Source organism: Rutidosis leptorrhynchoides, chromosome 1, assembly GCF_046630445.1.
Source record: "Rutidosis leptorrhynchoides isolate AG116_Rl617_1_P2 chromosome 1, CSIRO_AGI_Rlap_v1, whole genome shotgun sequence".
Lineage (NCBI taxonomy): Eukaryota > Viridiplantae > Streptophyta > Magnoliopsida > Asterales > Asteraceae > Rutidosis > Rutidosis leptorrhynchoides.
This window is the reverse complement of record NC_092333.1, coordinates 557,063,918-557,135,039: the sequence shown is the minus strand read 5'-3', so window position 1 is coordinate 557,135,039 and position 71,122 is coordinate 557,063,918. Positions and strand designations below refer to the sequence as shown.

Sequence of the window (71,122 nt, the reverse complement as noted above, 5' to 3'; positions counted from 1 at the left end):
ACAAAATTAAATTAGGGTTTTCAAGGAGGTGAAAGTTAGGTACGGGGTGTTTTTAGAGAGAAGGTGGAAATGAGATAAATGAGCAGCTCTTAGACACTTATTTGAGGTTAAAATCCCATACCCCATCACACACGGGTATTTACCAGTTATTTAAAATCTTTCGCACAAGATTAGGTAGCCCAAACGAGGTCCAAATAAAATAAACAAACCTGTTCTGGGACCCTTGTCACAAACTGGTCACAACACAATTATAATAAAACACTAATAAAATAATTAAAATAAAAGCACTTAAAACTAAGCACAAACCCTAAGGGCAAAATAGGCAACTTACAACTAGCCCGGGTTTCAGTCTGTTACAAATCCACCCCCCTTAAGAAGATTCCGTCCTCGGAATCTGGTCTTGGTCAAACAAACGAGGATAGCGTTTTCTCATCAACTCTTCCGTTTTCCACGTAAGATTAGATCCCAAACTGTGTTTCCACTCAATCAACACCATCGGAATCTCTTTCTTTCTCAGCTTAGTCACCTTTTGGTCAACCACACGGACCGGCTCTTCCACCAATTTCTTATTCAAATCAACCCTTAAATCTTCTAAAGGAAGAAGTTGTGTTTCATCGTCGACCTTACACTTACGAAGATAACATACGTTGAATGTATTATGAATACCAGCTAACTCTGGCGGAAGATCTAACACCACAGTCTGATCATTCAACACTTCACTGATCGGAAACGGACCAATAAATCTAGGTGCTAACTTACCACGTTTACCGAATCTGATAACCCCTTTTCACGGCGAAACTTTCAGATACACTCGTTCACCCACATTAAAGGTTACCGGACGTCTACGCGGATCAGCATACATTTTCTGCCTATCTCTAGCGGCTTTCAACTTTTCTCTCGCAATTGCAACTTTTTCGGCTGTCATTTGAACAATTTCGGGACCTGCAAACTGTTTCTCCCCGGCTTCTAACCAACAAGTCGGAGTTCTGCAACGACTACCGTATAACATTTCATAGGGCGGCATCAATATACTCGAATGATATGAATTATTATACGCAAATTCGACCAACGGCAAATGTGTATCCCACGAACCACCGTATTCTAACACACGAGCCCTTAACATATCCTCCAAAGTCTGTATCGTTCTTTCACTCTGACCGTCTGTCTGAGGATGATAAGCTGTACTTAAATTCACACGCGTACCCAAATTCTGTTGAAGACTATTCCAAAAATTCGACACAAATCTGGAATCTCTGTCTGAAACGATCGATAATGGCACACCATGTCGACTAACTATCTCGTTTATATACAATTCGGCTAACTCACTTAACGAAGCTGTTTCACGAGTAGCAAGAAAATGAGCACTTTTAGTTAGGCGATCCACTATTACCCAAATCATATCATGTCTTTTCTGAGTTCGAGGTAATTTGGTCACAAAATCCATCGTTATATGTTCCCATTTCCACTCTGGAATCTGTAACTGACGTAACGAACCATAAGGTTTCTGATGTTCGGCCTTCACTTGAGCACATATATGACACTTTTCGACATAACGGGCGATATCTGATTTCATTGTTGGCCACCAATACACTGTTTTCAAATCATGATACATCTTATTACTACCCGGATGTACTGTCAATCTGGATTTGTGAGCTTCTGTCATGATTCAATCCCTCAAATCTCCAAGCTTAGGCACCTGATGTGCAGCGGGGCGTAATACAATACAATTTTACACAAGATATTTATTTATTTAGAGAACGGATATACTTAAACCTTGCTACAACACTTATAGGCAGTGTACCTAATCGTACAGTAGTGTAGTTTTTAATAAGTCCGGTTCGTTCCACAGGGAATCTTTTTTAAACAAAGCTCAACGCTATATTAATTTACTTTTATAAAAATACAAACATATATATAAGTAATATTATTATTATAAAGGGGGGTTTTTACCGTTTAATGACCGGTTTGTCGATTTTAAAACTTTAGTCGCAGTTAAAACCAAATGTAAAATATTAAAAATAAATACAAGACTTAAATTAAAGCGTAAAGTAAATAACGATAATGAAATTTCGAATAATAAAAGTGCGATAAAATAAACTTGCGATAATTAAAGAGTACGATAATTAAAAGTGCAATTAAATAAAATAACAATAAAAATGCGATAATTAGAAGTGCAATTAAATATAAAATAAAGGAAATTAAATATGAAATAAAAGAATTATGCTTATTTAAACTTCCGTAATCATGATGTTTGACGTGTTGATTTTAGTTTTATGCCCATGGGTTAATTGTCCTTTGTCCTGGATTATTTAATATGTCCGTCTGGTTTTTGTCCATAACAGTCCATCAGTCATAAATATAAAGTGCGAGTGTCCTCGTCAAATTATCCTTATACCCGAAGTTAAATATTCCAACTAATTGGGGATTCGAATTGTAACAAGGTTTTAATACTTTGTTTAATGAATACACCAGGTTATCGACTGCGTGTAAACCAAGGTTTTACTACTTTGTTAACAATTACACCAATTACCCTTGAATGTAATTTCACCCCTGTTTTAATTATTCTAGTGGCTATTAATCCATTCCCGTGTCCGGTTAAATGAACGATTATTCGTACATATAAATACCCCGCCCATCGTGTCCGATCGAGTGTATATGGTAATTTATAAGGACGCCCAATTGTAAATCTTTATATTAACATTAACAAACTATCATTTAGTTAAACAAATATAAAGCCCATTAATAGCCCATAGTCTAATTTCCACAAGTGTCGTTCTTTTGTCCAAACCCCAATTATGGTACAAAGTCCAATTACCCAATTTTAGTAATTAGCCCAACATCATGATTACTTCGTTTTAAATAAGCATAATAATAACTTAGCTACGAGACATTAATGTAAAAAGGTTGAACATAACTTACAATGATTAAAAATAGCGTAGCGTTACACGGACAGAATTTCGACTTACACCCTTACAACATTCGCTAACATACCCTTATTATTAGAATTATAATTAAAATTAAAATATAAATTATAAATATATATATATAATTTACGTATGAGAAGAAGAAGAAAAAGATGATTATTTGCGATCAGAATTCGGTTGGCTTTATAGGCAGTTTTTCATTTTGGGGCTCCGCGACTCGCGGCATTTTTGCCTTCAAACTCCGCGAGTCGCGGAGAATGAAATTACAGCTCAGTCCCTTTGGAGTCTTTCTCTGCCGACGGTTTTTATTTATAAATATAATATATATATAATTAATATAATTAATTATATATTATATTATATTTATATACATAGTTAACTTGTAATTTTTAGTCCGTTGCGTCGAGCGTTGAGAGTTGACTCTGGTCCCGGTTCCGGATTTTCGAACGTCCTTGCGTACAATTTTATAGTTTGTACTTTGCGTTTTGAATCTTGTACTCTTGTAATTTCGAGACGTTTCTTATCAATAATTGGAACCTTTTTGATTGTCTTTTGTACTTTTGAGCTTTTTGGTCGTTTGCGTCTTCAATTCGTCGTATCTGTCTTTTGTCTTCACCTTTTATTATTTAAACGAATATCACTTGTAAATAGAACAATTGCAACTAAAAGCTTGTCTTTCTTGAGGAATAATGCTATGAAATATATGTTCGTTTTTAGCATTATCAAATATTCCCACACTTGAGCGTTGCTTGTCCTCAAGCAATATCGTCTTGAAATACTAGAATCACTTCTTTATTCTTCACACTTTGTACATCAGTGATTTCTATACGGCGGTATAAACAATGGTAGTAACGATATGGTTTACAGTTCCACATGACTATAAAAATTTAGATCCATTAAGGAAATTGGATCTTTATGAAAACATTTGATCTTTTGAAAATTAAATCTAGTTTTTACCCTAGATAAGTTTTCCGGAATAACCCTTTACCGGTGTTTGCAAAATATTTTTTTGGGTTTGGTGGGTTTCAGATTTGAAAATTTTAGCTCAAAACTTATGGTTTTGTGTCACCCACTTGCTAACCTTGTATTTGGAAAGCAACACGTCCAGTTTACTTGTCCCGTATATTACCTTTCGGTAAACTACCGTCCGGTTGTAAAGGAAAGCGTTGAACAAGCAACTGTTAAGGCAATGTCCCCTGACATGCTTTTAATTATGGTCTATAACGTGTCGGACGCAATTACTATCCTTGGTAGGAGCAATAGTAAAGCTCACCCTTATGATTTTTCGGTTTGGCACAAGGTCCTGTCTTTGACCACTATGCAACCACCGTTCTTACGGTTGACACCCGATTTGGTTCAGGTGACCTAATGAATTCCAGGTGAATTCCTAGGATTTTACGTTCAATGGTAATGAACGCATTGAAAATGGGTTTTCAGAAAACAAATCGGTTTATAATTTTGATCAAAATATTTTCTCGTTCAAGCTCGAGTTTAGATATCATTGAATTCCATGAGTTTGAATTCTCAATCTTTAAGGTCAATCTCTAGGATTGAGTAATATCAGTCTTAAAAGCTGATTTTTAATCTTTAAGGAGATTATCCTTTCTGGGGATCTGATTTATTAGTCTTATCCAGCTAATTTGCATGGTGCCCCCCCATTGTACGAGATAAATCCTTCTCATGGTTAGGATAAATCTGACCACTTGGCGACCCTGTTTAATGCTGAGGTCCGTGGATTTCCTGCTGATTTTAGTGATGACTTTTCTAGATTTTTCGTCAACCTACAGCTGGTCTGGACGACAACTTCATGACCTAAATCAAGAAGCGCGTTTTTTTCGGAAGACTTTACTTCCTTTTAATGATGGAATTGATTCATCGTGTAGATCCATCTCTTCTTTTCTTTCATCGGGTAAAACAGTTTAGTTTAGTCCAAAGCAAAAGTATTTTCAGTTATTTGTTACAGATATATGTGACATATGTTTAAGATAACTTGGTAAATTTTCCCACACTTGGCTTTTATTTTCCTTTTTATCGTCCTCTATTCCATTTTAAATGAATTTTAACATTTTGGTTTGTTTCTCAATTTATGTCCTTTTTGAGGTAACAATAATTTCGGTGTTAAAACCTAGTTTTATCGTTCATAAATATGTATAAACATGATTTTTAGTTCATTTAATTGAAAATTTTGAAAATTTTTACTAGAATTGGGTAGTCAGTATATAAGACCAGGGCTGTTCTTTATTATCAGAGAGCACTAGATTCTAATACAACTACTGCTTTACTAGTATTTTTAATGGTAACCAAGTGTATAAAGTAAAAATTTTTAAAATCCGAAAGAATTTAACCCCTTCCCACACTTAAGATCTTGCAATGCCCTCATTTGCAAGAAATCAGTAACAATTTAATTTATTGAGGGTGATTTGTGTGAAAATGATTAAATTTTACCAAAATTTCCAAATATATTGGCGTTTGTTTGCTGAATGATAAATGGTGCACATCATTTGTTCATTCCGTCTTGTTGTTATTTCACATATATTTTGCATCTTGTCGTCAAAATTAGTTGCTTTTGCTGAACTTAATGCCAGTCTTTGAAAATGCGTTGTTTTACCCTGTTGTGTACATAAGATAAACTGCAAACATATATACATATTTTTGAAGTTTGGTATATTACCCCACATTCAAAAATTATTAAAATCTAAGAATAAAAGTTAGACAATTATAAAAATGATTACAATATTAACAAAAGTATTAAACGTATCAATCATTACAAATTACAAAATAAAAAAAATAATAAGTATACTAGGGATGATACTGGTACCAATAGGGGTTCCAGGCATAACCATAGGTGCTATAGAATGCTTCGGCAGGGTCATACGTAGGATACGGTGGCTGCATCTCTATAGACCAGGGAGGGAAGATGGGTTTCGGTGTAGGAATATAGTTTCTACCTATATGTTGGCAATGAGCTATGATTTGGTTCTGATGAACTTGCCAATCTTCAAATGCTCTCTGTCTAGCATTTTCGTATTCCTGAGAAGCTATAAACCTTTGCATTTCTTGCATCTCATTCCCCCCTCCTACATTACCTTGCTGTTGGTTTCTCTCCACCTGTGGATGTCTACCATGGTATCGTACTGCGGCGTTATTTCGCCTCTTCAAAACTTTCGCACCATGGTATACATTTAAACCTATAGTATCGCGGGGTTCTGGTTCTTCTACTAATAATCCCCCCCCCCGACTTATATCCACACCGAGATATTCACCAATCAAAGTAATAAAAATACCACCTCCTATTATGCTATGCGGTCGTATCCCCCGAACCATAGCTGATAAATAATAACCCACACAATATGGTATACTTACAGCTCTTTGTGGGTCTCGAATACACATATGGTAAAACAAATCATGTTCATTTACTTTTTCCTTGTTCTTACCCCTTTGTGTAATCGAATTAGCTAAAAACCTATGTATCACTCTTAATTCGGCTCTATCTATATCCAAATAAGAGTAATTTCCCCCTTTGAAACGGTGATGGCTTGTCATTTGACTCCACACACCGTGTGTATCAAAATTTTCATCTATCTTTCTACCGTTTAGTATCAACCCTCTACAATCGGCAGACGCTAACTCCTCAGGCGTATATATATGTAAAGCCTGAGCCATGTCCAGTAAAGACATGTGGCGCATCGAACCGCCTAACAAAAATCTAATAAAAGAACGATCGGTTAAACTAGCTACCCGATCATTCAACTCTATACTACATAACAATTCTTCACACCATACTTTATATACAGGTCTACGAATGGTGAATAAACGTACCCAATCATTAAAAGAAGAATTACCATACCTCTGTACAAGTAATTCCCTAATTGGCCCGACCAATTCTACAGCTTCTAAGGGTCCCCATTCTATGACCCTCGGTACCTCAACAACCTTAGAATGAAGAGTATGCAAACCCCTTTGATATTTTGGATAATCTATCCAAAGTCTGTCAAATCTCAGGTTCGGGTGCAATTCTTCCAAGTGCATATCGGAAAAGGTCATGACTGGATGAGGTATATCCTGCTTGTAGTAGTTATCCACCTCCTGTTGTTCCATATTCTCAGCAGGAGCATTGCGGGCTTGGGATGAAGATTCACCCCTTTCAGTCTGCAAAACACATCAAACACAATTTTTGTGCATCCAAATATGCATTAGTGTCAGCAAAATCATCAATCAAAATAATTACAATGACATGATCAATTTATATCAAACTTAAGCTCATTTTCACATTTTTATCAAATCTACACTTTTGCAAATAAGTATATACGAAAATGTTCGCCAAGTTCATAAGCATTCAACTCAAATAACATTTCAAAATAATCATTACTAGCAATTAAACAAGTTTCAAATGGCATTATCTTTCAAAAATCAAGTTCATGAATTTTAGACTTGAAAAAGTCCACTTTAATTCTCAAAATCATATCTAGGCTCAAAGTTTGGATCATTTAACTACCTAAACATGTTACACTACTTATTTTAGCAACAATTCATGACAAAAATCGGCCATAACCTGTTTATATCAAAAAGCCCCAAATTTGCTCAAGAACACAAACCCTAGATTATTCAAAATTTGAAGTTTAAGGCTTCTAATCATTTTAAACAGCATCAATCTAGGTTATACAAGCATAATACATAAACAATTTAAGCCTAATTACACTAAAAAGCATCAAAATCAAATTGGGAAAAAAATGACTCAAGAACACCAAATTTCGGATTAAATGGTGTTTAGGTGTAGAAATTTACCGTTTTTCTTGAGTAATTCCTAGATATCATCCTTCTCAACATGATTTTAGTAAAAATTTTTGTGATTAACGGTTAAAAATTGTGATTTTGGGGGTGTTTTTGGGTGTATTTTCGGAGTGTTTTTCGCTGTGTTTTTGAGTTGGGGGTTGGACTGATCAGTTCTTGCGTTATATTTTTTTTTCTGTAAATTGGTCCTCCCGCGACTCGCGGGGATTAAACCTCCAAACTCCGCGAGTCGCGGAGTTTGATATTTTTTTTTTTTTTTTTTTTTATAATCAATAACTTATAAAACAATTAAGTACTTAATTTTAAAATTTTGTTTCCCTTGTTATTTAGGACGAGGTTGTTTCGGATCGATGTCCTAGTCCGTCCCTCGACAAAATTTTAAAATTTGTCTTTTTGTAGCGATTGTTTTAAAAGCTAAGATTTTTGGATTTTTTTAATGTTTTTGGCATACTTTAATTCAATAAGATTAAAAATAATGATAATAAAAGTTCTCGTCCCTCCCTCGGGTAAAGCAATAACTGTACAGACATACCTGTGAAATAGATTTCTTAGTTATATGATCTATCCCATTCATAAGATAGTCGATTTAATTGGTTTTTCATGGCTACATAGGCGTAACCTCGCGCATTCAGTGTCTTTTCTTCTAAACATATGAACGGTCCGTCTCTGCATAAAGTAACAAATTCGGTATTTGAATAGGTTTGATTATTTGAACATTTACCTCCATGTGACCATTTTCCGCATTTGTGACATCTTTCTAGGTGTCGTGCTCTTCTTTTCGCTGCGGATTTTGATTTTCCTTTACCAAATTGTAACTTATTATCTTCGCATCTGGATTCTTTTCTAACTCCGTCCATTCTTTCTCTGATTACTGATACTAATTCACTCGGTAGTATGTCATTATTACGTTTAGTGATCAAAGCGTGTAGCATTAGACCATGGTTTAGTTCACAGGCAGTCTTCATTTCGTAAAAACCTAAAAAAAATAAAAATTCAGAATGGGGGGAGAAGACTAGTTCTTTAGGGTCTGCTAGGGAAAGACCATTCGGGTTCCATTTTCGAGATTTACACGAAAACAAACAATCTAACTCTAACAGAAATACATATTATCCTTTAAAGACTTGATTCTCCCCACACTTAGTTAGCTGTGGTGTCGAAATTATGATTAACTTCGTTGTCGACTTCCATCGGACCATGTATGTAATGTTTAACTCTGTGACCATTAACTTTAAATTCAATCCCATTTGAATTTATCAATTCTATCGTTCCGTATGGGAAAACTCTTTTGACTATGAATGGTCCAGACCATCTTGATTTCAATTTTCCAGGAAATAGCTTGAATCGTGAATTGAAAAGAAGAACTCTGTCTCCTTCCTTAAATTCTTTTGAACTTCTGATTCTTTTATCATGCCATTTCTTTGTTCTTTCTTTATAGATTAACGAATTTTCGTATGCTTCATGTCTTAATTCTTCTAATTTGTTTAGTTGACTTAATCGTAGACGTCCGGCTTCATGTAAATCAAGATTACATGTCTTCAAAGCCCAAAATGCTTTGTGTTCAATTTCTACTGGAAGATGACATGCTTTTCCATAAACAAGTCTAAAAGGTGTGGTTCCAATTGGAGTTTTGTAGGCTGTTCTAAAAGCCCAGAGTGCATCCTCCAATTTAATGGACCATTCCTTCGGATTTGATCCTGCGGTTTTCTCTAAAATACGTTTTAAAGCTCGGTTGGTATTTTCAACTTGTCCACTTGTTTGTGGATGATATGCGGTGGAGATTTTATGAGTTACTCCATATCTTTTAAGAACTTTCTCAAGTTGATTATTACAGAAATGAGTACCCCGATCACTTATTAAAGCTTTCGGTGTTCCAAACCTTGCAAAAAGACGTTTTAAAAAGTTTACTACAACTCGTGCATCGTTAGTTGGGAGAGCTTGTGCTTCCGCCCATTTAGATACATAATCAATGGCTACGAGTATATATAGATTATTATGAGATTTTGGAAATGGACCCATAAAGTCAATACCCCAAATGTCAAATACTTCACTTACTTGGATGACATTTTGTGGCATTTCATCACGTTGACTTATTTTTCCGGCCCTTTGACATGCATCACAGGATTTGCAAAGAAGGTGTGCGTCTTTGTAAATTGTAGGCCAATAGAATCCAGCTTCATAAACTTTTCTTGCTGTTAGTTGAGGCCCATAATGCCCTCCTGTTGGTCCTGTGTGACAATGGTTTAAAATTTTACTAGCTTCATCTCCAAATACACATCGGCGTATTATTCCATCGGGACAACTTTTAAACAGATGTGGATCTTCCCAGAAATAGTGTTTTATATCACTGAAGAATTTCTTTCGTCTTTGGTACGATAATCCTTTTTCAAGGAATCCACATACTAAATAGTTTGCATAGTCTGCAAACCATGGGATTTCATTATAATCTATCTTCAATAGATATTCATCAGGAAAGTTGTCTTGTATGGCTGATTCATTTAGAACTTCTAACTCAGGATTTTCAAGACGAGAAAGATGATCAGCGGCGAGATTTTCTGCTCCTCTTTTATCTCGGATTTCAATATCAAACTCTTGTAAGAGTAAGATCCAACGGATTAATCTTGGTTTAGCATCTTGTTTTGAAAATAGGTATCTAAGAGCAGAATGGTCGGTATAGACCACCGTTTTTGCTAGAACGAGATATGATCGAAATTTGTCAAAAGCAAAGACAATAGCAAGGAGTTCTTTTTTAGTAGTTGTATAGTTCGTTTGTGCTCCTTGTAATGTCTTACTAGCATAATATATAGGTTGAAATCGTTTTTCAATCCTTTGTCCTAAAACGGCTCCCATTGCAAAATCACTTGCATCGCACATTAGTTCAAATGGTAGATTCCAATTTGGTGTTATCATGATCGGTGCATTAGTGAGTTTCTCTTTAAGAATATTAAAAGATTTGATACACTCATCTGAAAAGATGAATGGCGCATCCTTTTCTAGGAGTTTATTCATAGGAGTGGCAATTTTAGAAAAATCTTTTATGAAACGTCGGTAAAAACCGGCATGCCCTAGAAAACTCCTAACTCCTCTAACATTGGTGGGATGTGGAAGTTTAGCAATTACATCTACTTTAGCTCTATCCACTTCAATTCCTTCTTTTGAAATTTTATGTCCAAGAACGATGCCTTCTTTAACCATGAAATGGCATTTCTCCCAATTAAGTACTAGATTTGATTTTTCGCATCTAATTAGCATTCGTTCCAGATTAACTAGACATGATTTAAATGTATCACCGAAGACTGAAAAGTCATCCATGAATACTTCCATGCATTCTTCTATCATGTCGTGAAAAATCGCCATCATACACCTTTGAAAGGTTGCAGGGGCGTTGCAAAGTCCAAATGGCATGCGTTTGTAAGCAAAAGTACCATAAGGGCACGTGAATGTGGTTTTCTCTTGGTCCTCGGGTGCTATTGGAATTTGAAAATATCCGGAAAATCCATCTAGAAAACAATAGTAACTATTTCCGGCTAACCTTTCCAACATTTGATCTATGAAAGGTAAGGGAAAGTGATCTTTTCTGGTGGCGTCATTTAATTTTCTATAATCAATACATACACGCCATCCTGTTACAGTCCTAGTAGGAATAAGCTCATTTTTCTCATTTGTAATGACAGTCATGCCACCCTTCTTAGGTACGCATTGAACTGGGCTTACCCATGGACTATCAGAGATTGGATAAATTAAACCTGCATCTAGCAGTTTAATAATCTCTTTTTTAACTACATCTTGCATATTAGGATTTAGTCTTCGTTGGCGTTGCACATACGTTTTATGACCTTCTTCCATAAAGATTTTATGTGTGCAATACGAAGGACTTATTCCTTTAATATCATGAATCTTCCATGCAATGGCTGGTTTATGAGCTTTCAACACAGAAATGAGTTGTGATTTCTCATTTTCAGTAAGAGAAGACGATATTATTACAGGTAATTCAGATTCACCATGTAAATAAGCGTATTCCAAATGGTTTGGAAGTGGCTTTAACTCTAATTTCGGAGGTTCCTCTATCGATGATTTGTATCGATATCTGTCTTTTTCTTTTAGCATTTGAATTTCTTCTGTTGTTGGTTCATATCCATTAGCTATAAGTGTAGCTAACATTTCAGCTTCATCAATTGGTTCATTACCTTCTCCTAAAGAACATTCTCCTGTTCCTTGTAATTCTGGAAATTCTTCTAATAATTCTGCATGTGCATCTATAGTTTGAATATAATAACATGTATCATCTGCAGATTGTGGTTGTTGCATTGCTCTATCAACTGAAAAGGTAACACTCTCATCCTCTATACTTAGGGTCAGTTTCTTACCGAACACGTCTGTCATTGCTTTAGCCGTGTTTAAGAATGGTCTTCCTAATATGAGAGGAACTTGAGAATCTTCTTCCATGTCCAAAACAACAAAATCTACTGGAAATACTAAAGTACCAACTTTAACTAGCATGTTCTCCATTATCCCTCTAGGATATTTTATTGATCTATCGGCTAGTTGTATGCTTATTCTGGTTGGTTTCAATTCTCCAAGGTCTAGTTTAGCGTATAGTGAATACGGCATTAGATTTATACTAGCACCTAAGTCTGCCAATGCTTCTATTGAACTAAGACTACCCAGAAAACATGGAATTGTGAAACTTCCTGGATCAGATAGTTTTTCTGGTATCTTATTCAACAGCACTGCTGAACAATTAGCATTCATAGTAACAGCCGAGAGTTTTTCCATTTTCTTTCTATTTGAGATTAGATCTTTCAAGAATTTAGCATATCTAGGCATTCCTGAAATCACATCAATGAAAGGAAGATTTACATTTATCTGTTTAAACATATCCAAGAATTTGGATTGCTCGGCTTCAAGTTTCTCTTTCTTCATTTTACTCGGGTAAGGAAGTAGTGGTTGGTATGGTTTAACATAAGGTTTAGCCTTAACTGTGTTATCTTCATTAACCTTCTCAACTACCGGTTCTTTTTCCTTATCTTGATCAGGTTGTGGTTCTTGTGGAGTAGGAATAGCTTTATCAGAAGTTACAGGTATTTTAGGTGGTTTAAGTGTTGTACCACTTCTTGTGGTAATGGCTTTAGCTGTTTCACTCCGGGGGTTAGCATTTGTATCACTAGGTAGACTTCCCGGTTTTCTTTCACCTATTAACCTTGTTAGGTTACTTACTTCTTGTTCCAGATTTTGAATAGAAGCTTGTTGATTTCTAAATGCTTGAGCATTTTGTTCATTGGTTTGTTTTTGAGATGTGAAAAACTGCGTTTGAGTTTCAACTAGCTTCGTCATCATATCTTCTAAATTTGGCTTTTTATCATCGGTTTGTTGTGGTGGTTTGTTTTGAAAATTAGGTCTTTGCTGATTATAAGTATTATTGGATACTTGTTGATTGCTAGGACCTTGTTGGTTGTTGTATGGAATATTTCTGTTATAATTCTGGTTTTGATTGTAAATCGGTCTTGGCGGTTGATAATTATTCTGATAATTATTTCCAGGCCTTTGGTTTATGTATGAAATATTCTCTCTTTGTTCCATTGTTAATTCAATACTGAGACAATCTTTTGTCAAATGTGGTCCTCCACACTGCTCACAACTAATTCGTATTGAGTGAATATCCTTAGTCATCTTTTCCATTCGTCTCTCCACAGCATCTATCTTTGCGGAAATGGAATCTAAGTCATGGCTAGAATCGGCTCTAGCTGCTTTAGATGATCTAACGATGTATTTTTCTTGGTGCCACTCATGTGAGTGGGAAGCAGTGTTATCAATAATTTTGTAAGCATCAGTTTCGGTTTTCTTCATAATAGAACCACCAGCTGCTATATCTATGTCTTTTCTTGTAGTGATGTCGCATCCTTGGTAGAATATTTGTACTATTTGACAGGTGTCTAAACCATGTTGCGGACATCCTCTTAACAACTTTCCATATCTAGTCCACGCCTCATATAGAGTTTCATTTGGTTTCTGTGTGAACGTAACAATTTCTGCTTGAAGTCTTACGGCTTTAGATGCAGGAAAGAATTGTTTAAGAAATTTGTCAACTAAAACGTCCCATGTATCAATCGCCCCTTCAGGTAACGATTCCAACCAATCTTTGGCTTCTCCCTTTAAAGTCCAGGGAAATAACATGAGATATATCTGTTCATCCTCCACTTCTCGGATTTTAAATAGTGTGCAGATCCTATTAAAGGTACGTAGATGTTCATTTAGATCTTCCTTCGGCGCACCAGTAAATTGGCATTGATTAGTCACCATGTGTAGAATTTGTCCTTTGATTTCATAATCTGGCGCATTAATGTCTGGATGAGTAATTGCGTGACCTTGGCCAGTGCGTTTAGCTCTCATTCGGTCTTCCATACTTAAAGGTTCCAGATTCTCCATAATTGAATCAGGATCTACGAACCGTTCCTGAATATTTTCCGGATTCTCAATTGTGAGGTTGGGTTCAAAAAATGGATTATCGGAAATTTGAACTGAAGTACTTGGTTGACTGGATGACGATTCTAAAGAAAAATCAACGGCGGTTATATTTGCTAAATGTCTTGATCTAGTTACAGGTGGTGAACGTACAAAAGGTGGTGAACGTCTTGCTCGGTGCATTCACTGAATATCCTATTAGTTTTTTAAAAAGGAAAGAAAAATTATAATAAGTTATTCAATCAATAGACTTTTCTGATTTTGCCCACGTTTCGAATAGCCAAAAGATGCAGCAGAGGGGCAGGATTCGTTTGGTCTCAATATAATTGAGGACTGTTTGGCTCCAATAACCCGGTCCACGTACAAATCCAACTATTACTACGAACCAGAAAATTTTGATGTCTATTAATTTAACCACTTAAAATAAATTTTCGTAATTTTAAGAAATTTAGATAAGAAGTAGAATAAAAATCTATGTCCTAAAAACTAGAATAGCGAGAAATAAGAAAGAAAAAGAGTTCGTCGAAAAAAGGTCGAAAAAGAAAAATGGTTGAAAAATAAAAGGTGACGAAAAAATAAAAGAAATTTATAAAACTTAAAAATACTTGACTAACCTAACCTTATTACTACAACTAACTTAAAATTATAATCGCAAATTGAAATTACTAATTGGAATGATAATTGATACATAGGTAAAAGTCGTCTAAAAATATTAAAGCTTACAGGAAAAACTAAATCCCAAATGGAAATAACTTAAGAAGAAACTAAAACTTAAAAAGGCGTCGCAAAATTCTAAAGCACCTAAATCTTAGTCTAAAGAAAAAGCACTTAAGGAATTCTACGGCAAAGCCTAAAAATCTAGGAGTAAAAATAACTATGGCAAAAACTAAGTTTAAAATTAAATATGAGCGAAAAAAATACAAATATTACGCTACAACGATTAAAAAGGGACAAAATATAAAAATATACAAAAAGTTGTAAAAAGTACAATTTTTATAAAAATATTATTTTTATATTATTTATTTAATAAAACTACTAATTTTACAATTTAATTAAACTAATTTAACTAAAATATAAATTAAATAAAACTTAAATTAAAAATAAACTTAATTATAATAATAATAATAATAATAATTAGGGTTAATAATAATAATAATTAATAATAATCCGTAATAAATGCAGGATTAGGGCTTCCTGTTCGTGTGTCAGGTACCCTCCGCGAGTTGCGGTATTTAATGCTTCAAACCCCGCGAGTCGCGGGGTTCAGAAATTCAACTCTGGAGCAGTTTTAATTTACGCGTTTTTTTTTATTTATTTTATTTTCTGTTTTTAAATATATGTATTAATAAAACTTATATTTAAAACTTAAATAAAAATAGAATCACTTTATAATTTTATAAATAAAAATCTTAAAACTAGATTTATATATATATATTTTTTTTCTTTTCGGTTTTTTTTTATATTTATAAAATATATTTATAAAATAAATTAAATAAAACTCATATTTTTACAAAATAAAACTTATATTTATTAAACTCCTAAAAATACATAAATTTTTGTTTTTCTTTTTATATTTTCGAATAATTAAAACGTTTTTTTACAAAAACGAATTTTAATAAAAGTTAACTAAATTTTTTTTTTTTTATTAGTGTTGCGCTTCCGGCTTTTAAGATAGTTCCCCGGCAGCGGCGCCAAAATTACTTGATGTGCAGCGGGGCGTATATAAAATAGTTTTTAAATTTTATTAGGAAATACTATTAAATACGATACAATTTTACACAAGATATTTATTTATTTAGAGAACGGATATACTTAAACCTTGCTACAACACTTATAGGCAGTGTACCTAATCGTACAGTAGTGTAGTTTTTAATAAGTCCGGTTCGTTCCACAGGGAATCTTTTTTAAACAAAGCTCAACGCTATATTAATTTACTTTTATAAAAATACAAACATATATATAAGTAATATTATTATTATAAAGGGGGGTTTTACCGTTTAATGACCGGTTTGTCGATTTTAAAACTTTAGTCTCAGTTAAAACCAAATGTAAAATATTAAAAATAAATACAAGACTTAAATTAAAGCGTAAAGTAAATAACGATAATGAAATTTCGAATAATAAAAGTGCGATAAAATAAACTTGCGATAATTAAAGAGTACGATAATTAAAAGTGCAATTAAATAAAATAACAATAAAAATGCGATAATTAGAAGTGCAATTAAATATAAAATAAAGGAAATTAAATATGAAATAAAAAAATTATGCTTATTTAAACTTCCGTAATCATGATGTTTGACGTGTTGATTTTAGTTTTATGCCCATGGGTTAATTGTCCTTTGTCCTGGATTATTTAATATGTCCGTCTGGTTTTTGTCCATAACAGTCCATCAGTCATAAATATAAAGTGCGAGTGTCCTCGTCAAATTATCCTTATACCCGAAGTTAAATATTCCAACTAATTGGGGATTCGAATTGTAACAAGGTTTTAATACTTTGTTTAATGAATACACCAGGTTATCGACTGCGTGTAAACCAAGGTTTTACTACTTTGTTAACAATTACACCAATTACCCTTGAATGTAATTTCACCCCTGTTTTAATTATTCTAGTGGCTATTAATCCATTCCCGTGTCCGGTTAAATGAACGATTATTCGTACATATAAATACCCCGCCCATCGTGTCCGATCGAGTGTATATGGTAATTTATAAGGACGCCCAATTGTAAATCTTTATATTAACATTAACAAACTATCATTTAGTTAAACAAATATAAAGCCCATTAATAGCCCATAGTCTAATTTCCACAAGTGTCGTTCTTTTGTCCAAACCCCAATTATGGTACAAAGTCCAATTACCCAATTTTAGTAATTAGCCCAACATCATGATTACTTCGTTTTAAATAAGCATAATAATAACTTAGCTACGAGACATTAATGTAAAAAGGTTGAACATAACTTACAATGATTAAAAATAGCGTAGCGTTACACGGACAGAATTTCGACTTACACCCTTACAACATTCGCTAACATACCCTTATTATTAGAATTATAATTAAAATTAAAATATAAATTATAAATATATATATATAATTTACGTATGAGAAGAAGAAGAAAAAGATGATTATTTGCGATCAGAATTCGGTTGGCTTTATAGGCAGTTTTTCATTTTGGGGCTCCGCGACTCGCGGCATTTTTGCCTTCAAACTCCGCGAGTCGCGGAGAATGAAATTACAGCTCAGTCCCTTTGGAGTCTTTCTCTGCCGACGGTTTTTATTTATAAATATAATATATATATATAATTAATATAATTAATTATATATTATATTATATTTATATACATAGTTAACTTGTAATTTTTAGTCCGTTGCGTCGAGCGTTGAGAGTTGACTCTGGTCCCGGTTCCGGATTTTCGAACGTCCTTGCGTACAATTTTATATTTTGTACTTTGCGTTTTGAATCTTGTACTCTTGTAATTTCGAGACGTTTCTTATCAATAATTGGAACCTTTTTGATTGTCTTTTGTACTTTTGAACTTTTTGGTCGTTTGCGTCTTCAATTCGTCGAATCTGTCTTTTGTCTTCACCTTTTATTATTTAAACGAATATCACTTGTAAATAGAACAATTGCAACTAAAAGATTGTCTTTCTTGAGGAATAATGCTATGAAATATATGTTCGTTTTTAGCATTATCAGCACCCAAACACGATTGTTTAAGGTCTTTAGTCTACGTGAGTCATCAATTAAGTCCACTTTTCGTTTGGTCATTTGTTCAGATTTAATATGTTCGTCCTCTAAAGCACAGGCCTGAATAGTTTTTAAGCTGTTAATCAAATCTGAAGTTATATTCAAACGAAGAAATTTCACATTTTCACTTGACTTTTTACGACTTAGCGCATCTGCAACCACATTTGCCTTACCCGGATGGTATTTAATTTCACAATCGTAATCTTTGATCAACTCTTGCCATCGTCTCTGACGCATATTCAATTCTTTCTGTGAGAAGATATACTGCAAACTCTTGTGATCTGTACATATAACACAATGGGTTCCATACAAATAGTGTCTCCACAGTTTCAAAGCAAACACTACTGCAGCCATTTCAAGATCATGCACTGGATAATTCTTCTCATGAACTTTCAACTGTCGCGAGGCGTAGGCGATTACTTTATCTCTTTGCATTAATACACAACCCAACCCGGCATATGATGCATCACAGTATACCACGAAGTCGTCTGAACCTTTTGGTAAAGCTAACACTGGTGCCTGACACAGTAGCTGTTTCAAAATCTGAAAAGCCTTTTCCTGTTCATCAGTCCATCGAAAGGCTACATCTTTACGAGTCAACTTAGTCAACGGACCCGCTATTTTCGAGAAATCCTTGATAAATCTGCGATAATAACCGGCTAATCCCAGAAAACTCTTAATCTCAGTCGGAGTCTTCGGAGAATTCCAATTCATTACCGCTTCTATCTTTGTCGGATCAACTTTTATACCCTCGGCACAAATCACATGACCCAAAAACTGCACTTCACGTAACCAAAATTCACACTTTGAGAATTTTGCAAATAGTTGTTCACGTTTCAACATGTTCAAAACCTGTCTCAGATGTTCAGCATGTTCACTTTCGGTCTTTGAATACACTAGTATATCATCTATAAACACAATCACAAACTTATCTAAGAACGGGCGACACACTCTATTCATTAGATCCATGAAGATTGCTGGCGCATTCGTCAACCCAAACGGCATGACAAGAAATTCATAATGACCATACCTTGTTCTGAACGCTGTTTTCGGTATATCTGATTCAGCAACACGAACCTGATGATATCCGGATCTTAAGTCTATCTTAGAAAAGAATGAAGCACCCTGTAACTGATCGAACAAATCGTTTATTCGAGGTAACGGATACTTATTCTTCACTGTTCTTTTGTTCAATTCACGATAATCAATACACATACGCATTGACCCATCTTTCTTTTTAACAAACAATACCGGAGCACCCCACGGTGAAGAACTCGGTCGGATAAACCCACGATCTAATAGTTCTTGAATCTGTGACATCATTTCACGGATTTCAGACGGCGCTAATCGGTATGGAGCTTTTGCAACTGGAGTTGTTCCAGGAACCAATTCAATCTTATATTCAACTTCCCTTACCGGCGGCAGACCTGGTAACTCATCTGGGAACACTTCGGGAAATTCTGATACTATCGGAATATCGGCCACTGTTTTCTTTTCTTTCTTCACATCAATCACATATGCAAGAAATGATTCACAACCCTTTGCCATCGACTTTTTCGCTTTCATCATGGTTATCAACAGAAAATTATACCCTCCCCGCTCCCCTCGAGCACGGGTTCCATCGGTCGAACGAAAGGTACTCATTTTCCTATCACACTTAATATTAGCCCTAAGCGAGCTCAACCAATCCATTCCTAGAACTACATCAAAGCTAGGAATAGGTAACACTAAACAAGTCACAGGGAAAGACTTCCCTTCGATCTTTATACAAACCCCAGTCACATAGGTTGTGACGGTGTGTGGTCTTACCATCAGCTACTTCTACACTAACCGGCTTGGGTAACACAGTAGCTGGTAAATTCAACTTAGCACAGAAATCTAGGGACATAAAACACCTATTGGCACCACAATCAAACAATACGCGAGCAGGTATTGAGTTGATTAGAAACATACCGGTGATTACTTCGTCGGTTGCCACAGCATTTTCCACCGACATCTGAAAAGCTCTAGCCTCTGCTGTTGGAGGGTTCTTCCTCTTCTGCCCACTCGAGGCAGTTGACCCTCCAGCTGATACTGAACGCGCCCCTGACCCTGCCCCGGAACTACCACTCTTCGACGGACAACTAATTGCACGATGCCCTGGTTTGTGACAACTCCAACACACATTATTCGGATACGGCCATGCTGAAGACTCATGCCCAACAACACCACACTTTAAGCATCTTCTTGTAGCCTCAGAACACTGACCACTGTGAGAAGATCGACACGTGTGACACCAATTCCCTTTACCTGATCCAGATCCAGTACTACTCTGACCACTTTTACCCTTCGATTTAAACACACTAGACTTCTTAAATTTAGATCCTGATTGACCAGATACTTGCCCACCTTGTTGTAGCACATTACCAAACATTCTGTTTCTGGCAGCCTGAACATCACTTTCTACCATCATAGCCATCACAACAGCTTGAGACAATGATGTAGCTGTTCTAACAAAAGTTCTGTACTCAGGCAGAATGATATTAACAAAATGCTGAATACGAGACGCTTCGTTTGGCACCCATTGTTGTACAAACCTCAGTTTATCCATAAACTTCTCTACTACCTCATCGATCGTCATTTGAGGTGTCATCTTCATTTCAAGAAACTCAGTCTTGATTCGGTTCATATCAAATGGATTACAATATTGTTCACACACCTTCCCATGAAACTGCTCCCATGTGACCATACTCACTTGCTCTTTTGGTATACTAGAAATCAAAGAATCCCACCAAATCATAGCCCTACCTTTCAACAGTCTACTAGCATATGTTACCTTCAGCTCGGGTTCACACTGACACGCTTCAAATACCCTTTCAACTTCTCGCAACCAATTGAGAGTTACAGTCGGATCAGTACTTCCAGAGAAATCGGAGGGTTTGCAATCACGGAAGTTCTTATACGTACATCTTTTGGGTGGTTGCATGTAAGGTTGATGAAACATTTGCATTTGGTATGGATTCATCATCATGGAATTTTGGTAAGTAATGGTGTTTTGTGGTGGCATATAATATTGGTTAGGTATTTGATTCTGAAACTGGTTCTGGGGCACATTGGGTATCGTTTGGGATTGCGCTGTTGGGAATCCAGGTGGTGTATCATCATTTCCAGAATGCCTCGCCAATTCAAGCTCATTAATTTTGTCCTCAGCCTCTTTTAGCTTGCTTTCTAACTGAAGGATGTAACTACTCTGATCATCATCCGACTCAACACCCTCTTCTGGTGCTCTGAATGTTCCGGGGTTGGAGGGGCCAGTTGCGTTTCTATCAGCCATACCTGTGCTACAAAACAGCTCACACAAAAGCTTAGTGGATAACAGTTAGTTCAATCACAACTAACACACGTATATCCTATTTTCACTTAGCCCCCACTCCCACTTACATGTTTGACTTGCCTCAGGGTTTGGGAACAAAATATGAGCACGTATTTGCTGTCAAACCATGCTCTGATACCAACTTGTAACATCACCATCAGCCCGTAGTATGATATTGTCCGCTTTGGACACAAGCCGATCACCGACGGGCTACCCGCGCACGAGTACAACCCCGGATCGCACTTCTACCTCACGGATTTGCTTCTCGGGTAAACACCCTCAAAACGCATCATGTCAGAGTGCGCAGCAGCTCGAAAGCATGATACTGTCCGCTTTGGGCCACAGGCCGATCACCGACAGGACACATTCCCCGGATCGCACCTACCCGCACGGTTTTAAACGCGTCATCACAGAGTGCGCAGCACAACTGGTATGATATTGTCCGCTCTGGGCCACAAGCCGATCACCGACAGGCCAACTTGCCCCGGATCGCACCTACCCGCACGGCTTTAAACGCGTCTTACCAGAAGAGGTATCCACACCCTTATAAGGAGTGCTTTGTTTTCCTCTCCCACCGATGTGGGACGAGTCTGTTACACATCTCTTCGCAATCTCCGCACAAGAGTAGGATGTCGCTGTGGGTTAATAGCATGCAAAAATCCAGAGATTTTTTGATCTTCATGCAGGCTTGGAATCTTTTGACATTCATAGATGTACCGCGTAAGTAATGCGTTCAAAGTCTCTTTGCTGCCTTGCTTAATATCGTGACATTCTATGTGCGTCTTTTTCTGTGGTAACAGATTTTGAAACTGTAGCAAAAAAATTTCGCGCAAGTCTACAAAGCCAACGATACTGCGAGATTGCAAACTATGAAAGCATTCCCTTGCTGACCCTTGCAAGGCCATGGGGAATACTCTACAGGCGACTGGTTCATCCCAGTTATAAGTACTTACTACACCTTCAAAGCATTGTAGAAAATTCAAAGGATCAGTTAGACCCGAATAGACTCCCAGAGTTGCCGGCACGATCGGCAGAGAAACAATTGGATAGTCAGAAATATGCTGGGCAAACTTGTCTGCCGCAGTAGTGATTTCTGTTGCCTTTTTTGTGCGAGTATCTGCATTCTCTGCACAAAACTTGGTAAGCATGTCTTGCAAAAAGTTTGGCTGATCAAACTTATGTTGCATTGACTTTGGCGCAATGCTTCTGAAAGCATCCGCCAAAAAGTTCTGGGCATTTTCTCTGCGAGCAGCGTCAGATATGTCACCCTCTTCCCCATAGCGAGGGAAAGGTGTTGGTGGTCGCTTTCGCTTAATTTGTGGATTTTTAACAAACTCTTCTACGCTGTCCGAATCATCACAAAATTCGCACTCTTCTCTTGGCGTTTTTGCCTTTTTTGATTTATACGCAGAGTTTAAATGAATGCGATCTTCTGCATTATCGCTATCGCTATCATTATGCTCGATAACGAGACGATCAACTTGTGATCCTGAATCGTTCAATGGCCATAAGTAAGTGTGCGGTATGCGAGATTCGCAATTACGCTTAGCATCTCGCTTAGCTTGCTCGATTGCAGTGCTGACAATTTTGTCAGTTCGCAAACTAGATTTTCCAGCCAAAGCTTTTGGTCGTTTCCTATCAGCGGTTATTTCACTGCGATTTTGCAGCAAATTTCTTCGCGCAGTCATTTTCTCAGCTGCAACTTCTGGCTGCGAGTCATTAACATTGTTTTCAGCAGATGTTTTAACGATCGGCTCTTGAACCAATTTTCCCGCGGTTATATTAGCATTTGTTTGTAATGGAAATATTATAACGTTCTGCGAATCACCAGGCAGTGCATCAGCATTCGCAGAAATGCCAGTTTGCTTTGCATTTGTCATCGTGATTGATTAGCAGATTAACTGATTGCTTATTCCAAAAGCACCTGCAAATTATCACAACAAAAACACGATTGAAATTAAACCGTCGAATTAATTGCTTAACGGCGTAAAACAAAAAATTTTCAGTTTAATTTGTAAAACGTGTCCCACGGATGGCGCCAATTGATCAATCCATAATTAATGATGTTACTTAATCACGGATTGAGTGCAATAAGATTATAATGGAGGATGGGATGTTTGATGATTATTTTGGGCAGTGTTGCAAAACTCGGCCTACTCGGCCGAGTAATCGGCGATTAATCGGCTGGAAGATCAAAACGAGAAATCGGTGTCTAACTCGCCCAATTACTCGGTCAACGCCGGTCAAACGGTGGTCAATGACATCGGAAAAACTCAGATCTTGCCTGAAATATTTAAAGAGGAGGAAGGAGAGCAAGAAAAGGAAAAGGAAGAAGGAGCAAGGTGAAACCTGTCGTGAATTAAGGAAGACCACAGCTTCTTGTATAGTTGACACTGTATATGAATAAAGGGAAGGAAGCGTGTCTGAATTTTAGATCTGGGAAGATGTACAGATCTTAGACGCTTGATAAAAAGTGATATTTTAAATATTTTAATAATTTCTTTTTCTTTATCAAATGACACTAACAGCCCCTCAACTATTACCAAACGTTAATAACAAGAACAAATTTGATAATCACTCTTGAACCTTTGATAAAATGACAATAACAGTCCCTGTTATTTATATATTATCAAAATATATATATTTATCTTAAAAAGTCAACGAAAGTCAACATCCGATTACTCCCACGAGTACTCCCCGAGTCGCCGATTACTCCTCAAAAACCTCCTGCCGAGTACTCCCCGAGTCGCGAGTTTTACAACCTTGATTTTGGGCCCCGATGATCGTCTTTCACTTTAACTATCAAGTGATCAACCACCCCGACCCGGTCTTGATTGTTAATTAGCTTAATTCACCTTTTCGCAATGTAAAAATCCCTTGGGCAAGATCACAAGTGGAAATTACAAAGGCTTAGGCAAAATGGCAGAAAATCAACAACCTATAAATGAGAGGCCAAACTCTCTATTTATAGGATTCGAAATATCCGCGGTCTGCGAGTTACATAAATATCCGCGGAAACTCAGCGGATTAAACCGCGGTCTTGTATTAATGCGAAAACATAACCGCGGTACTCATTTTCAGCGAATATTGCACAGCTTTGCCTTATAATTCGCATAGTTCTGCCTTCGGCTTTTAGCAAATAAAATATACATATACAATGCTATGTATATGATCAGTACACAGGTTGGTTTGGGCTGGGACATCGGGTCGAAAGTCAAAACTAATGTAGCCTGCTATATGTGATATTGGTAAAGTCACCGACTGTGTTCACTTTCAGTAGTATTATTTATATTTATAGCATCATTTAGGATGTTATCAAGGTTGTAAAAGTCGAGAGTCGGAGACGAGTTGATCGGGACCTTTGGAGGGACGGGTCGGTTGAGTTGGGGAAGAGACCGGCGTTGACAAAGTTTGACTTTTAGTAATATATAAAATTAAACTTACATATATTACACATGAATATATTAAACGTATAACGTAAATATTTTAAACATAAATATGTGACATAAAATATAGTTTTTAGAAATATATTGTAATTTTTTTTTTTTATCTAACTTTGGCTGAATTTGAGTGACTCAGATTTGACTCGGCTGACTTTTTAGTGTTAACGGACTTTTAAGGTATTTTTGGGCAAGTCGGGAAAGACTAGTCTCCAAACCGTTGCGTCGGCCGACCCACCGACTTTTACAACAGTGAATGTTTTGTGTTAAAAATAATGTTGGACATCTTTTACTTGATAGTTAATAACTTAATACCCTCAAATGAAAGTACAAACACATACGAGTTCACATTATTACAACACCTGGGTTTAGCCTCTTTCTAATCAATTAACTTTGAATAACAAACACAAATAACCAGTAACGACCTCCTCCCCATTTTGAACCGGTAATGACTTCATGCTTCGAAACGTTCTAAATGAAAAACAAACAAAAATAACCGGTATGTGATTAACCATCCCAAACCCTTTTTTTTATTCGATTGCTTCTATTAAAACACAAAATTACAAAAATCTCTCGTCAGCTGCTCAGATATCATTTCATTTAGCATTCCTCAGCATGAAATGCAACCTATTTTGCAGAAAATATAAATTTTGAAATTGAGAATACAAACGGCTTTTTAAGTATATTTTGGGGGTTTTCAAAATGTTGCATCTTGTATGTCAGTTTTGGATGGGAATGACATAGTTTTAGGGTGCTAATCGTCAAAGATGATTCTTAGTTTTACCTTCACACAATAATTGAGACAAGAAAACAAAACCAAGGGCGTGAAGCCTGCCCACCAGATACAAACAGAACCATTACAGAAGAACATCCCCTCATTCAAAGCCAACACAACCACTAGAAAAAACAGAGGTTCGATAGATATAAGTAAAACACAAATTCACTTTATTTTCGACTTCAAAGTCGCTTTAACGCTGGGCTTGTTTCAAACCTTAAGCACACAACGCAGACAATCCCCTCCATGCAACAAGTCAAACGCTTTGTTGATCTCTTCGAGTGTCAAATTGTGTGTTATGTACTCATCAATCTTGATTTCCTGTTGACATACAAATCACAATATGTAACTTTTATCTATAACTACGTCTGTTATCAATAAAGAATTGGTTTGGTTTTACCTTATTCATATATTTATCAACAAGCTGTGGCACTTGTGAACGGCTTTTAAATCCACCAAAAGCTGTGCCTTTCCAAACACGACCAGTAACCAACTGAAATGGACGAGTTGCTATCTCTTGACCTGATGCTGCAACACCTACAATAACTGATGTTCCCCAGCCCTGTTTATATATTTCACTTTTATGTTAATAGAAAAAGAAATTTCATGCAATTATTGTGCGTGATAATAACAAATTTTGAACAGCTTACCTTGTGACAGCACTCCAAAGCAGCCCTCATAATTGAAACGTTCCCTATACACTCAAAACTGTAATCAACACCTCCATCTGTCATATCCACAAGAACCTGCTGTATTGGTTTCTCATGTTCTTTTGGGTTCACAAATTCAGTCACACCAAAGTCTTTTGCTGCAATTCATAATTTTCATAGAGTTCGTCAGTAAAACAATAAAAAAGAAAAAAGAAAGAAAACAAGATAATGCATGCCTCTATCAAACTTTCTGTTATCAATATCGATTCCAATTATTCGTGAAGCACCAGCTGCCTTTGCACCCTCTGCTACCTATTACACAGTAGTCAAAATTTTGAGAAAAACTGATGGTGATTATCATACTCATGATGATAAATTGATAATAGATAAATCTTGTAATATCAGAAACTTACTGCAAGACCAACAGTTCCAAGACCAAAAATAGCAACATTTGAACCTGCTTCAACTTTAGCCGTGTTCCAAACTGCACCAAGACCTACAGGATAGATTCAATTTTACAATGGGCTTGCAAATAAAAATTCAGAAATGTTTTCGGAACTTGCAATTTGGGTTGATGATGATCCATAGGGTTTACCATAAGATGACAAAATCAATTGATCAACCAGAACTAAAATTTGCTAAAATTGAGAAAAACTTACCAGTAGGAACACCACAACCAAGAAGACACACCTTCTCCAAAGGAGCTTTGGGATCAATCTTTGCAACACTTACATCATGTACAACTGTGTATTGACTAAAAGTAGAGGTTCCCATGAAATGATATATAGGAGTCCCCCTAACTGAAAACCGACTCTTGCGATCATTCATCATCACACCAACTCCAGTAGCTCCCCTTATTTTGCCACAGAGATTGGTCTTCCCTGATTTGCAAAATTTGCATTCCTTGCATTCCGCCTGATAACAAGGTATGACATGGTCCCCTGGTTGAACTTCAGTTACCCCTTCACCGACGCTTTCTACAATCCTGAAAATTTGATATTACAGAATAATCTCAGTCCAAATCATTTCAAAAAAACAAGAATAGCACAAACTCCTAGTTAATTAACCGGGGATACGTACCCAGCAGCCTCATGACCAAGAATGCAAGGAAAAAGACCCTCGGGATCCTGCAAAGGAGGGACTTGAGTCATCAAATTAAATAGAAACATGTGCAACCATTGAATACTTAGTCACGTACAAGTACTAATTCGAAAATGCATTATGCATAAGACTTGTTACTAAAGTTTTAAAGCCTACATTCAAGAATAGTCTCACTTTTAACATACAAAAACGACCAAGGCAAGTAATCGTCCGTCTCTCAACCATTTTCAAACAATATTACTTCTAATGTCCAGGTTGTGCATTTCTAAAACCTGTATGGCTCACAGAGAATCCAATGGGATTCCGGCGGAAATAGAATTGAATTTAGACACGCGTCGTGTCTAAATCCAATTCCAATTCCGCCGGAATCCCATTGGACTTGTGAGCCAAACGGGGCCTTATTACTACATATCATTTCATTTCAATCAATCCAAATTGCCAATTATCATCAAAACGTAAGTGTTCAGCATAGCTATAAGTACATATATATGTTAATACTAAAGCAACTATGATAATGTTAATTTTAGAATTTGAAATAGATTATATATTAATAACACTATACCTTGCCACTCCAAGTGTATGCATCAGTATGACAGAGTGCGGTAAATAGTATCTGAACCCGAACTTCAAAGGCTTGCGGTGGCGCAACTTCAACATCTTCAATCACTAGCGGTTTATTAGCCTCATACGCAACGGCAGCTACATCAAGATCAACAATCACAATAAGATGAAAGTTAGGGTTTAAATATATAAACAACAATTTGTAATGTAAGCATAAATTAATTAATGACGTAATAGAATTAATTAATACGGAGTAGATATTTAGAGTACCTTTACAGGTGATGACCTTTCCTTGGGTAGCCATGTCGGATCGATGCAGAGTTAGCTAGTTGATAAAGAGGAAAATAAAAGGGTATGGAATGTGAGGCGGCTAATGTGGTATCTAAACTCTAAAGCACACGTTTATTGACAATTTGGATGGATCCGGGTCAGGATCCGAATTACTTTAGGAATGTGTCCAAATGCAAGAACAGTGTGGGGGGTTCATTTCTAATGCTGTCACTTGTATTGGTGCCTATTGTAACGTAATGTTTGTTGGAAAATTAAAGCCTTTGTTTATGTTTAAGGATGATGATAAAAAGTAAAAACCATGGTTTAGAATGATATATATATATATATATATATATAGTTAATAACATAAAGAAAAGCATTATTTATATATATATAAATTGTGGTAAATGGTGTCAACATATGATTGATTGACACCATCCGTGAATAATAATTTTTTTTTTTTTAAACATGATTCCCCAAACCACTAACCAAATACCATCCGGATTCCCTGATCCGCTCTCCACCAACCCGACCCGAATACCCGCTACTGTAGCTACAGTACTTTTTTTTTTGAAACCAACCCACAGCGAAAGCGCGGGCCAAAAAACTAGTTTACTAATAATATCAGATTTTTTATAAAGGAGAGTAGTGTTTTAAAAAATACTACGTACTGTAATAAAGAGAACATGGTGAAATGACCCGTCCTAATCCATCCGGACGAAGTCCATATCGATTATAAACGATTCACAACAGTTGATTACATCGCGAGGTACTTGACCTCTATATGATACATTTTACAAACATTGCATTCGTTTTTAGAAAAGACAAACTTTTAATACATTGGAAGTTGACGGCATACATACCATTTCATAATATATCTAAACTATAAATGACTTGATAATAATATTGATGACATCGACGACTCGAATGCAACGTCTTTTGAAATATGTCATGAATGACTCCAAGTAATGTCTCTAAAATGAGCAAATGCACAGCGGAAGATTTCTTTCATACCTGAGAATAAACATGCTTTAAAGTGTCAACCAAAAGGTTGGTGAGTTCATTAGTTTATCATAAATAATCATTTCATCATTTCAATAGACCACAAGATTTCATATTTCCAATTATCATAAACATACGTCCCATGCATAGGGACAAAAATATCATTCATATGGATTGAACACCTGGTAACCGACATTCACAATATGCATATAAGAATATCCCCATCATTCCGGGATCCTCCTTCGGACATGATATAAATTTCGAAGTACTAAAGCATCCGGTACTTTGGATGGGGCTTGTTGGGCCCGATAGATCTATCTTTAGGATTCGCGTCAATTAGGGTGTCTGTTCCCTAATTCTTAGATTACCAGACTATATAAAAAGGGGCATATTCGATTTCGATCATTCAACCATATAATGTCATTTTAATTACTTGTGTCTATTTTGTAAAACAGTTATAAAAGTTGCGCATGTATTCTCAGTCCCAAAAATGTAAAGAGTAAAAGGGGATCAAAGGAACTCACGCATATAAATATTGTAAAACAGTTAATAAAGCATTTGCATGCATTCTCAGCCCAAAAACGTGAAGAGTAAAAAGGGCAAATGAAAACTCACCTAATGTATTTTGTAGTAAAAATACATATGACTATATTGAACAATGCAGGGTTGGCTTCGGATTCACGAACCTATATCATTTGTATATTTATTAAGATACACAACTGAAATCGAGAAAATATATATATATATTTATTAGTGATATCCTTTTTATATTAATAGTATATATATGTTTCATATATTCATTTTGTATATATAAAAATATTAATTTTTGTTATATTATATGTATTTAAATATATAATTTGTATATCAATAATAGTAATTATAATAATACCAAAATAATGTTAATAGTCGTAAAAATGATAATAATTATATTACTATTAGTGATTTTTACTAATGATAATATTAATAAACATTTTCATCATAACGGTAATAATATTACAATGTTTAAAATAATAATATCATAACTAATACTCATACTAATAATGGTAATTGATATAATACTTATAATTATGATATTAATAATAATAATTATGATACTTGTAACAATACTTATAATACTAATAATTTATTATACTAATACTTAAAATGATAAAATTTATAATAATATTAATAATAATGATTATAATACTAATAATGATAATATTAATAACAATCATAGTAATAACAATAACAATAAAAATTAATAATAATAATAGTTATTAATAATAATTGAAGGGTTACAACCTTTGTAGAAAGCTTTTAAAAAAATACGCCACTGGAGGGACTCGAACCCGTGAACTCTTGAATACCCAATCACACCCACATCCATTCCTCCATTTCTTTATTTCTGAATAATTATGGAACCGTTTATTTTTAACCCATGCTCTTATTTATCCCTAATTCCCTCTATCTTCAACATTAGAAAAATGACCAGAGGCAATCAATCTTTAATAAAAACATTGTATTTAATCTTTGAATTACTAACCTAAACAGAACGATTCAATGGGCTCTAAACTCCATCAACAGAAACAAAAATTTAATTTAAATCGCTGTAAAAAAAAAATTAACGTTTATGAACCCAAATCCGAATCTTAAATTCTAGTTTGTTTTAAATAAAATTTATAACATGAAAGAAGTTGTTAACGAGTCCTAGAATCTATCTGAATCCTCAATTTAACTCAAAACTTCAAAACACTTTTGAATTTCAAGATGAACACGTTGATTGACTTTTTGACTTCTAAATTTGACTTGAAAATTCTCAATCAATAACGCGAATTGGAATCTAAGATTTCACATACAGTTTGAATGAAACATTCCTAACAACACTGCATTATTAGATTTTTAAAATTTGTTAGAAAATCGAGTTTGTGGAAAAATGAAAGCAAACAGGGCAGACGGCTATTTCTTGTAAAATTGGATTTGAATTTTCTATGTTCTCCATCGAATTATGCTATCAGAAGGTTATAAATGTAGTGACCCGAACTTTTCCATGTTTATATATATTAATTGAGATTGATATTTACATGATTAAATGTTTCCAACATGTTAAGCAATCAAACTTTTTAAGACTTGATTAATTGAAATATGTTTCATATAGACAATTGACCACCCAAGTTGACCGGTGATTCACGAACGTTAAAACTTGTAAAAAATATATGATGACATATATATAGATATATATATAGTTAACATTATACTATGATAAGTAAACATATCATTAAGTATATTAACAATGAACTACATATGTAAAAACAAGACTACTAACTTAATGATTTTTAAACGAGACATATATGTAACGATTATCGTTGTAAAGACATTTAATGTATATATATCATATTAAGAGATATTCATACATGATAATATCATGATAATATAATAATTTAAAATCTCATTTGATATTATAAACATTGGGTTAACAACATTTAACAAGATCGTTAACCTAAAGGTTTCAAAACAACACTTACATGTAACGACTAACGATGACTTAACGACTCAGTTAAAATGTATATACATGTAGTGTTTTAATATGTATTTATACACTTTTGAAAGACTTCAATACACTTATCAAAATACTTCTACTTAACAAAAATGCTTACAATTACATCCTCGTTCAGTTTCATCAACAATTCTACTCGTATGCACCCGTATTCGTACTCGTACAATACACAGCTTTTAGATGTATGTACTATTGGTATATACAATCCAATGATCAGCTCTTAGCAGCCCATGTGAGTCACCTAACACATGTGGGAACCATCATTTGGCAACTAGCATGAAATATCTCATAAAATTACAAAAATATGAGTAATCATTCATGACTTATTTACATGAAAACAAAATTACATATCCTTTATATCTAATCCATACACCAACGACCAAAAACACTTACAAACACTTTCATTCTTCAATTTTCTTCATCTAATTGATATCTCTCAAGTTCTATCTTCAAGTTCTAAGTGTTCTTCATATATTCTACAAGTTCTAGTTACATAAAATCAAGAATACTTTCAAGTTTGCTAGCTCACTTCCAATCTTGTAAGGTGATCATCCAACCTCAAGAAATCTTTGTTTCTTACAGTAGGTTATCATTCTAATACAAGATAATAATCATATTCAAACTTTGGTTCAATTTCTATAACTATAACAATCTTATTTCAAGTGATGATCTTACTTAAACTTGTTTTCGTGTCATGATTCTGCTTCAAGAACTTCGAGCCATCCAAGGATCCGTTGAAGCTAGATCTATTTTTCTCTTTTCCAGTAGGTTTATCCAAGGAACTTAAGGTAGTAATGATGTTCATAACATCATTCAATTCATATATATAAAGCTATCTTATTCGAAGGTTTAAACTTGTAATCACTAGAACATAGTTTAGTTAATTCTAAACTTGTTCGCAAACAAAAGTTAATCCTTCTAACTTGACTTTTAAAATCAACTAAACACATGTTCTATATCTATATGATATGCTAACTTAATGATTTAAAACCTGGAGACACGAAAAATACCGTAAAACCGGATTTACGCCGTCGTAGTAACACCGCGGGCTGTTTTGGGTTAGTTAATTAAAAACTATGATAAACTTTGATTTAAAAGTTGTTATTATGGGAAAACTATTTTTATTATGAACATGAAACTATATCCAAAAATTATGGTTAAACTCAAAGTGGAAGTATGTTTTCTAAAATGGTCATCTAGACGTCGTTCTTTCGACTGAAATGACTACCTTTACAAAAACGACTTGTAACTTATTGTTCCGACTATAAACCTATACTTTTTCTATTTAGATTCATAAAATAGAGTTCAATATGAAACCATAGCAATTTGATTCACTCAAAACGGATTTAAAATGAAGAAGTTATGGGTAAAACAAGATTGGATAATTTTTCTCATTTTAGCTACGTGAAAATTGGTAACAAATCTATTCCAACCATAACTTAATCAACTTGTATTGTATATTATGTAATCTTGAGATACCATAGACACGTATACAATGTTTCGACCTATCATGTCGACACATCTATATATATTTCGGAACAACCATAGACACTCTATATGTGAATGTTGGAGTTAGCTATACAGGGTTGAGGTTGATTCCAAAATATATATAGTTTGAGTTGTGTTCAATACTGAGATACGTATACACTGGGTCGTGGATTGATTCAAGATAATATTTATCGATTTATTTCTGTACATCTAACTGTGGACAACTAATGTAGGTTACTAACGAGGACAGCTGACTTAATAAACCTAAAACATCAAAATATATTAAAAGTGTTGTAAATATATTTTGAACATACTTTGATATATATGTATATATTGTTATAGGTTCGTGAATCAACCAGTGGCCAATTCTTACTTCCCGACGAAGTAAAAATCTGTGAAAGTGAGTTATAGTCCCACTTTTAAAATCTAATATTTTTGGGATGAGAATACATGCAGGTTTTATAAATGATTTACAAAATAGACACAAGTACGTGAAACTACATTCTATGGTTGAATTATCGAAATCGAATATGCCCCTTTTTATTAAGTCTGGTAATCTAAGAATTAGGGAACAGAAACCCTAATTGACGCGAATCCTAAAGATAGATCTATTGGGCCTAACAAACCACATCCAAAGTACCGAATGCTTTAGTACTTCGAAATTTATATCATATCCGAAGGGTGTCCCGGAATGATGGGGATATTCTTATATATGCATCTTGTTAATGTCGGTTACCAGGTGTTCACCATATGAATGATTTTTATCTCTATGTATGGGATGTGTATTGAAATATGAAATCTTGTGGTCTATTATTATGATTTGATATATATAGGTTAAACCTATAACTCACCAACATTTTTGTTGACGTTTTAAGCATGTTTATTCTCAGGTGATTATTAAGAGCTTCCGCTGTCGCATACTTAAATAAGGACGAGATTTGGAGTCCATGTTTGTATGATATTGTGTAAAAACTGCATTCAAGAAACTTATTTTGTTGTAACATATTTGTATTGTAAACCATTATGTAATGGTCATGTGTAAACAGGATATTTTAGATTATCATTATTTGATAATCTACGTAAAGCTTTTTAAACCTTTATTGATGAAATAAAGGTTATGGTTTGTTTTAAAATGAATGCAGTCTTTGAAAAACGTCTCATATAGAGGTCAAAACCTCGCAACGAAATCAATTAATATGGAACGTTTTTAATCAATAAGAACGGGACATTTCAGTTGGTATCTGAGCGTTGGTCTTAGAGAACAAGAATTTTGCATTAGTGTGTCTTATCGAGTTTGTTAGGATGCATTAGTGAGTCTGGACTTCGACCGTGTTTACTTGAAAAGTGATTGCTTAACAAATTTTGTTGGAAACTATATATTTTTAACATGTGAATATTATGTGATATATTAATCTCTTAACGCGTTTGATATTATATGATAGATGTCTACCTCTAGAACAAGTCCCATTGACTCACCTTATAATAATGAAGAGTCAAATGTAAATTGGAATGATTCGTGGACTGATTCACAAGTTCCCGAAGAGGAACCGGAAGAAGAGTCGGAACCGGAAGAAGAGTCGGAACCGGAAGAAGAATCGGAACCGGATGAAGAAATAGAACCAGTGGGGGAAATAATAAAATGGTTAAGTAAAAGAAAATCCTCAACCAACCGACCAAGGTTAATTATGGTCAATGGTGTTTCCGCCAAGGAAGCAAAATATTGGGAGGATTACCAATTCTCCGATGAATCGGATTCCGACAAGAATTCCGATGATGTTATAGAAATTACCCCAACTGAATATAAAAAGGCAAAAGAAAATAATAAGGGAAAGGGCATAAAAATAGAGAAATCTAATTCCAACCCCGATGAACTTTATATGTATCGTCAACCCCCGAAGTCCTTAAGTTGTAACAATGACCCAGGAACCTCTAAACCACCAGGTTTTTCTAAACCAATGTGGAAAACGACGGTTCGTATTAGGGGAACATCATATATCCCTAAAAACTTGGCAAAACGAATCAAAACCGAAGAAGAAGAAACAAGCGAGTCGGAATAAGATAGTTGTATTCGTGTGGTGTAATATATGTAATATAGTGTGCTTATGCTTTATGATATATGTAAAAATTGCTTGTATTAATAAGTATTTTTTTTATGAATCTAACTCTTGTCTATTTTACAGTATAAAAACACAAAATGGATAGACAACCCAATATTTTAAGAGACCTACCCGGAGACATGATTGATGAAATCTTGTCTAGAGTCGGTCAGAATTCTTCGGCACAACTATTTAAGGCGATATCAGTTTGTAAGACATTCGAAGAACGTTCCAAGAATGCCTTGGTTTATAAAAGGCTTTCATTCGAAAGATGGGGGATATCACATTGGGAAATCCATAAGTTACGATGTGTTTATTTTGACGCATATATTGCGGGGAACCCAAATGCTATTTTACGCAATGGGTTAAGAAATTATTTTGACTCAAAATATCCGAATATTGGACTTCGTGATTTAGAAAAAGTGGCTAACATGCAACATAAAGAAGCATGTTATGCTTACGGATTAGTAATGTTCGCTTCTCACCAAAGTGAGAACAAGAACATCGGGCTACAACTATTAAACAAAACGTTCCCACAAGTGACGGAGTCGGTAATTGGGGTAAGAAATGAAGTTTTTAGATTGTTACGGGACTGTTGGACATTACGTAACCCTCGTCCCTTTGACGACGTTACAACACGATGTCTTATCAACGGCCATAACGGTTATGTTCCACAAGACCAAGGATGGGAAGTAATCCTAGTAAAACCAGAATGCATGACTTGTTTCTGGACGTATGAATTACGTGTCTTTATTGCCTTTGCTGAACGACTTGTGTACTAGCTAGAATTATCTTCACAACCATCTTGTATCAAATTTATTGTGTGCTATATTTCATGCTATATGTAAAATAAGCGGTATTGTAAGTTTGTAAAATATTGTGTAAAAGTTTGAACGCGAAATATTATTATAATCAGTTTTTCATATAGAATTGTAGTAGTTGAATTGTATATTAGCTACTAAGTATGAACTTAACGGGTAGGTACTACCCGAATTTAAACTTATAAAACGCTAATATGAAGAAAAAGCTTTTATAAATGAGTTCATATTATGCTACGAAATACTATTAACTACTCTTAATATTCTGTATGATTAACTTGTTCCATTTGACTATTTTGAAGGAAATGGCACCGACTACTCGACACACCGTGAATATGAATGAAGAGGAATTCCGTACTTTTCTAGCTTCAAACATAGCCGCAGTACAGGCTGCGCTACATACCAACAATAACCTTGGATCTAGCAGTACAGAAAATCGTGTAGGATGCACCTACAAAGAATTCACTGCCTGCAAACCTTTGGAATTTGATGGAACCGAAGGACCGATCGGATTGAAACGGTGGACCGAGAAGGTCGAATCGGTGTTTGCCATAAGTAAGTATACTGAAGAGGACAAAGTGAAGTACGCTACGCATACCTTCACAGGTTCTGCGTTAACATGGTGGAATACCTATCTAGAGCAAGTGGGACAAGATGATGCTTACGCGCTACCGTGGTCAGCATTCAAGCACTTAATGAACGAGAAGTACCGTCCCAGAACCGAGGTCAATAAGCTCAAGACAGAACTTAGAGGGTTACGAACCCAAGGATTTGATATTACCACGTACGAAAGACGATTCACAGAATTGTGCCTATTGTGTCCGGGAGCATTCGAAGATGAGGAAGAGAAGATCGACGCGTTTGTGAAAGGATTACCGGAAAGAATCCAAGAAGATATAAGTTCACACGAGCCTGCCTCCATACAACAGGCATGTAGAATGGCTCACAAACTAGTGAACCAGATTGAAGAAAGAATTAAAGAACAGACTGCTGAAGAGGCCAATGTGAAGCAAGTCAAAAGAAAGTGGGAGGAAAACGGTGATAAGAATCACAAATACAACAACAACAGCAATTACAACAATAATCGCAACAATTATCCCAACAATCGCAACATCAATCGCAACTACAACAAACGGCCCAACAACAACAACAACAACAACAACAACAACAACAACAGCAACTACAACAATAATAACCGCAACAACAACAACAATCAGAAGCAGCTATGCCAAAGGTGTGAAAAGTATCACTCGGGGTTATGCACCAAATTTTGCAACAAGTGTAAAAGAAATGGTCATAGCGCGGCGAAGTGTGAGGTCTACGGACCAGGGGTTAATAGAACGAAAGGAACAAATGGTGTCGGAACGAGTAATGGCGGAGCAAGTAGTGTCGGAGCAAGTTATGCCAATGTAGTTTGTTATAAATGTGGAAAACCGGGGCACATCATTAGAAATTGCCCGAACCAGGAGAACACGAATGGACAAGGCCGCGGAAGAGTTTTCAATATTAATGCGGCAGAGGCACAGGAAGACCCAGAGCTTGTTACGGGTACGTTTCTTATTGAAAATAAATCTGCTTACGTTTTATTTGATTCGGGTGCGGATAGAAGCTATATGAGTAGAGATTTTTGTGCTAAATTAAGTTGTCCATTGACGCCTTTGGATAGTAAATTTTTACTCGAATTAGCAAATGGTAAATTAATTTCAGCAGATAATATATGCCGGAATCGAGAAATTAAACTGGTTAGCGAAATATTTAAGATTGATTTGATACCAGTAGAGTTAGGGAGTTTTGATGTGATAATCGGTATGGACTGGTTAAAAGAAGTGAAAGCAGAGATCGTTTGTTACAAAAATGCAATTCGCATTATACGAGAAAAAGGAAAATCCTTAATGGTGTACGGAGAAAAGGGCAACACGAAGCTACATCTTATTAGTAATTTGAAGGCACAAAAACTAATAAGAAAAGGTTGCTATGCTGTTCTAGCACACGTCGAGAAAGTACAAACTGAAGAAAAGAGCATCAATGATGTTCCCGTCGCAAAAGAATTTCCCGATGTATTTTCGAAAGAATTACCGGGATTACCCCCACATCGATCCGTTGAATTTCAAATAGATCTTGTACCAGGAGCTGCACCAATAGCTCGTGCTCCTTACAGACTCGCACCCAGCGAGATGAAAGAACTGCAAAGCCAATTACAAGAACTTTTAGAGCGTGGTTTCATTCGACCAAGCACATCACCGTGGGGAGCTCCTGTTTTGTTTGTCAAGAAGAAAGATGGTACATTCAGGTTGTGTATCGACTACCGAGAGTTGAACAAACTTACCATCAAGAATCACTACCCACTACCGAGAATTGACGACTTATTTGATCAACTACAAGGCTCGTCTGTTTATTCAAAGATTGACTTACGTTCCGGGTATCATCAAATGCGGGTGAAAGAAGATGATATTCCAAAGACTGCTTTCAGAACACGTTACGGTCATTACGAGTTTATGGTCATGCCGTTTGGTTTAACTAATGCACCAGCTGTGTTCATGGACCTTATGAACCGAGTGTGTGGACCATACCTTGACAAGTTTGTCATTGTTTTCATTGATGACATACTTATTTACTCAAAGAATGACCAAGAACACGGTGAACATTTGAGAAAGGTGTTAGAAGTATTGAGGAAGGAAGAATTGTACGCTAAGTTTTCAAAGTGTTCATTTTGGTTGGAAGAAGTTCAATTCCTCGGTCACATAGTGAACAAAGAAGGTATTAAGGTGGATCCGGCAAAGATAGAAACTGTTGAAAAGTGGGAAACTCCGAAACACATACGCCAGTTTTTAGGACTAGCTGGTTACTACAGAAGGTTCATCCAAGACTTTTCCAGAATAGCAAAACCCTTAACTGCATTAACGCATAAAGGGAAGAAATTTGAATGGAATGATGAACAAGAGAAAGCGTTTCAGTTATTGAAGAAAAAGCTAACTACAGCACCTATATTGTCATTGCCTGAAGGGAATGATGATTTTGTGATTTATTGTGACGCATCAAAGCAAGGTCTCGGTTGTGTATTAATGCAACGAACGAAGGTGATTGCTTATGCGTCTAGACAATTGAAGATTCACGAACAAAATTATACGACGCATGATTTGGAATTAGGCGCGGTTGTTTTTGCATTAAAGACTTGGAGGCACTACTTATATGGGGTCAAAAGTATTATATATACCGACCACAAAAGTCTTCAACACATATTTAATCAGAAACAACTGAATATGAGGCAGCGTAGGTGGATTGAATTATTGAATGATTACGACTTTGAGATTCGTTACCACCCGGGGAAGGCAAATGTGGTAGCCGATGCCTTGAGCAGGAAGGACAGAGAACCCATTCGAGTAAAATCTATGAATATAATGATTCATAATAACCTTACTACTCAAATAAAGGAGGCGCAACAAGGAGTTTTAAAAGAGGGAAATTTAAAGGATGAAATATCCAAAGGATCGGAGAAGCATCTTAATATTCGGGAAGACGGAACCCGGTATAGGGCTGAAAGGATTTGGGTACCAAAATTTGGAGATATGAGAGAAATGGTACTTAGAGAAGCTCATAAAGCCAGATACTCAATACATCCTGGAACGGGGAAGATGTACAAGGATCTCAAGAAACATTTTTGGTGGCCGGGTATGAAAGCCGATGTTGCTAAATACGTAGGAGAATGTTTGACGTGTTCTAAGGTCAAAGCTGAGCATCAGAAACCATCAGGTCTACTTCAACAACCCGAAATCTCAGAATGGAAATGGGAAAATATTACCATGGATTTCATCACTAAATTGCCAAGGACTGCAAGTGGTTTTGATACTATTTGGGTAATAGTTGATCGTCTCACCAAATCAGCACACTTCCTGCCAATAAGAGAAGATGACAAGATGGAGAAGTTAGCACGACTGTATTTGAAGGAAGTCATCTCCAGACATGGAATACCAATCTCTATTATCTCTGATAGGGATGGTAGATTTATTTCAAGATTCTGGCAGACATTACAGCAAGCATTAGGAACTCGTCTAGACATGAGTACTGCCTATCATCCACAAACTGATGGGCAGAGCGAAAGGACGATACAAACGCTTGAAGACATGCTACGAGCATGTGTTATTGATTTCGGAAACAGTTGGGATCGACATCTACCGTTAGCAGAATTTTCCTACAACAACAGCTACCATTCAAGCATTGAGATGGCGCCGTTTGAAGCACTTTATGGTAGAAAGTGCAGGTCTCCAATTTGTTGGAGTGAAGTGGGGGATAGACAGATTACGGGTCCGGAGATTATACAAGAAACTACCGAGAAGATCATCCAAATTCAACAACGGTTGAAAACCGCCCAAAGTCGACAAAAGAGCTACGCTGACATTAAAAGAAAAGATATAGAATTTGAAATTGGAGAGATGGTCATGCTTAAAGTTGCACCTTGGAAAGGCGTTGTTCGATTTGGTAAACGAGGGAAATTAAATCCAAGGTATATTGGACCATTCAAGATTATTGATCGTGTCGGACCAGTAGCTTATCGACTTGAGTTACCTCAACAACTCGCGGCTGTACATAACACTTTCCACGTCTCGAATTTGAAGAAATGTTTTGCTAAAGAAGATCTCACTATTCCGTTAGATGAAATCCAAATCAACGAAAAACTTCAATTCATCGAAGAACCCGTCGAAATAATGGATCGTGAGGTTAAAAGACTTAAGCAAAACAAGATACCAATTGTTGAGGTTCGATGGAATGCTCGTAGAGGACCCGAGTTCACCTGGGAGCATGAATATCAGATGAAGAAGAAATACCCGCATCTATTTCCTGAAGATTCGTCAACACCTTCAACAGCTTAAAATTTCGGGACGAAATTTATTTAACGGGTAGGTACTGTAGTGACCCGAACTTTTCCATGTTTATATATATTAATTGAGATTGATATTTACATGATTAAATGTTTCCAACATGTTAAGCAATCAAACTTTTTAAGACTTGATTAATTGAAATATGTTTCATATAGACAATTGACCACCCAAGTTGACCGGTGATTCACGAACGTTAAAACTTGTAAAAACTATATGATGACATATATATGGATATATATATAGTTAACATGATACTATGATAAGTAAACATATCATTAAGTATATTAACAATGAACTACATATGTAAAAACAAGACTACTAACTTAATGATTTTTAAACGAGACATATATGTAACGATTATCGTTGTAAAGACATTTAATGTATATATATCATATTAAGAGATATTCATACATGATAATATCATGATAATATAATAATTTAAAATCTCATTTGATATTATAAACATTGGGTTAACAACATTTAACAAGATCGTTAACCTAAAGGTTTCAAAACAACACTTACATGTAACGACTAACGATGACTTAACGACTCAGTTAAAATGTATATACATGTAGTGTTTTAATATGTATTTATACACTTTTGAAAGACTTCAATACACTTATCAAAATACTTCTACTTAACAAAAATGCTTACAATTACATCCTCGTTCAGTTTCATCAACAATTCTACTCGTATGCACCCGTATTCGTACTCGTACAATACACAGCTTTTAGATGTATGTACTATTGGTATATACACTCCAATGATCAGCTCTTAGCAGCCCATGTGAGTCACCTAACACATGTGGGAACCATCATTTGGCAACTAGCATGAAATATCTCATAAAATTACAAAAATATGAGTAATCATTCATGACTTATTTACATGAAAACAAAATTACATATCCTTTATATCTAATCCATACACCAACGACCAAAAACACTTACAAACACTTTCATTCTTCAATTTTCTTCATCTAATTGATCTCTCTCAAGTTCTATCTTCAAGTTCTAAGTGTTCTTCATATATTCTACAAGTTCTAGTTACATAAAATCAAGAATACTTTCAAGTTTGCTAGCTCACTTCCAATCTTGTAAGGTGATCATCCAACCTCAAGAAATCTTTGTTTATTACAGTAGGTTATGAATCTAATACAAGATAATAATCATATTCAAACTTTGGTTCAATTTCTATAACTATAACAATCTTATTTCAAGTGATGATCTTACTTAAACTTGTTTTCGTGTCATGATTCTGCTTCAAGAACTTCGAGCCATCCAAGGATCCGTTGAAGCTAGATCCATTTTTCTCTTTTCCAGTAGGTTTATCCAAGGAACTTAAGGTAGTAATGATGTTCATAACATCATTCGATTCATATATATAAAGCTATCTTATTCGAAGGTTTAAACTTGTAATCACTAGAACATAGTTTAGTTAATTCTAAACTTGTTCGCAAACAAAATTTAATCCTTCTAACTTGACTTTTAAAATCAACTAAACACATGTTCTATATCTATATGATATGCTAACTTAATGATTTAAAACCCGGAGACACGAAAAATACCGTAAAACCGGATTTACACCGTCGTAGTAACACCGCGGGCTGTTTTGGGTTAGTTAATTAAAAACTATGATAAACTTTGATTTAAAAGTTGTTATTCTGGGAAAACTATTTTTATTATGAACATGAAACTATATCCAAAAATTATGGTTAAACTCAAAGTGGAAGTATGTTTTCTAAAATGGTCATCTAGACGTCGTTCTTTCGACTGAAATGACTACCTTTACAAAAACGACTTGTAACTTATTTTTACGACTATAAACCTATACTTTTTCTGTTTAGATTCATAAAATAGAGTTCAATATGAAACCATAGCAATTTGATTCACTCAAAACGGATTTAAAATGAAGAAGTTATGGGTAAAACAAGATTGGATAATTTTTCTCATTTTAGCTACGTGAAAATTGGTAACAAATCTATTCCAACCATAACTTAATCAACTTGTATTGTATATTATGTAATCTTGAGATACCATAGACACGTATACAATGTTTCGACCTATCATGTCGACACATCTATATATATTTCGGAACAACCATAGACACTCTATATGTGAATGTTGGAGTTAGCTATACAGGGTTGAGGTTGATTCCAAAATATATATAGTTTGAGTTGTGATCAATACTGAGATACGTATACACTGGGTCGTGGATTGATTCAAGATAATATTTATCGATTTATTTCTGTACATCTAACTGTGGACAACTAGTGTAGGTTACTAACGAGGACAGCCGACTTAATAAACCTAAAACATCAAAATATATTAAAAGTGTTGTAAATATATTTTGAACATACTTTGATATATATGTATATATTGTTATAGGTTCGTGAATCAACCAGTGGCCAATTCTTACTTCCCGACGAAGTAAAAATCTGTGAAAGTGAGTTATAGTCCCACTTTTAAAATCTAATATTTTTGGGATGAGAATACATGCAGGTTTTATAAATGATTTACAAAATAGACACAAGTACGTGAAAATACATTCTATGGTTGAATTATCGAAATCGAATATGCCCCTTTTTATTAAGTCTGGTAATCTAAGAATTAGGGAACAGAAACCCTAATTGACGCGAATCCTAAAGATAGATCTATTGGGCCTAACAAACCACATCCAAAGTACCGGATGCTTTAGTACTTCGAAATTTATATCATATCCGAAGGGTGTCCCAGAATGATGGGGATATTCTTATATATGCATCTTGTTAATGTCGGTTACCAGGTGTTCACCATATGAATGATTTTTATCTCTATGTATGGGATGTGTATTGAAATATGAAATCTTGTGGTCTATTATTATGATTTGATATATATAGGTTAAACCTATAACTCACCAACATTTTTGTTGACGTTTTAAGCATGTTTATTCTCAGGTGATTATTAAGAGCTTCCGCTGTCGCATACTTAAATAAGGACGAGATTTGGAGTCCATGCTTGTATGATATTGTGTAAAAACTGCATTCAAGAAACTTATTTTGTTGTAACATATTTGTATTGTAAACCATTATGTAATGGTCGTGTGTAAACAGGATATTTTAGATTATCATTATTTGATAATCTACGTAAAGCTTTTTAAACCTTTATTGATGAAATAAAGGTTATGGTTTATTTTAAAATGAATGCAGTCTTTGAAAAACGTCTCATATAGAGGTCAAAACCTCGCAACGAAATCAATTAATATGGAACGTTTTTAATCAATAAGAACGGGACATTTCAATAAAGAGGTTAAGTGGTATTATTAAAGTTTAATTGACCCATGAACGTTTGTTGTACAGCTTGATTGGTCGACCAGAACCTATTCTGTCAGAAGAAAATAATTAAAGGTGAAGTCGACCTTCAACAACTTTTGTTTGATTCAGAAGATTGAAATTTGATCTTGTACGATTTAGAGACAACGAATAAGATTAAACACAGAATGATCGCGACTTTAAACTGAATACGTAATTATCTATATGTATTTATATAAACCGTGTTTATATATCTGAAAATATATATCTAGATATAAATATCTGTATTATTTTTTTATATATGTATATGTGTTTATATATATATATATATATATATATATATATATATATATATATATATATATATATATATATCACTAATTCTTGAATTTTTATAGTTTACAAGTATCATATAACAATACAATTAATAATACTAATGATAAAAATAATAATTTTAATAATGTTTTTAATAGTTATAAATCTAAGTATGATAATAATAATAATAATAATAATAATAATAATAATAATAATAATAATAATAATTGTAATGATATTAATAATACTAATATTGATAAGGATAATAATAATAATAAATATTCATTAATAATAACTAGAATTTGTAATTTTTACCACTAATTATGATATTTGGTATTTATTCACTACAATAATAATAAAAATTTTATTAATATTAATAATATTATTACTAGTGATGATAATAATATTAATATAACAATTATATTCATTTGTTAATTAACTTACTATATTTTCATTTATTATATCCTATCTACCATTTGTATAAATCATTGAATCCTTTATATTTATTAATCATATATATATATATATATATATATATATATATATATATATATATATATAGAATCTAGTTATACATATATATTTACATATTTATGTATACACCATCGTTCGTGAATCATTGAGAATAGTCAAAGGTCAAATGTATACATGAACATAGTTCCAAGTTTTTGAGACTTCAACATTACAGACTTTGCTTATCGTGTCGAAACCATATAAGATTCAAGTTTAAATTTGGTCGGAAATTCCCGGGTCATCACAGTACCTACCCGTTAAAGAAATTTCATCCCGAAATTTGAGTGAGGTGGTCATGGCTAATAATAGAAATGTTTTCATGACGAATATGAGTTGATAAATAGAGTTTTATCACTTTAGAGTAATAAGGATAAATAATTCAATTCTTCGAAATGTACGAATGAAGCTATTACAAGCAAATGAAAATGAGTGAATACAGATTTGAATTAACCGGTGACGTAGTCCTGGTTGAATTTAGAGAATAAGGTGCGTCTTAACTTTTGACATTATCTAGGTTGAATTCCGGAATTCAAGGGATATAAGAAAATCTTCGAAATCTAAAAGATTTGATTCTTCGACGAATAAGGAAATTTAAGATCTCTATAATTAAATACGGTGATCTGCCTCGATTTCTCTGTCTGATATTTCCCTCATAAATTAAGCTCTTCCGTTCCATTATTCTCACCATTCCCATACTCTCTTCCTTAGTTCATAGATTCAAAAAAAAATTGTGGAAATGTTAAATCCAGTTCTAATCCTTGTCCTTGTCCTTACTATCGTAACAATCATTCTCCTTTTCCAACTTTCACCCGAGGAATCTGCTTACTTCTACTTTGCTCTTGTGGTTATAGTGCTTTTAATTCTCCCGTGTCTTTATGTTGCGATAAACATTGATATACACGGTTTGTAATTTATGCGTTTTTATCGGGTTTTATATCTCCCCTTATATTTCAATGTCCCCATTTCTGTTTCCTATAATCATTGTCATCCACAGTTAATACTCCCTCCTCTTTGCTGCGATTTATACTCCAATTTCTATTTCAGAGCTTTGTCCCTTTGTTTCTTCTTCTGGCGATTTGGCAATCTCTTATAATGGTCCATAATTCGCAGATATAAGTTTCAGAATGAACATTGTTAATGTTCTAAATAAGAAGGAACGTAATAGCATGATTTGATTTGTTAAATTACCAGATTCACTGAGAATGGAACTATCAAGAATATACTTTCTTGATATGTTCAGAAGTTAAGCAGAATGACAGAGTTATGTAACATGGCACATGATGACGTTATGATCTGTGAATCATCACGTCCTATTAGAAAACTCAGCATGAATTACTGTAATATAATCACGTTGATCAAGTGTCATTATATTATACTAACTCATGCATCAGTTCCCAACATTACTTCAATAACATTCATATTTTAAGCTCGAAAGTTTACAGAATATAGAAACTAAAAGTTTCTATATGATGTACACTGATAGCACGAAGAGATTAATGATTTCAGATAAGAATAGTTATGAAAATATCTTCAGAAATATAGAGGATATTTATAATGAAAGATACGATGATATTTTGGAATTTCTAATATCGATGGATGATGAAGAAGATTTATTCGTAAGGGTTTAGATTCGGAAGCAAGGTATTCGCTAAAGATTTCATCAGAAACAGAATCATCAAATTCTTTAAATACAGAGTTTGGTCCTTGTATTTGTCCTTGGTCTCCTTCGTGGTTAGCTCAATCCGTTTTTCAGTTCCAACTTTTCTGAGATTTTCCAACATACTATTCTTTATCATTAAACTTTCGACGTTTATGGTCGTTTACGGTTGTCTACAGTTTCTGCTGCTTCATTCAGCTTTTTCAACATTCAGAGTATTGATTTGTAGACTGAGTACTGTTCAGAATTTCAGAATAAAAGACCATAATTCTAAAAGATAAATGTCGTATATATAATTGTTGATGTAGATATGCTGTGAGTTTTCAAAGTACTGATTGCTGATTCCCGGTAATTGTTATGGCAGTTCTCGTTATAAGATGTGGATGAGTATATGATAGGGTTTCAATGAATAAATATAATGATTTGTCAGAGAGATTTGAGCCAAGGAGCAACGAGGTTGCTGATACGTCTGCTGGTAATATGGTGGAATATAAAAGAATTCTCCGGTATTAAAAGGGTAATCGTATATATATCAGGATTATAGTAAGGTTACTTCGAATGAAAAGTCGAAGTTGACTTGCTGGAGCTGTGACAAAATTGGCTACTTTGAAAAGGGATCGCAAAAATTATTTTTGCTAATAAATGTCAAAGGATCTGACGCGGCTATGTGTTAAACTTTTACTCAGTTGCCGAGAGTTTTCTCAGGTGCATAACTATATGCATAAATCTTTCCTTCCGTTAATGAAGTGCGGTTGATTCATCCTAACGTTTGAGGTGTGTTCTAGAATCATGAAAAGTTTGAACGCAGATTGTAATCGTCAAGATACAAATGAGGTTTAACATGAAATCAAGTGGCAAACTTGAAGAATTGTTTAGTTTAATATGTTATAATCAATATTTTGATTCATTTTTATTGTCCAATGTTGGCAGTCCACAGTCGATAGTCCACAGTTAACAGTCCAATAATTTATATATAGTTTAATATATAATATTTGAATTAATTAATACGTATCGTGACCCGTGTACATGTCTCAGACTCGATCACAACTCAAAGTATATATATTATTATAGAATCAACCTTAACCCTGTATAGCTAACTCCTGCATTACTGCATATAGAGTGTCTATGGTTATTCCAAATAATATATATAGATGGGTCGATATGATATGTCAAAACCTTGTATACATGTCCCGATATTTAAAGTGCGTAAAATAAATAACAGAAATTAAATGACGATAAATACAGTGCGTAAAGTAAATAACAGAAATTAAATGACGATAAATAAAATTGCGAGAATGTAAATTGCGATAAATAAACTGCGATAAATAAATTGCGATAATTAAATGGTAATACGGAATTAACAGTTAGCTAGGAACAGTTAGCTAGGATTTTGTCAGCGTGGATTCTTAATAGAATTTCATATTGTTAATTAATCTGTTTCTAATCAATTTTTATTGTGTCCATTATTTCTTCATTATGCCACTTGTTGGATTCTGATAGGTCAAAATCCAAATATGTATTTGGATGAATATGGTTATTCGGTGGTGAACGGATTTGTATATCAGTGAATGTAAGTAGGATAGTATATGACTGTTGAAACAGATTCGAAGAACGTACAATGTACTTATTAATGTGAAATTTAAATAGTCCTCGGGTATTACCTACCCGTTAAAATATTTTCACCATTAACAGTTTGTACAAGAGAATTTTTAATTACAATCTTTATGAAAACATATATACATATATATATATTTTCTTCAGATGTATTCATGGATTTAATGAGTTAATATGATATTAAACTCATTTGTTTTTCAGTTGGAACTGGAATAACTAATCTCTAAAACTTTAGAGATTACATATTCGTCATGTCGAACGAAGATAAATGAGGTAGAACGATACGTAGAACGAAGATCATACTCAAAGTACATATGATGATATTGAAGCATGGATTGTTGATGGTACTGGCGCTGTTATTGATGGTACTGTTGGTGCCGGTGATGTTGCTGAAGCTGGTACATTTTGCACCATATTCTTCGAATTGATTATTCGAGCACGAAGTTCGTTGACTTATTACTTTAGGATGATTGTCGGTCGGAACGAGCGGATGAATTAGGTTCAGAATTGTGGATAGAATATAATCTTGTCGAGTTACCCTGGAAATGAGACTGAAAATGGTGTTTCGAACAGGTTCGCCGGTAAACGCTTCAGGTTCATTGTCAAGAGGTGAATTCGGTTGGTGGAAGGGATTGCCTTCTGCGCATTTCCATTAATTAAGTCGACTACGAACCCATCAGATGAATTGATAATGGCTGATTGGTTGATTCATGCCGATGACGCTGTTTTCGGAGCTCAGGTGAACATCTATGTCGGAATAGCTGTCGGAATAACTATCGGAATAACTATCGGAATTTGAGGGACTCGAACTCGTTGAGGGATTTATCTCGTACGATCAGATGAAGTATTTTCGATAAGAAACAGATTATAGGATGTAGAATAGTACCCTGCAATATATAATTCACATATGCATATACAATACTAAAATCCCATATGTTACGGAGGAATCTACGGAAGTTGTCAGACAAAGTCTACAGTACAAGATATGCTAAGATATGAATTAGCAGATACGCTAAGATACGAATCTTGTCTATACACTATTCATGCAATCATTGCAGTAAGATGTGTCTAGACTAAGAATGATAGGCAGGTAATTTCCTAAGGATGATAAATAGATGATTTCCGACAAAAAATGATAAGCAAAACTTTTGACATGCAGACACGGTCGAAGTCTAGACTTACTAATGCATCCTAACGACTTATCAGTCATATACACTAATGCAGACCTGGTTCGCTAAGACCACCGCTCTGATACCAACTGAAATACAGTTGGGGACAACCACCGTCCCACCCAGTGCCTTCCTAGCTAACCGCCTGGTGACCACTGAGTGTACCTCAGATACTAATTTTAGGGCCTGCCTCTCAGCTACTGCCAACCCTCGTAAGGGATCGCAAGGAGTAAGAGCCAATGCTTCGTCACAGGTAACACTGTGAGAACCTCCTTTACGACTAACCCGCCACACATGGACGGTGTTATACCAGCTCTGATACCAACTGAAATGACCCGTCCTAATCCATCCGGACGAAGTCCATATCGATTATAAACGATTCACAACAGTTGATTACATCGCGAGGTACTTGACCTCTATATGATACATTTTACAAACATTGCATTCGTTTTTGGAAAAGACAAACTTTTAATACATTGGAAGTTGACGGCATACATACCATTTCATAATATATCTAAACTATAAATGACTTGATAATAATATTGATGACATCGACGACTCGAATGCAACGTCTTTTGAAATATGTCATGAATGACTCCAAGTAATGTCTCTAAAATGAGCAAATGCACAGCGGAAGATTTCTTTCATACCTGAGAATAAACATGCTTTAAAGTGTCAACCAAAAGGTTGGTGAGTTCATTAGTTTATCATAAATAATCATTTCATCATTTCAATAGACCACAAGATTTCATATTTCCAATTATCATAAACATACGTCCCATGCATAGGGACAAAAATATCATTCATATGGATTGAACACCTGGTAACCGACATTCACAATATGCATATAAGAATATCCCCATCATTCCGGGATCCTCCTTCGGACATGATATAAATTTCGAAGTACTAAAGCATCCGGTACTTTGGATAGGGCTTGTTGGGCCCGATAGATATATCTTTAGGATTCGCGTCAATTAGGGTGTCTGTTCCCTAATTCTTAGATTACCAGACTATATAAAAAGGGGCATATTCGATTTCGATCATTCAACCATATAATGTCATTTTAATTACTTGTGTCTATTTTGTAAAACAGTTATAAAAGTTGCGCATGTATTCTCAGTCCCAAAAATGTAAAGAGTAAAAGGGGATCAAAGGAACTCACGCATATAAATATTGTAAAACAGTTAATAAAGCATTTGCATGCATTCTCAGCCCAAAAACGTGAAGAGTAAAAAGGGCAAATGAAAACTCACCTAATGTATTTTGTAGTAAAAATACATATGACTATATTGAACAATGCAGGGTTGGCCTCGGATTCACGAACCTATATCATTTGTATATTTATTAAGATACACAACTGAAATCGAGAAAATATATATATATATTTATTAGTGATATCCTTTTTATATTAATAGTATATATATGTTTCATATATTCATTTTGTATATATAAAAATATTAATTTTTGTTATATTATATGTATTTAAATATATAATTTGTATATCAATAATAGTAATTATAATAATACCAAAATAATGTTAATAGTCGTAAAAATGATAATAATTATATTACTATTAGTGATTTTTACTAATGATAATATTAATAAACATTTTCATCATAACGGTAATAATATTATAATGTTTAAAATAATAATATCATAACTAATACTCATACTAATAATGGTAATTGATATAATACTTATAATTATGATATTAATAATAATAATTATGATACTTGTAACAATACTTATAATACTAATAATTTATTATACTAATACTTAAAATGATAAAATTTATAATAATATTAATAATAATGATTATAATACTAATAATGATAATATTAATAACAATCATAGTAATAACAATAACAATAAAAATTAATAATAATAATAGTTATTAATAATAATTGAAGGGTTACAACCTTTGTAGAAAGCTTTTAAAAAAATACGCCACTGGAGGGACTCGAACCCGCGAACTCTTGAATACCCAATCACACCCACATCCATTCCTCCATTTCTTTATTTCTGAATAATTATGGAACCGTTTATTTTTAACCCATGCTCTTATTTATCCCTAATTCCCTCTATCTTCAACATTAGAAAAACGACCAGAGGCAATCAATCTTTAATAAAAACATTGTATTTAATCTTTGAATTACTAACCTAAACAGAACGATTCAATGGGTTCTAAACTCCATCAACAGAAACAAAAATTTAATTTAAATCGCTGTAAAAAAAAATTAACGTTTATGAACCCAAATCCGAATCTTAAATTCTAGTTTGTTTTAAATAAAATTTATAACATGAAAGAAGTTGTTAACGAGTCCTAGAATCTATCTGAATCCTCAATTTAACTCAAAACTTCAAAACACTTTTGAATTTCAAGATGAACACGTTGATTGACTTTTTGACTTCTAAATTTGACTTGAAAATTCTCAATCAATAACGCGAATTGGAATCTAAGATTTAACATACAGTTTGAATGAAACATTCCTAACAACACTGCATTATTAGATTTTTAAAATTTGTTAGAAAATCGAGTTTGTGGAAAAATGAAAGCAAACAGGGCAGACGTGAAAGGACCCGTTCATATATATTATAAACGATTCACAATAGTTGATTACATCGCGAGGATTTGACCTCTATATGATACATTTTACAAACATTGCATTCGTTTTTAAAAGACAAACTTTCTTTACAACGAAAGTTGACGGCATGCACACCATTTGATAATACATCCAACTATAATTGACATAATAATAATCTTGATGAACTCAATGACTCGAATGCAACGTCTTTCAAAATATGCCATGAATGACTCCAAGTAATATCCTTAAAATGAGCTAATGCACAGCGGAAGATTTCTTTAATACCTGAGAATAAACATGCTTTAAAGTTTCAACCAAAAGGTTGGTGAGTTCATAGGTTTATCATAACAATCATTTCAATATATTAATAGACCACAAGATTTTCGTTTATAAATATATGTACACTCGCAAGTGTATAAAAGTATTCTATAAGTTGTAGGCACTCGGTAACAAACCTTAACGTTCATGTTTTACCCTCTGAAAGTACACCGAATCAGGTGTGTTATATAAACCTCGAAGTACTAAAGCATCCCATAGTCAGGATAGGGTTTGTCAGGCCCAATAGATCTATCTTTAGGATTCGTGCCTACCAGTCATACACCAGTAGTTATAGTTACCAAGTTAAGGGGATATTTCTGGTTTAAACCCACGTAGAATTAGTTTTAGTACTTGTGCCTATTTCGTAAAACAGTTATAAAATATGCATGTATTCTCAGCCCAAAAATATATAATGCAAAAGCATTTAAAAAGGGAGCTATGAAAACTCACCATACTGTATTTCGTAGTAAAAATACATATAACGTCATTTAACAAGTGCAAGGTTGGCCTCGGATTCACGAACCTATATTAATTATATATATTTATATGTTGGTCAATATTTGTCTAACAATTTTTGGTCAAGTCATAGTGTACCACAATCCTAATGCTCGAGACTAATATGCAAAAGTCAACAAAAGTCAACTTGACCCAAAATGACTTCTAAAATTTATACGTGTTTATTATATAACTTAACTATAGTCGTTTTATATATTTAATTATATTTATTAGATTTTATAATAATAAAAGTCATTTATTAATAAAAAATTATATTAACGTTTATATATAATATATACTTTTATATATCTTAAGTAGTAAAATTTATAAAGTTCACTTAATATCGTAAAACTATAGTGGTAAGTATTATTAATGTAATTATATTACGCGTGGTGAAAAATATCTTTGTATCCCCTATTTATTTGATAAAATAATATTGATCATAATAATAATAAGTAAAAGTTGTATTATTTTGTAATAATAATTATTATTATTCTATAACAATATTTATATTTACTAAAAATGGTATTATGATAAAATGATAATACTAACATAATAGTAATAATGATATTTTATAATAACAATGATATTTCTATTAAAATAATAACAACGATAGTAATAATAATCATTTTAACAATAATACTAAAATTCAGTTGACTATAACTTCTAATCCGTTCATCGAAACCATTCGATATCTAAATGAAAAGTTCTTAATTTTTCGCTAGCGTTCCAATGACATGCATATCATATACCCTATCTCAGTAGCATATGTATCTAATTCAGGATTCAACAAACCTATCTAAGGACAATATCGAATGTACAAGCATGCATAATCCTATATACTCGAGCACTAGTCAGGGATACACTATTGATATATAAAAGTTAAGTTATGAGTGCTCACGTATCAATATTGAGATTCAATATTGCAGGAAAGTACGTAGACGCAACGGAGATGATAAACACTAGATTGACCTCACAAGCAGACCCATGAACCATACCCATCACCTCCATAGCTATAACCCATAATTTCCTTAGCTTCGACTCATTCAAAAAAACTATTTTGAAATCACTCGGACATCACTCCGTCGTAATATTTTATGTATACTAATAATATCTTGAAATAATACAGAGCAAATATATATATATATATATATATATATATATATATATATATATATATATATATATATAAATCGATTGAGAGAATTTAGAGAAATATATTTTCAAGTTTCTATGAAATAATGAAACCTATTGAATTCTATTTATAATAGATTTTTGAATTATTAAAGTGAATTATTAAAGTATGAATTATTAAAGTGAATTATTAAAGTATGAATTATTAAAGTGAATTATTAAAGTATGAATTATTAAAGTAAATTATTAAAGTATGAATTATTAAAGTGAATTATTAAAGTATGAATTATTAAAGTGAATTATTAAAGTTAAAGTAAAGTAAAAGTAAAGTAAAGGTAAAGTTAAAGTATAGTAAAAGTATAAAAACTATGTATGTATAATACGCGTATAAATATATATAATATTAATTTAAATCGTTATATATATTTAATGAAATAAAATATAAATATCGTTATATTTATTATACTGGTTAAGTAATGAGTTGTCAAAAGTGATTCTAGATATTTATAAAAGTTATATACGTTTTAATAATAAAGTTCTTTTTAAACTGAAAATGTTTTTGTACGTTTGAAAATAGATTAATAGAATATTATGGAAACCAATTTTCCACTAGCTTTTGTCTAACTTTCGTAAATGACACTTTTTATTTTTATTTATAAATAGCTTTACAAATTATTCTGAATATCGTTAAGAGGAATAGATTTTCTCAAATCATAGTGGACCTCTCAACAGAGACTTGTAATCATAATTCAATGTTTCTGATAATTCAATCATTTAATATATATTTTTTTAATTTTGTCGATAATCATATTGAAACAAATACGTTCATATAAAGCATTATACGTTTAAATACTTTGTTGACATTTTCAATTTATAACATATACACATATACATACATATTCATATATGTTCATTTAATGGTTCGTGAATCATTGGAATTTGGTCGAGGTTTAAATGAATGTATAAACATAGTTTAAAATGCTTGAGGTTTAACTTAACAAACATTGCTTATCGTGTCAGAATCATATAAAGATAAAGTTTAAATTTAGTCGGAAATTTTCGGGTCGTCACAGTACCTACCCGTTAAAGAAATTTCGTCCCCGAAATTTGATAGAGGTCGTTATGGCTAACAATGAGAATGTTATTATGACGTAACGATTATGAAGTTTTATCATGTCTAAGAAGTATGGATAAAATAATTCGATTACTCGAAGCGTATGAGGGAAGTTATCGTAAATGAAGGAAATAAGATTATAGTGATTCGTCATATCTTTTGACATCATCACAATTGATCTCCGAATTTAAAGAAAATCTTTGTAATCTATGTTGGATTTGATGCTTCGGTGATTAAGGAGATTATGATTCTCTTCGAATTAATACGATAATCCATCTTGATTTCTCTATCGGGTATTTCATTATAAATCCACCTCCTTCGTTTTCTTACAACTCACACCTTCTATTCTCTCTCCCTCAACTCATATTTTAAAGTATTTGTTAATATGCTTCATCCAGTACTGATTCTCGATATACTCCTCACTTTCATATCTGTCGTTCTTCTTTTTCATCTGCCTCTGGAAGAATCTATTTACTTCTACTATACTCTTGGTTTTATAGTGTTTTTAGTTCTTTCGTGTCTTTATATTGCTATATTCATCGATATATACGGTTTATAATTTTTGGGTGGTTGTTGGGTTTTATATCTTCCCTTATATTTCAAAGCCCCTGCTTTTGTCTTCTATAATCATTGACATCCACAGTTAATGCTCCCTTCTATTTCCTACGATTTATACTCCAATTTCTATTTTGGAGTTTTGTCCTTTCATTTCTTCTTCTTGCGATTAAGCAACGTTTGTAATGGTCCAGTATTCGCAGATATGAATTTCAGAATGAACATAGTTAATGTTCTAAGAAGGAAATGGTAATGGCACGATCTTGATTATTAATTTACCAGAATACCCTGAAAAGACCGAATCATCAAGAAAATATATTCTTGATATTTTTAGAGATTAAATAGAATACAAGAGTCGTGTAACATGGAACATGATGACGGCATGGTCTGTGAATCGTCATGTCCCATTAAAAACTCAGCATGACTTACTGTAATATAATCACGTTGATCAAGTGTCATTATATTATACTAACTCATGCTTCAGTTCCCAACACTACTTCAAAACATTCATAATTTAAACTCGAAAGTTTATAGAATATAGAAACTAATAGTTTCTTATATGATGTAACACTGATAGCGCAAAGAGATAAATGACTTCAGATAAAGAGTAAGGTATTCATTAATGACTTTAGCAGGCACTGAATCATTTGGATTCTTTGAAGGCAGATTTAGTCTTTGTGATTTGTCCACAGCCTCCTTCATAGTCTGTTCAATCCGTTTTCCAGTTCCAAACCTTCTCTTTTTCTCAGCTTTACCACCTTACTATTCTTTGTCATCAAACTTTTTTACTGTTAAGATCGTTTACAGTTTTTGATGCTTCGTCAGCATTTCAAGAACTAGTTTGCAGTTCAAAATATTTTTCAGAACTTCACATTCAAAGTATGTAAGTCCAGGAGATAGACGTTTTACGTACACATATAACTGTTGGCGTAGACATGCTGCGAGATTTCAAAATACTGGTTACTGTTTTCCGATGATTCGTATGACAATTCTCGTTACAAGATGCGAATGAGTAAATGATGTGATTTCAATAAATATAATGATTTTTTTGAAAAGTCAAAGATAATTGAAGTTGTTGGTAAGTTTATTGCTAAGGTGGCGAGATATGAAAGGTCCCCAGTAACGATGACGAAAGAGCAACGTATCTATCGAGGTTATAATAAGACTAGTCTGACTGAAAAGTCGAAGTTGACTTGTTGGAGCTGTGACAAAACTGTCTACTTTGAAAAGGAATTGAAAAGTCATTTTAGCTAATAAATGCCAAAGGGTCTGACACGGATACGCGTCGAACTATGACTTTGGCTTCGAGAGCTTTTTAGGTACATAAATGTGGGTAATATGTGGTTGGATCATCATCTTGATTGTTCATTGTTTGAAGTGTCTTCGAAAACTTCGAAGAGTTTGAACACAGTTTGTAATCGTTAATATACATATGATGTTCTAACACAGTTTTGAAGCCAAAGTATAGCTTTGAAAGATGTAGGAATCTAAGAGTGATGTTTTCTGTTAAATCATGACTTGGATTTTGATTTTTTCAAAATCAGAATGCGTAATCAAATTTGGGTGAGAATGGTTGTTTTGATTACTATACAAGAATGTATATTGTTGTGAGATTTTGGGAGTATAGTTGATGATTAGCTTAATCAGATTCGAAAAATGTAACATATTAATTTTGAATTTATATATCTCTCGGGTATTACCTACCCGTTAAAAAAATTTTCACAATTAATATTTTGTACAACAGAATATTATTACAGTTTTTATGAAAATATATATGTGCATATTTTCTTCAGATGTAACATAGATTTAATGAGTTAATATTAAATTAAACTCATTTGATTTACGGTTGAAACTAGAACTGAATAATCCCTAAAGACTTTAGAAATTACATAACTTTTACGGAGTATTTATTCAATAAAATTGAAATTATGAATTAATACTTCGTTATTTGTTGGTGTTTGTAACCCTTGCACCATATTCTCTAAAGCCACTACTCGAGCGCGAAGCTCGTTGACTTCTTCTATTACACCGGGGTGATTGTCGGTTCGGACGAGCGGATAAATAAAATCTAGAATTTAATGTAGTATATAATCGCGACGAGATACTCTGGAAATGAGAGAGAAAATGGTGTTTCAGACCGGTTCGCCGGTAAGTGCTTCAGGTTCATCGCCAAGAGGGCAATGTGGTGGATGGAAGGGATCACCTTCTTCTTGTCTCCAATTATTGAGGAGGCTACGAACCTATCCCCAATTCATCTAGAATAGATGATGGCTAATTGGTTGATCCATTCCGGTCACACTGCTTTCGGAGCTTGAGTGGGATTTCATATCGGAATTCGAGGGACTTGAACTAATGACAAATTCCATTTCGTTCGATTGAATAAAGGATTTTTCGATATGAAATGATTTTTCAGCTATCGAGTGGTATTCTAATTACATAGAATATCTATATATATAGCGCAAAAGATTTTGTAGATTACGGAGGAATTTACGTGATATGTCAGGCAAAGTTTACAGTAACAGATACGCTAAGATATGGATTAGCAGATACGCTAAGATATGTATTTTGTCTATACACTATTTATGCAATCAATGCAGTAAGACGTGTCTAGACTAAGAATGATAAGCAGGCAATTCCGACAAAAATGATAAGCAAAACTTTTGACATGCAGACACGGTCGAAGTCCAGGCTCACTAATGCATCCTAACGACTATCAGTTAGACACACTAATGCAAACCTAGTTCGCTAAGACCACCGCTCTGATACCAACTGAAAGGACCCGTTCATATATATTATAAACGATTCACAATAGTTGATTACATCTCGAGGATTTGACCTCTATATGATACATTTTACAAACATTGCATTCGTTTTTAAAAGACAAACTTTCTTTACAACGAAAGTTGACGGCATGCACACCATTTGATAATACATCCAACTATAATTGACATAATAATAATCTTGATGAACTCAATGACTCGAATGCAACGTCTTTCAAAATATGCCATGAATGACTCCAAGCAATATCCTTAAAATGAGCTAATGCACAGCGGAAGATTTCTTTAATACCTGAGAATAAACATGCTTTAAAGTGTCAACCAAAAGGTTGGTGAGTTCATAGGTTTATCATAACAATCATTTCAATATATTAATAGACCACAAGATTTTCGTTTATAAATATTGATAATGCTAAAAACGAACATATATTTCATAGCATTATTCCTCAAGAAAGACAAGCTTTTAGTTGCAATTGTTCTATTTACAAGTGATATTCGTTTAAATAATAAAAGGTGAAGACAAAAGACAGATTCGATGAATTGAAGACGCAAACGACCAAAAAGCTCAAAAGTACAAAAGACAATCAAAGAGGTTCCAATTATTGATAAGAAACGTCTCGAAATTACAAGAGTACAAGATTCAAAACGCAAAGTACAAAATATAAAATTGTACGCAAGGACGTTCGAAAATCCGGAACCGGGACCAGAGTCAACTCTCAACGCTCGACGCAACGGACTAAAAATTACAAGTCAACTATGCACATAAATATAATATAATATTTAAATAATTCTTATAATTATTTAATATATTATATTTATATTTAAAACCGTCGGCAAGAAAGACTCCAAAAGGACTGAGCTGTAATTTCAATCTCCGCGACTCGCGGAGTTTGAAGGCCAAAAATGCCGCGAGTCGCGGAGCCCCAAAATTTAAAACTCCCTATAAAAGCAACCGAATTCTGAGCATTTTATATCCATCATATATCCATATCTCCATCTATATACGTAAAATATATATATATATATATATATATATATATATATTTATAATTTATATTTTAATTTTAATTATAATTCTAATAATAAGGGTATGTTAGCAAATGTTGTAAGGGTGTAAGTCGAAATTCTGTCCGTGTAACGCTACGCTATTTTTAATCATTGTAAGTTATGTTCAACCTTTTTATATTAATGTCTCGTAGCTAAGTTATTATTATGCTTATTTAATCTGAAGTAATCATGATGTTGGGCTAATTACTAAAATTGGGTAATTGGGCTTTGTACCATAATTGGGGTTTGGATAAAAGAACGACACTTGTGGAAATTAGACTATGGGCTATTAATGGGTTTTATATTAACTAAACAATACCTTGTTAATTTAATATACAAACTTATAATTTGACGTATTTATATATAACCACATACGCTTGACTGGGTACGGTGGGCGGGATATCTATAAATACCAATAATTATTCATTTTACCGGATACGGAACTGGATTAATAGTTAATAAACTTGTTGAAACAGGGGTGAATTACATTCAAGGGTAATTGGTGTAATTGTTAACAAAGTAGTAAAACCTTGGTTTACACGCAGTCGATAACCTGGTGTATTCATTAAACAAAGTATTAAAACCTTGTTACAATTCGAATCCCCAATTAGTTGGAATATTTGACTTCGGGAATAAGAATAATTTGACGAAGGCTTTCGCTCTTTATATTTATGACTGATGGACTATTATGGACAAATCCGTATGGACATATTAAATAATCCAGGACAAAGGACAATTAACCCATGGGCATAAAACTAAAATCAACACGTCAAACATCATGATTACGGAAGTTTAAATAAGCATAATTCTTTTATTTCATATTTAATTTCCTTTATTTTATATTTAATTGCACTTCTAATTATCGAATTTTTATTGTTATTGTATTTAATTGCACTTTTAATTATCGTACTTTTTAATTATCGCAAGTTTATTTTATCGCATTTTTATTATTCGCAATTTCATTAACGTTATTTACTTGCCGCTTTAATTTAAGTCTTGTATTTATTTTTAATATTTTACATTTGTTTTTAACTGCGACTAAAGTTTTAAAATCGACAAACCGGTCATTAAACGGTAAAAACCCCCCTTTATAATAATAATATCACTTATATATATATTTGTATTTTTATAAAAGTAAACTAATATAGCGTTAAGCTTTGTTTAAAAAGATTCCCCGTGGAACGAACCGGACTTACTAAAAACTACACTACTGTACGATTAGGTACACTGCCTATAAGTGTTGTAGCAAGGTTTAAGTATATCCATTCTATAAATAAATAAATATCTTGTGTAAAAATGTATCGTATTTAATAGTATTTCATAGTAAATTAATAGCTATTTTATATATACCTCGCACGACATCAAGTTATTTTTGGCGCCGCTGCCGGGGAGCTCTTAAACGCCGGAAGCAACGCTAATATAAAAAAAAAAAAAACGCGTAAAATTTCAAACTGCTCCAGAGTTGAATTTTGGAACCCCGCGACTCGCGGGGTTTGATGCATTGAATACCGCGACTCGCGGAGTAATTCTGACACGCGACAGAAACCCTAAACTGCATTTATTACGGATAATTATTAATTATAATTATTATTAACCCTAATTATTATTATTATTATTAGTTTTATTTTAATTTAAGTTTTATTTAATTTATATTTTAGTTTATTAAGTTTAATTAAATTGTAAAATTAATAGTTTTAATAAATAATTAATATAAAAATAATATTTTTATAAAAATTGTACTTTTTACAACTTTTTGTATATTTTTATATTTTGTCCCTTTTTAATCGTTTTAGCGTAATATTTGTATTTTTCGCTCATATTTAGTTTTAAACTTAGTTTTTGCCATAGTTATTTTTACTCCTAGATTTTTAGTCTTTGCCGTAAAATTCCTTAAGTGCTTTTTCTTTAGACTAAGATTTAGGTACTTTAGAACTTTGCGACGCCTTTTTAAGTTTTAGTTTCTTTTTAAGTTATTTCCATTTGGGATTTAGTTTTTCCTGTAAGCTTTAATATTTTTAGACGACTTTTACCTATGTATCAATTATCATTCCAATTAATAATCTCAATTTGCGATTATAATTTTAAGTTAGTTGTAGTAATAAGGTTAGGTTAGTCAAGTATTTTTAAGTTTTATAAGTTTCTTTTATTTTTCCGTCACCTTTTATTTTTCAACCATTTTTCTTTTTCGACCTTTTTCGACGAGCTTTTTTTTTTCTTTCTTATTTCTCGCTATTCTAGTTTTAGGACATAGATTTTTATTCTACTTCTTATCTAATTTTCTTAAAATTACGAAAATTTATTTTAAGTGGTTAAATTGATAGACATCAAAATTTTCTGGTTCGTAGTAATAGTTGGATTTGTACGTGGACCGGGTTATTGGAGCCAAACAGTCCTCAATTATATTGAGACCAAACGAATCCTGCCCCTCTGCTGCATCTTTTGGCTATTCGAAACGTGGGCAAAATCAGAAAAGTCTATTGATTGGATAACTTATTATAATTTTTCTTTCCTTTTAAAAACTAATAGGATATTCAGTGAATGCACCGAGCAAGACGTTCACCACCTTTTGTACGTTCACCACCTGTAACTAGATCAAGACATTTAGCAAATATTACTGCCGTTAATTTTTCTTTAGAATCGTCATCCAGTCGACCAAGTACTTCAGTTCAAATTTCCGATAATCCATTTTTTGAAACCGACATCACAATTGAGAATCCGAAGAATATTCAGGAACGATTCGTAGATCCTGAACCACTAAACTTTCCTCCGGAACCACCAATCATTCAAACAGAGATTGTTGAGGAACGAACCATTAAATCAGAATCCTCTAGTGATTCCGATTCAACAAATTCAATTATGGAGAATCTGGAACCTTTAAGTATGGAAGACCGAATGAGAGCTAAACGCACTGGCCAAGGACACGCAATTACTCATCCAGACATTAATGTGCCAGATTATGAAATCAAAGGACAAATTCTACACATGGTGACTAATCAATGCCAATTTAGTGGTGCGCCGAAGGAAGATCCAAATGAACATCTACGTACCTTTAATAGGATCTGCACACTATTTAAAATAAGAGAAGTGGAGGATGAACAGATATATCTCATGTTATTTCCCTGGACTTTAAAGGGAGAAGCCAAAGATTGGTTGGAATCGTTACCTGAAGGGGCGATTGATACATGGGACGTTTTAGTTGAAAAATTTCTTAAACAATTCTTTCCGGCATCTAAAGCCGTAAGACTTCAAGCAGAAATTGTCACGTTCACACAGAAGCCAAATGAAACTCTATATGAGGCGTGGACAAGATATGGAAAGTTATTAAGAGGATGTCCGCAACATGGTTTAGACACCTGTCAAATAGTACAAATATTCTACCAAGGATGCGACATCACTACAAGAAAAGACATAGATATAGCAGCCGGTGGTTCTATTATGAAGAAAACCGAAACTGATGCTTACAAAATTATTGATAACACTGCTTCCCACTCATATGAGTGGCACCAAGAAAAAGATATCGTTAGATCATCTAAAGCAGCTAGAGCCGATTCTAGCCATGACTTAGATTCCATTTCCGCAAAGATAGATGATGTCGAGAGACGAATGGAAAAGATGACTAAAGATATTCACTCAATACGAATTAGTTGTGAGCAGTGTGGAGGACCACATTTGACAAAAGATTGTCTCAGTATTGAATTAACAATGGAACAAAGAGAGAATATTTCATACATAAACCAAAGGCCTGGAAATAATTATCAGAATAATTATCAACCGCCAAGACCGATTTACAATCAAAACCAGAATTATAACAGAAATATTCCATGCAACAACCAACAAGGTCCTAGCAATCAACAAGTATCTAATAATAATTACAATCAGCAAAGACCTAATTTTCAAAACAAACCACCACAACAAACCGATGATAAAAAGCCAAATTTAGAAGATATGATGACGAAGCTAGTTGAAACTCAAACGCAGTTTTTCACATCTCAAAAACAAACTAATGAACAAAATGCTCAAGCATTTAGAAATCAACAAGCTTCTATTCAAAATCTAGAACAAGAAGTAAGTAACCTAGCAAGGTTAATAGGTGAAAGAAAACCGGGAAGTCTACCTAGTGATACAAATGCTAACCCCCGGAATGAAACAGCTAAAGCCATTACCACAAGAAGTGGTACAACACTTAAACCACCTGAAATACCTGTAACTTCTGATGAAGCTATTCCTACTCCACAAGAACCACAACCTGATCAAGATAAGGAAAAGAACCGGTAGTTGAAAAGGTTAATGAAGATAACACAGTTAAGGGTAAACCTTATGTTAAACCATACCAACCACCACTTCCTTACCCGAGTAAAATAAAGAAAGAGAAACTTGAAGCCGAGCAATCCAAATTCTTGGATATGTTTAAACAGATAAATGTAAATCTTCCTTTCATTGATGTGATTTCAGGAATGCCTAGATATGCAAAATTCTTGAAAGATCTAATCTCAAATAGAAAGAAAATGGAAGAACTCTCGACTGTTACTATGAATGCTAATTGTTCAGCAGTGCTGTTGAATAAGATACCAGAAAAACTATCTGATCCAGGAAGTTTCACAATTCCATGTTTTCTGGGTAGTCTTAGTTCAATGGAAGCATTGGCAGACTTAGGTGCTAGTATAAATTTAATGCCGTATTCACTATACGCTAAACTAGACCTTGGAGAATTGAAACCAACCAGAATAAGCATACAACTAGCCGATAGATCAATAAAATATCCTAGAGGGATAATGGAGAACATGCTAGTTAAAGTTGGTACTTTAGTATTTCCAGTAGATTTTGTTGTTTTGGACATGGAAGAAGATTCTCAAGTTCCTCTCATATTAGGAAGACCATTCTTAAACACGGCTAAAGCAATGATAGACGTGTTCGGTAAGAAACTGACCCTAAGTATAGAGGATGAGAGTGTTACCTTTTCAGTTGATAGAGCAATGCAACAACCGCAATCTGCAGATGATACATGTTATTATATTCAAACTATAGATGCACATGCAGAATTATTAGAAGAATTTCCAGAATTACAAGGAACAGGAGAATGTTCTTTAGGAGAAGGTAATGAACCAATTGATGAAGCTAAAATGTTAGCTACACTTATAGCTAATGGATATGAACCAACAACAGAAGAAATTCAAATGCTAAAAGAAGAAGACAGATATCGATATAAATCATCGATAGAAGAACCACCGAAATTAGAGTTAAAGCCACTTCCAAACCATTTGGAATACGCTTATTTACATGGTGAATCTGAATTACCTGTAATAATATCGTCTTCTCTTACTGAAAATGAGAAATCACAACTCATTTCTGTGTTGAAAGCTCATAAACCAGCCATTGCATGGAAGATTCATGATATTAAAGGAATAAGTCCTTCGTATTGCACACATAAAATCCTTATGGAAGAAGGTCATAAAACGTATGTGCAACGCCAACGAAGACTAAATCCTAATATGCAAGATGTAGTTAAGAAAGAGATTATTAAACTGCTAGACGCAGGTCTAATTTATCCAATCTCTGATAGTCCATGGGTAAGCCCAGTTCAATGCGTGCCTAAGAAGGGTGGCATGACTGTCATTACAAATGAGAAAAATGAGCTTATTCCTACTAGGACTGTAACAGGATGGCGTGTATGTATTGATTATAGAAAATTAAATGACGCCACTAGAAAAGATCACTTTCCCTTACCTTTCATAGATCAAATGTTGGAAAGATTAGCCGAAAATAGTTACTATTGTTTTCTAGATGGATTTTCCGGATATTTTCAAATTCCAATAGCACCCGAAGATCAAGAGAAAACCACATTCACGTGCCCTTATGGTACTTTTGCTTACAAACGCATGCCATTTGGACTTTGCAACGCCCCTGCAACCTTTCAAAGGTGTATGATGGCAATTTTTCACGACATGATAGAAGAATGCATGGAAGTTTTCATGGATGAGTTTTCAGTCTTCGGTGATACATTTGAATCATGTCTAGTTAATCTGAAACGAATGCTAATTAGATGCGAACAATCAAATCTAGTACTTAATTGGGAGAAATGCCATTTCATGGTTAAAGAAGGCATCGTTCTTGGACATAAAATTTCAAAAGAAGGAATTGAAGTGGATAGAGCTAAAGTAGATGTAATTGTTAAACTTTCGCATCCCACCAATGTTAGAGGAGTTAGGAGTTTTCTAGGGCATGCCGGTTTTTACCGACGTTTCATAAAAGATTTTTCTAAAATTGCCACTCCTATGAATAAACTCCTAGAAAAGGATGCTCCATTCATCTTTTCAGATGAGTGTATCAAATCTTTTAATGTTCTTAAATAGAAACTCACTAATGCGCCGATCATGATAACACCAAATTGGAATCTACCATTTGAACTAATGTGCGATGCAAGTGATTTTGCAATGGGAGCCGTTTTAGGACAAAGGATTGAAAAACGATTTCAACCTATATATTATGCTAGTAAGACGTTACAAGGAGCACAAACGAACTATACAACTACTGAAAAAGAACTCCTTGCTATTGTCTTTGCTTTTGACAAATTTCGATCATATCTCGTTCTAGCAAAAACGGTGGTCTATACCGACCATTCTGCTCTTAGATACCTATTTTCAAAACAAGATGCTAAACCAAGATTAATCCGTTGGATCTTACTCTTACAAGAGTTTGATATTGAAATCCGAGATAAAAGAGGAGCAGAAAATCTCGCCGCTGATCATCTTTCTCGTCTTGAAAATCCCGAATTAGAAGTTCTAAATGAATCGGCCATACAAGACAACTTTCCTGATGAATATCTATTGAAGATAGATTATAAAGAAATACCATGGTTTACAGACTATGCAAACTACTTAGTTTGTGGATTCCTTGAAAAAGGATTATCGTACCAAAGACGAAAGAAATTCTTCAGTGATATAAAACACTATTTTTGGGAAGATCCACATCTGTTTAAAAGTTGTCCCGATGGAATAATACGCCGATGTATATTTGGAGATGAAGCTAGTAAAATATTAAACCATTGTCACACAGGACCAACAGGAGGGCATTATGAGCCTCAACTAACAGCAAGAAAAGTTTATGATGCTGGATTCTATTGGCCTACAATTTACAAAGACGCACACCTTCTTTGCAAATCCTGTGATGCTTGTCAAAGGGCCGGAAAAATAAGTCAACGTGATGAAATGCCACAAAATGTCATCCAAGTATGTGAAGTATTTGACATTTGGGGTATTGACTTTATGGGTCCATTTCCAAAATCTCATAATAATCTATATATACTCGTAGCCATTGATTATGTATCTAAATGGGCGGAAGCACAAGCTCTCCCAACTAACGATGCACGAGTTGTAGTCAACTTTTTAAAACGTCTTTTTGCAAGGTTTGGAACACCGAAAGCTTTAATAAGTGATCGGGGTACTCATTTCTGTAATAATCAACTTGAGAAAGTTCTTAAAAGATATGGAGTAACTCATAAAATCTCCACCGCATATCATCCACAAACAAGTGGACAAGTTGAAAATACCAACCGAGCTTTAAAACGTATTCTAGAGAAAACCGTAGGATTAAATCCGAAGGAATGGTCCATTAAATTGGAGGATGCACTCTGGGCTTTTAGAACAGCCTACAAAACTCCAATTGGAACCACACCTTTTAGACTTGTTTATGGAAAAGCATGTCATCTTCCAGTAGAAATTGAACACAAAGCATTTTGGGCTTTGAAGACATGTAATCTTGATTTACATGAAGCCGAACGTCTACGATTAAATCAATTAAACGAATTAGAAGAATTAAGACATGAAGCATACGAAAATTCGTTAATCTATAAGGAAAGAACGAAGAAATGGCATGATAAAAGAATCAGAAGTTCAAAAGAATTTAAAGAAGGAGACAGAGTTCTTCTTTTCAATTCACGATTCAAGCTATTTCCTGGAAAATTGAAATCAAGATGGTCTGGACCATTCATAGTCAAAAGAGTTTTCCCATACGGAACGATAGAATTGATAAATTCAAATGGGATTGAATTTAAAGTTAATGGTCACAGAGTTAAACATTACATACATGGTCCGATGGAAGTCGACAACGAAGTTAATCACAATTTCGACACCACAGCTAACTAAGTGTGGGGAGAATCAAGTCTTTAAAGGATAATATGTATTTCTGTTAGAGTTAGATTGTCTGTTTTCGTGTAGTTCTCGAAAATGGAACCCGAATGGTCTTTCCCTAGCAGACCCTAAAGAACTAGTCTTCTCCCCCCATTCTGAATTTTTATTTTTTTTAGGTTTTTACAAAATGAAGACTGCCCGTGAACTAAACCATGGTCTAATGCTACACGCTTTGATCACTAAACGTAATAATGACATACTTCGGAGTGAATTAGTATCAGTAATCAGAGAAAGAATGGACGGAGTTAGAAAAGAATCCAGATGCGAAGATAATAAGTTACAATTTGGTAAAGGAAAATCAAAATCCGCAGCGAAAAGAAGAGCACGACACCTAGAAAGATGTCACAAATGCGGAAAATGGTCACATGGAGGTAAATGTTCAAATAATCAAACCAATTCAAACACCGAATTTGTTACTCTATGCAGAGACGGACCGTTCATATGTTTAGAAGAAAAGACACTGAATGCTCGAGGTTACGCCTATGTAGCCATGGAAAACCAATTAAACCGACTATCTTATGAATGGGATAGATCATATAACTAAGAAATCTATTTCACAGGTATGTTTGTACAGTTTTTATTTTTTTTTTTTTTATTTTTAACCTTTTGATAATAAACGCTAATTTGTTCGCTATAAAGTATTAAATTGGTATTAAATAAAATTAGGTTTGGCGACCGAAATTATTGATATCATTCAAAAATTTATTACATCACTGCGAAATTTAACGTTTATTCTTAAGGTATAAATATCTTTAATCAATCAACCCAAAATATTTCAAAAGTTCGTCATGAGTTAAATTAGGTCTTGGAACCGAAATTACTTTACCGAAAAGAGGGGCGCATATTTTTGATAATATTTGATTGATTAAAGTGGGATAAAAAGACAAAAAGATTTTTAATTTTATTTTTACCATGTTTTTAAAATTAATATTTAAATCTGAAATTAATATTGTAAACTTTGTAAAAACAATATATTTAAAATTGTAAATATTTGAAAAATTAATATAAGTTTGGTGTGAATTTATAATATGAATTTTTAAATTAAGTTTGGTGTGAATTTTTAATTTTTAAAATATAAATTTTTAATTTTATGCATTTTAAATTGTAAGTTTGGTGAGAATTTTTAATTTTTAAAATATGAATTTTTAATTTTATGCATTTCAATTTTTAAGTTTGGTGTGAATTTTTAATATTAATTTTGAATTTTATATTTAAATTGTGTGAATTTAAAAAACAAAAATTTACTTTATCTCATTAAGTTAAAAATATGATTTTTAAAATTCGTCGTAAGTTGAAGACTAGGTCTTTGAACCGAAATTGCTTTACCCAAGGGAGGGACGAGAACTTTTATTATCATTATTTTTAATCTTATTAAATTAAAGTATGCCAAAAACATTAAAAAAACCCCAAAAATCTTAGCTTTTAAAACAATCGCTACAAAAAGACAAATTTTAAAATTTTGTCGAGGGACGAACTAGGACATCGATCCGAAACGACCTCGTCCTAAATAACAAGGGAAACAAAATTTTAAAATTAATTACTTAATTGTTTTAATTAGTATAAGTTATAAAAAAAAAAAAAGCAAACTCCGCGACTCCCGGAGTTTGAAGGGTCCAAACACCGCGAGTCGCGGGAGGACCGAAATACAGAAAAAAATATAACGCAAAGAACTGATCAGTTTCAAACCACACACCACAAAAATAGAAAAAAAAAACTGCGAAAAACTGCACGAAAAAAACCCCAAAAACACCCCCAAAATCACAATTTTTAACCGTTAATCACCAAATCTTTTACTAAAATCATGTTGAGAAGGATGCTATCTAGGAATTACTCAAGAAAAACAGTAAATTTCTACACCTAAACACCATTTAATCCGAAATTAGTGTTCTTGAGCAATTTTTTCCCCAATTTGATTTTGATGCTTTTTAGTGTAATTATGCTTAAATTGTTTATGTATTATGCTTGTATAACCTAGATTGATGCTGTTTAACATGATTAGAAGCCTTAAACTTCAAATTTTAAGTAATCTAGGGTTTGTGTTCTTGAGCAAATTTGGGGCTTTTTGATATAAACAGGTTATGTTCGATTTTTGTCATGAATTGTTGCTAAATTAAGTAGTGTAACATGTTTAGGTAGTTAAATGATCCAAACTTTGAGCCTAAACATGATTTTGAGAATTAAAGTAGACTTTTTCAAGTCTAAAATTCATGAACTTGATTTTTGAGAGATAATGCCATTTGAAACTTGTTTAATTGCTAGTAATGATTATTTTGACATGTTATTTGAATTGAATGCTTATGAACTTGACGAACATTTTCGTATATGCTTGTTTGAAAAAGTGTAGATTTGATGAAAATATGAAAATGAGCTAAAGTTTGATATAAATTGATCATGTCATTGTAATTATTTTGATTGATGATTTTGCTGACACTAATGCATATTTGGATGCACAAAAATTGTGTTTGATGTGTTTTGCAGACTGAAAGGGGTGAATCATCATCCCAAGCTCGCAATGCTCCTGCTGAGAATGCGGAACAACAGGAGGTGGATAACTACTACAAGTAGGATATATATCATCCAGTCATGACATTTTCTGATATGCACTTGGAAGATTTGCATCCGAACCTGAGATTTGACAGACTTTGGATAGATTATCCAAAGTATCAAAGGGGGTTGCATACGCTTCATTCTAAAGTTGTTGAGGTACCTAGGGTCATAGAATGGGGACCCTTAGAAGCTGTAGAATTGGCCGGGCCAATTAGGGAATTACTTGTACAGAGGTATGGTAATTCTACTTTTAATGACTGGGTACGTTTATTCACCATGCGTAGACCTGTATATAAAGTATGGTGTGAAGAATTGTTGTGTAGTATAGAGTTGAATGATCGGGTAGCTAGTTTAACCGATCGTTCTTTTATTAGATTTTTGTTAGGCGGTTCGATGCGCCACATGTCTTTACTAGACATGGCTCAGGCTTTACGTATATATACGCCTGAGGAGTTAGCATCTGCCGATTGTAGAGGATTGATACTAAATGGTAGAAAGATAGATGAAAATTTTGATACACACGGTGTGTGGAGTCAAATGACAAGCCATCACCGTTTCAAAGGGGGAAATTACTCTTATTTGGATATAGATAGAGCTGAATTAAGAGTGATTCATAGGTTTTTAGCTAATTCGATTACACAAAGAGGTAAGAACAAGGAAAAGGTAAATGAACAGGATTTGTTTTACCATATGTGTATTCGAGACCCACAAAGCGCTGTAAGTATACCTTATTGTGTGGGTTATTATTTATCAGCTATGGTTAGGGGGATGAGACCGCATAGCATAATAGGAGGTGGTATTTTTATTACTTTGATTGCTGAATATCTCGGTGTGGATATAAGTCGGGGGGGATTATTAGTAGAAGAACCAGAACCCCGCGATACTATAGGTTTAAATGTATACCATGGTGCGAAAGTTTTGAAGAG

General features: G+C 33.9%; 1 protein-coding gene across 1 annotated transcript; it reads right to left on the bottom strand.

The window, feature by feature from the left end:
* Nucleotides 1-25,457: 25,457 nt before the first annotated feature.
* Nucleotides 25,458-28,185, bottom strand: LOC139880327 (alcohol dehydrogenase class-3). The gene is made up of 9 exons (XM_071865474.1): nucleotides 28,071-28,185; nucleotides 27,802-27,938; nucleotides 27,219-27,265; nucleotides 26,798-27,123; nucleotides 26,552-26,634; nucleotides 26,375-26,450; nucleotides 26,139-26,296; nucleotides 25,889-26,050; nucleotides 25,458-25,809 (listed from the first exon to the last, which is right to left on the bottom strand). The coding sequence occupies exons 1-9, from the start codon at nucleotides 28,102-28,104 to the stop codon at nucleotides 25,699-25,701; spliced, it is 1,134 nt and encodes a 377-aa protein (XP_071721575.1). The 5' UTR covers nucleotides 28,105-28,185; the 3' UTR covers nucleotides 25,458-25,698.
* Between the last annotated feature and the right edge of the window lie 42,937 nt (nucleotides 28,186-71,122).

Coding starts and splice junctions, on each gene's coding strand:
- LOC139880327 (XM_071865474.1), bottom strand. CDS start 28,104: ATGGCTACCCAAGGAAAGGTCATCACCTGTAAAG. Junction 26,051..26,138: donor CTTTGGAGTGCTGTCACAAG/GTAAGCTGTTCA, acceptor ATATATAAACAG/GGCTGGGGAACATCAGTTAT. Junction 25,810..25,888: donor TTGATAAATATATGAATAAG/GTAAAACCAAAC, acceptor GTATGTCAACAG/GAAATCAAGATTGATGAGTA.